The 72,089-nt window shown below is 47.4% G+C and overlaps 1 protein-coding gene, 2 long non-coding RNA genes and 1 pseudogene across 3 annotated transcripts; 2 read left to right on the top strand and 2 right to left on the bottom strand.

Annotated features, from left to right (window-relative positions):
- The window catches only part of LOC144133532 (uncharacterized), a 626-nt pseudogene extending 522 nt beyond the window's left edge, over nt 1-104 (bottom strand).
- Nucleotides 105-12,610: 12,506 nt separating this feature from the next.
- LOC144133524 (uncharacterized) lies at nt 12,611-17,586 on the top strand. Its single transcript, XM_077666682.1, has 2 exons — nt 12,611-14,079; nt 16,687-17,586. The coding sequence occupies exons 1-2, from the start codon at nt 12,700-12,702 to the stop codon at nt 17,023-17,025; spliced, it is 1,719 nt and encodes a 572-aa protein (XP_077522808.1). The 5' UTR covers nt 12,611-12,699; the 3' UTR covers nt 17,026-17,586.
- Nucleotides 17,587-38,925: 21,339 nt separating this feature from the next.
- LOC144113117 (uncharacterized) lies at nt 38,926-42,060 on the top strand. Its single transcript, XR_013310629.1, has 2 exons — nt 38,926-41,113; nt 41,214-42,060. It is a non-coding gene; the product is annotated as an uncharacterized LOC144113117 (long non-coding RNA).
- Nucleotides 42,061-56,031: 13,971 nt separating this feature from the next.
- On the bottom strand, nt 56,032-59,512 carry LOC144133517 (uncharacterized). The gene is made up of 3 exons (XR_013315065.1): nt 59,397-59,512; nt 58,832-58,963; nt 56,032-56,122 (listed from the first exon to the last, which is right to left on the bottom strand). It is a non-coding gene; the product is annotated as an uncharacterized LOC144133517 (long non-coding RNA).
- Between the last annotated feature and the right edge of the window lie 12,577 nt (nt 59,513-72,089).

Below are 72,089 nucleotides of genomic sequence, written 5' to 3'. Positions count from 1 at the left end.
GACATTTAATTTCTGTTGCATCCAGTATGACTCGAGTTGCAGAATACTTTCCTTGGAAGAAAAGTGGCATTTCCTTTTGAACATGTTCCTTTGACATCCACAGAGGTATCTATGTTAGTTTAGTGAAAGCAACTGGCCCAGGTAATACAGATTCTTGATACTGTGGCAGTTGACGCACAGAACCTGTCAGCGAGGTCCTTTTCAAAAAGTCCAAGGCGCATTCTTACAAGAAAAATGAAAAACTCTTTTTCCACTGTCAGGCTTCTTGGCCTACCTGCCTGCGATGGGTGTGCTTGTGATGAAGATTTGAGTCTGATGTTTCCTCCCTGTTCCCCTGGATTACAGAAAACTAAAATTGTTTTAAACTCTCATGTCATCATCACTGTGCTTTAATCTGTCAATAGAAAACTCTCTTCCAACTTTCTTTTCAAACTTCTCTGCTGTTGCTTTGGTGAGTTCCAGTTCTCTGCTGGTACGAAACAGCACTTTTTTTACTGATTTTATTTCTTCTTCCTTTTCTTTTGCTTCTTGTTGAGCTCTTTGAAGTTCGACATGAGCCTGTCGGAGTTGTTCTTCGATAACTTTCAGCTCATTCTTCACTGTTGTGATTGCCTCAGATCTTGTGCTTCTTTTTGTCCGGTGCAATCCCGTGTACATTGAGGCGGCTGTGATTTCAAGGAGCTGAAGTCCATTTCAGCATCCAGACATGCTGTTGGTACATGCATGAGGCGTTCCAGAAAGTTCATCAGAAATGTCGTCGGCTCGCATTCCACTGGCTGTTGTCACTTCCCCATTCACAGCAACATTCTGCACGCAACGCTCTTTCGGTGGCTTCATTTTCACTTTACTTTGCTTGTGTGCGAAACTAAACATGCTCGGCACTGCATCATCCTTGAGGCGCCTTGTGGCGGTGGCATAGTTTGCATAAAAGTCACTATCGGCGAAGTGCTTTGAGCACACCTTTGTGTGCTTGTTTATGCGGAATTCCTTGCCCTTGTCTCTCCTCATTGCGACAATCCATTTTTTTTTCAAACCAAGGATTTGTGGGCAACCCTAGAAAAGAGACCTGCAAAAGTACGGCCCACTTAGTAATTGGTTGAGGTGCAGGTGTACAAGCATCAATAAACATGCACTTTGAAAAATGGTATCAGATGTCTTCTTGTGTATTCAAGGTGAAGAAATGAAAAATGAACATTTTCTTCACCTCTTCAGTACATACAGTTGAAGACAGAATAATGTGGACCATGCGATCAAGCTCGTCTAAGCACCATCTAGCAATACTAATGTAGTGTCTTATACTTCTGCAAGTGTCACGTGCACTTGCACATAGAGGAAGAAAACCTTCGCATGTTCATTAATAAATGCGAGGCAGGAGTTGAAGCCACAGAGTGTGGCCCATAATATTTTGTCGGCGAATGTGCTTCAGTCTTGCAGAGAGCTCCGGGGATGCGTATGCACAGGAAAAGTTTATCCGTCGCGCGGTAGCAGAGTTAAGTGTCTAAGCGCACCCGTGTACCGTTAGTTACTGCTAAGCTAGTGGGACGACTTTGAACACACTAATAAGGCTGCCAAAGGCTGAGCTCTACGCACACGAAATTTCGAGCGAAGGCCCTAGCGATGAACGGCGCTGTCGCGCTATTTTGCCCGTGTCGCGCTAGGTTCTGCATTCACAAAAAAATGTTGCCCGTAGCCCAGAAATGCATGCCGCTTATGCTTTGTTTTAGGCTTCCAGTTTGTGCGCTCCTCCCCATGATCTGTCGTCGCCTCAGCAAGCGAACCGGCCTGGGTCAGCGCCGTTGCCGTAGAGAAAATATTCCTTTTGTCGTGACTGTGAGGCAGAGCTGCAAAACTTAGCTTAACTTAGTAAATCAATGTACTGCCGTTAAAGGAGGGCTAACAACACTTGGAGCGGACTAGACTATACGAGCAGGCGCACTGCAGGGCGAAATGCGCGTCGATCCGGGTACGGGCGTTCGATCAGCAGAGGCGGTGCGCCTATAGCCGTCGGTGCAAAATCACTCGCGGTTTGCTCACTTCAGATCAAGACGACAGATTACGGGAGTGTTTGCTAAGCCGGAGTGCGCAGGCACTGACCCAACGAAAACACCGCTGCTGCTGCATTATGTCGCCGTCGTTTGCTGCAGGGTAGCAACGGAGAGAACGACGGCGCTCCTCGCCGCATCGTCGTGCTTTTTCTCGCGCTCACAGAACTCACTATGAATGGTTGAGACGCGGATGCTAGTGAATGTAAAACAAGTGCGTATGAGCAACGTTTTGATTTTCTGTCGGGCCGAAACAGTCGCCAGCATCAGAAACAATGCATCTGCTCGAGTGCACCGCATGTAGCCCCTTTATATTTGTGTTCACTATACAGCGGAAAGGCTACACGGTGGAAGGAACTTTTCGCTGCTCTTGCAATACTTACACCATTTATTTTAACGTGAAAACGAACAGGCCACGGACGAGAAGGAACAAGCAGGCAGCTGTTTCGTGCGCTCCGTGCTCTTGATACACACCTTGTTTCCGTGCGCGTCTCTCACGCCGCGCTTGCTGCAGAAAGGCACGCAGCAGCATGCCGGCATCGCGACTGTAGCTTGGAGCAGAGAGCCAATGTCAAGGAAGACGGCTAAGACACAGAAACAAGAAAATTGCGCTTCTTGTGGCTGCGCTGGGCGCCGTACCTTTCAACGCGGCCCGAGCGCAGTCCAGCAGGCGTATGCCCAAGTAATGGCGGAAGGCACCGCAGTTCGCGCGCCACATACCAGATGACGCTAAATTTTCTAAAGGGTTTCACGGTCCTGCAGTGGACGACGAAGGAGACAGCTCCAAGGTCAAGAGCGAGGGGGTGCTGCGAACCAAGCGTCGACTAACTCTTTGGTGGAGCACTGTGTCTAAAAGCGCGAAACCGCAGAGTCGGAAGTGAACGAAGTCGATGAGCGAACCCCCCCCCCCCCCCCCCCGCCTCCTGACTTTAGCCTTTGCGTGTTTTTTTTTCTTCTTTTTCCTTTTTTGTGCGTTTTATCTCTCTTTCTATCCTTGTGCGCTTCCATCTTCGTTTTTTTTTGTTTTTGTTTTTGGTCCGGGTGCCCAAACTAGTGCTGCCCACCCGTTACAAAGGGCAAGGCCTCAAGTATCAATCTATCTATCTGTCTGTCTATTGAGGGAGACTGCAGCCCGTTCGTGATCTCTTCAGGCGGCTGATGGGCTGTTTTCAGAGGCCTCCCAAAGACTCTGAGCGATTTGTCCAACGGGCAAGGCGTCGCGCCGAACGGGCGATAGCGCTCCTTACATGGACCCCTTAGTGTTCCTGTATATGCTGCGCGACTGTTTTCCCCGCGCCGCTCGTAACACTATTCGCGGAGCGGCGATCACGTGATCACGCTGACGTATTTTGTTCCAGACCGTGTCTGCTCATGCCCAACACATGAGCCGTAGGGGGACAGCCGCTCCCATATTGAGCACAGCCTCCTTTGTTATCCGACTGAGGGGGTATTGTGAAGCCCCCACAGGGATGAGGAGCGGTGCTTTTAAACGGCCTTCTCGTCAGGCTCCTGCCACAGGAGAAGCAGCTTTCCCGCAGAGCTTGGAACAAAACCTTCGCGCAACTCTGCTCCCTGCGGGAGCATATACAGGAACTCTAGGACCCCTGGCAGCGCTGCAACACGCTGCCACGTTTCACTGTCAAAGGCGAAGCAGCGTCCTCCAGTTTTGAAGCGAAAAGCTTCACTACGCTAGGTAAAGCAGTCGTCGCGTATAGCCGAAGACCTTGAACGACCTTCAGCCCAACCACGTTAGCCGTGTATGACCATATGTGGTACAGTTATGGTGTCGGAACCTTGACCCCTGACCCATTACCTTTAGTTGACCTTTGACCTTAATACATCCGATGGGGAGATGTGAAGTCACGTGATGACAACCGATGGGGGTGTCGTAAGACCATGTGATACCACGTCGTAGCCACGTGGTCGTACGGCTGTCGCCAGTGTGTAGCGGAGGTGCCATGGACGAGCCTCAGACGCTTAGCAAGCGACCTTTCTTTTCGCTGAATTCCAGGGTTAACCAAATTAAGCCACTGCCATTTTTTTTTTGTTGGCACAGAAAATATTATGAACTGATCGTAGTATGACGCTACACGTGTACTATCAGTTATGGCTTCATCGCTTATAAAAATTGTATGTGGACCAGGATCACGCCGCGATAGGTGACGGCGGTACCGATGGGGAGCGGTCGTGATAAAGCTTGATAGTATTTCGCTGTAGTATTTCTCTTTTGCCTCTCTTAGCTTGCTACGTAAGAGACTTGACAGAGTGGGTATAATGGCGCTTCCTTTGTTACGTTTTTATTCTGTGGCGACAAATATTTCTTTTCAGACGGATGATTTCTCGATTAATACATGGATTGCGCTGATTTATTTTTTATTTTTTTAACGGTATAAATCTGTCAATACAATAGAAAAAAATTCGGGGGGCACTTCGTTGACCTAAAGTGCGGAGAGGCGAAAGTAGCGCGGTGTTGCTGCTTGTGTCGTTGTCGTTCATTAGCGCGCGCACGCTTGGTTGCGTTTAGGAGAGCGTTTAGACGGCGTCCTTCCTAATCGGCGTTCAGAAGGCGTCTGGCAAGATTGTCTGGACAGCGCTCCTCTAGAACGATGGTGGCGCCACTCAATGACGTCACACTCATGCGCAGTAGGCTGAAGCGCAGGTGCATTAGTCGGCTTACGTGGAGGAATGCGAAAACATGTGTTTTGAGTAAATGAAAGATTTTTTTAGGAAAAGAAAGGACGCAGTAGCTCTCAGATCTCGACACCTCGGTGGACACCTCAACCGCGAATTAAAGCATGCAACTGAAGGATCATATGTTATTGGTCCGAAGCACTGTCGCAAGCTAGCCTCCAACTTGACTAAAACATGTAAGCTACATGCAAAGAGAAATGCTATGACAGCACTCAGAATGTAGTATGGCGAACGGTTGCTCAAGATTTTTGTGAGTGCATTCGGGAATACTTTCACCACACTGAGGTCAACCAGTGACGACATCGCTGGGATTTCTTGCGCACTTCCGATATCTGTTCTCAGGCCAGCGTCGGCGCTTCGGCGGACGCGGTTTTGCGCCGCGCCTCTGTTTCCATCATTCAACTTATGATAAGGATTTTGTTTATTATCGAGTTAATTTAATCATCGGTGTGACATGACATGAGACTGGACATGACCTGAGACCAGACAAGGTCATGGCCGCAAGTATGAGCCATTAAAAGCTTTCGCCTTAATAATTTTATTTTAATTCATTCACATCGCACTGATGTCATCCTCCAACGTCAGATCCTTCGAGAAAAAATAAAAAACAGTCAATGATGCTTGTTTTATCGGCTCTTTCAAAGTGGAAAAAACGCAAGGGTTTCCTTCAGGCACAACGGTACAGTCGCTTTCGGTCGAGCAAACAGTGATCTGAGAGGCCATGTTCGACTGCCACTTCGTCGGCTTCAATCGCTCGTCCATAAGCACTATAAACCAGCATGGACTGTCCGGTTCCCGATATCCGGGTGCTTTCTTGAACAGTCTGCGTTTGGCTGTGGTTAAAGGTGACGCCAAGAACCAGTTCATAGTCATGCTTTTCTGTTGTTGATTCAAGCTTCGTTCGATTCGGAACTGGTTCCCAGCACTAATTCTGAAAAAGTTCCGCTGGTGCCGGCCAGCTGCCGCGCGGTGCAGTTCCAGTTCTTTGGTGCAGGTGCAGTGCGTCAGCAGCGCCCCACCTCCCTGGTGATAATAATAATAATAGTAATAATTGGTTTTTGGGGAAAGGAAATGGCGCAGTATCTGTCTCATATATCGTTGGACACCTGAACCGCGCCGTAAGGGAAGGAATAAGGAAGGGAGTGAAAGAAGAAAGGAAGAAAGGGGTGCCGTAGTGGAGGGCTCCGGAATAATTTCGACCACCCAGGGATCTTTAACGTGCACTGACATCGCACAGCACACGGGCGCCTTAGCGTTTTTCCTCCATAAAAACGCAGCCGCCGCGGTCGGGTTCGAACGCGGGAACTCCGGATCAGTAGTCGAGCGCCCTAACCACTGAGCCACCGCGGCGGGTGCCTCCCTGGTGCGGCAATTTTCAATCGGGGGCGCACGCACAGGCCTTGTCGTCTGCTCACCGCCGCTCGTGGCCTTGTCCGTTGTGTTGTCAGTTCTCGCGGTGCGTCTATTTTCGTGCCTCGCGAGACCATGGACGACAACATAGCCGAAGTCATTTTTATGGAGTTTCTGGAGTCCTCCGACAGTGAGGATGACGAAGCCGATGCAGTGCTTACCTTCGCAGCAGCGCAGTTGGTTCGGACAGACCGCAACCGAATCGCCATTTACTACGAAAGCGTTGTAGCTAGATATTTCAGCTTTGGATTCGTGAGACTATTCAGGTTGTCACGACAGACGTTTGAGGAACTTTCAGCGCGCTTCGAGGCATCTGTGCATTTTCCGACGCCTCGAGGAGGGCGCAGTTGACAGTTTTGTATCTCTGGACGCAACCATCGTAATTCGTAAGCACAAATTCAAGTTCAATAAACTTCTTTGCCAAACTTGGAGCGCTACGGTTGACCAGACGAAGGGCATTCGGTTGCGCTTTTGTTTCGGTTCAGTCACTTAGGTTCGGGGACTTTAATCGCGATTGAGTCTGAGCCGCGGCAGCACCATCCCAGCGGAATACGCCGCCACTAGCTGATTATACTCGAGACGCACGCAATGGCCTTTTTTTCTGTGCCGAATCTGTATATTCGTTCTATACCGTGTTCGAGGAAACACCAAGCTTTTAGGGCGAAAGCACTACTTCACGGGGTCAAACCTAACCAAGAATCTTGTGGCGTCATTGACCTTGGGGTTGAATAAATAAAATAAATATTGCCGCGACTCGGTTTCGAAGCCGCGCTGGCGCGAACAGATCAGCTTCGCTGGCCACTGCACGAGGGCATTACGATAAGGCCGCAGCCGATCACGCCTCGTGTTAAACTGTAATACAGGCGCGGGCATAAGTAAACGGAGTTTGCGAATTTGTTCTAAGTTCAAGCACGTCTTTCCTATGGACCTCCTTCACCCAGCGACATCACAAGGATGCGGTGGCGCTGATGTCAGGAGCGACTTTCGCATGGTAGGCAAAACAGGTTCCGGCTGCCCGTGCCTACCGCAGCTGCCTTAGCTATCGGCGGCTGCATCATGCCTGACTACTGCAGAAGCAGCATGTACTGACCAGCTGCGTCACTGTTGGATCCGCGTAGTAGTATAAAAGGAAATTTAAATTAGCCCCGATAGGTTTCTAGCAGATAAATACCGCATAAGAAAACTGGCTAGCAGGGAATGGGCCGTGGTAGTAGAACGCGAATTCTGGGAGTCGATCGGCACTGCCACTCAATGTACTTAATAGCATGCGAGTTACTGCGTTCATTCACCTGAACATCAGCCTGGTGCGCTCACAACTGTGCAAGGAAAAAAAGCACATATGTAGCTCTGCACGTATTTATCACATTGAGCCGGTGTGCACGGGGCGCCAGCAGGTTCACTCACCCCCAAGAAATGCGTTCTTTTGTTAATAGCACAGCATGTTTAAACGACGCGTTTTATGGCATTTAATATGTACCTGAAAATGTTTTTTAAATATGACTGACGTAATTATCTGATTCGAGTTGAAAGAAATTTGGTAAGTTCTTGCGCGGTCACGTTGGCATGCTTAGAATAACGTAAACGCCACATGCTTTTTCATATATTGCATCACGCATGTGTCATGTTTCATGATGTGGTCCATGATCGCGAAGCTTGTTTGGAGAAGCAGGCGTGCTACTAACAGACACGTGGCGAGATTGAGAGGAAACGCGTTTTCGTTATTTATGCATGCGTTATGTACCTAAATTTGGTGCAAATATTAAACTGCTGCGCTAGTTTCAGTAATGCGCTTTATTTTTACGTATACCTGGTGCAGTTCTTGAGTCATTACAATTAACACCCTCGTCAAGTCACCCCAAGGTCTTAAATAATTGAGTAGAAAGTGCGCTATTTTTTATGCCAGCATGTTCACAAAGCCCTGTTCTGTATGATGACGCTGTTAGCTCTTCTTTTAGATGATCATGTACTTACGCATGCATAGTTACATGAAAACGTTTCTTACAAAAATAACGAACATATATATAGTACTGCACGTGTAGGAAAAAATTAAGCGATTTATTACTTCTCAATCTCTCACTCGGAAATCGTTTGCGACAAATAGAATCATTCTATTTTCCTGCGTTACGAAATTACGAAGGTGTGAGTGATGCCCAATCGCAGAAAAAGTGAAAGGTCAGAAAACGAACCTTAACGTTTATTCCCTCGTTTTTGGCCTCTTCTCTTGCGCTTTGGTCAAAGAAATGTGGCAATAAACTCAAAGAAAGCGTCAAAGAAATCAGAGAAATTACATCACAATTTTCGAGAACACATCAAGAAAGCGTAATTTATAAATTTCTACTGAATTTTTTCGTCACGAAACAGATCACCCCAGGGTAAGAAAGAAAATAATTCCAGAAATCAAAAATTTTCACCAAATCGACCAGTTTAACAAGGGGAGACAGAAGTCGGCCTGGCTGGTGCGCGATCCTGCGGCTAAAAACAGCGCTTAAGCGAGACGGAGAATGGGAGACGACGCTGTCCCCACTTTTCGCTCAGCGCGACAGGTACGTGTGTCAGCAGACGGTGAGCGCACGTCTGCTCCGCCGAAAGAACGCCAGCACATCCTCTCACTGCTGTCCCGAAGTAATATCATTCTGGCTATAGCAGAGTGTCAAAAACTTTACATTTTATTCAATGCCTAGCGTAGAAATCAACGGCAGAAATGCTTTCTGTTTACTAATAACCATATATACAATACACAGTGGCCAACTATTTCTCTGAATACGTCGCACGTGGTCAACGCGAGCTCGTGTAATTCAAGAAATTACTAAGTTGAAAACATCAACCATTACTGTGATTCGCAGAAACTGGAAACGCGCCTACAAGCCTTGAAAACCCGCCCTCAACACCTATCCGCGACGCCACTCCCCGACCTTTTGCCTACCACGAGCTCGCTAGCGACTGCAGCGCCACCTCGTTTGTTTACAAACATGCAGGAGGTCTATAGGGACTGAAGAAACATTGTTCATCCACAAAAATGCACACTGGCGTCCCCTTTCAGTATGCACACATCATTGCTGGAAATTTCAATTAGGCAACTCGGGAAAAATGTTGGAAGCCAATCGCGTGCTCCGTTTACTTTTGTCCGCGCCTGTACATTCTCGTGCTATTCTAGGCACTACACTCGTGCTGTGCATTGCACATCGTCGTCTTCATCAACTTCCATCTGCGGCGCGAACAGATCAGATCAGCTTAACCATCGTCGCCAGATGTGCAGACGATCCAGCAACGCAAAAGCATGGGCCAGTGAGGCTTAGCCCATGCGTCTCGGTTTAGCTACGTTGAAACCCTACCACTTTTTCTCCCGTGCTTCTGACAATACTTTTCAGAACTGCGGTCGATTAATTCTTTGTCATTATCCTTGATTCCGAAGGCTATGATGTCGTTTCTGCGACTTCTGTCTCCCGTAGTCTTTTATTCTGCTTTTGAAGAATTGTGTTAAGCCCTATACTCTTTGTGTAAGGTGAAATGCTCTGTGCTTTATCGGTTGACGGTTTTCGTGGCATTTTCGAGCTCTCTTAGCCTCTCACCGAATGCTTCCAAACCCGCATGGTTTCCTTGTTGGCCCTCATATCGTTCCTTCAAAGAGCGCATTGATGCTTATGTGACTTTCCCGGGGCTGCTTCGATGGCTCCGGTGAGGACGACATCCGTTAGAACCTCCACCAGATGCCACGCAGTGGTGACGGCACTCAGGAAGACAGTGATAAGGCTTCCGAAAGAAACTCTACTACAGCGAAAGCTTTGCTATGTTGACAAGGTCGTGTCCGCAAAAACATGTACGCAGCAGTTGTGGCGAACTCGTACCAGGTAGCGTCAAACGAGTGGTTGTAATCGAAAGAGGATGACGTGGCGATTTTAGAAACAGAAACTTTCGAAATGGGATGAATAGTTAATTAGCGCCAAAAATGACCAAAAAGTGGGCGGGACTAGAACAAAGGTGGCGCCAAATTTGAAAAACGCCGGAAGTGTGGAACCAAGTGCCCGGAAGTGTGGGCGGAGCCAACGCGTGGCGCCAAATTTGAACACCCGAAATGAATACGGAGATGAAACGAGGGAAAAATCGCAGTTCATCGAAATACAATAAATTAGTTGATGATTAATTAAAAGTATTAAGCGTGATTTAAGGTGAATTAAGGGTGTTAATGGTGAATTAAATGTTAATTAAGGGTGAATTAAGGGGAATTAATGGTGTAACGGTGCGGCGTGGAGCGATGCCACGCCAAACGTGAGAGGAGTATATGGCCCCATCCGCTTCGACGCGTCGCTCCTACGACATTGGCGGTTAGCTGAAGTGACGTCACGATCACGTGAGACACGGAGCGACGGGGCACACACACAAAAAAAAACTTGAAATGAGTATACGGCCCCTTCCGCTTCGGCGCGCCGCTTGTACGCCAGTCGCTCTCTCGCCGTTGCCGACTGCAGATGCTTTGTTCGCGCGCTGATGCCGTGGTGCTTAATTGCGCGTTGCGTGGGTGTGTGGCGTCACGTTTGAGCCGTCTGTGCCATCGCACACTGCACCTTCAACGTCCAGACCACGTGTAAAGAGAGGCAAAGAGGGGCGTCGAGTGCCGAGGAGGCGTCAATGCTTTCGCATTACTCCGATCCGGGTTGCCGCAGTGATCTGGAATTTTTGGTCTGACTCGCACCCATAAAGAACTGCTCGGCGGTTGTCGAACAGAATGCCCGCCGCTCTTGGCCATGCTCAATTTAAAGCTGACAACGAACCTTCGAGACACCGTATGCAAAGTAACCACAACAGTCTCGAACAAAGCAGAAGCGGTTCTGCCGGGCTGCGAAGATCATCCGAGATAAATGTGGTCGCATCTTGCGCCACGAGCAGAGTGATAAAGCCAGCGGCACTGTGCGTGAACAAATATACATTACAAAGCTTTCCGGCAACGTACTGCCCATGGAGAACGATCGCCCATAAGGGTTTCTAAAGAGCTGTATTGAGTTATGTGTTTCAGCCCAGGCAATCGCACGAAGAGCTTTTCTTGCAGGAGTGAAAGGCTTCGAATGTAGTGTGCGTGGTCCAGAATACCTCCACTCCATGTAAGACAATGAGGGATTTATAAAGTCATCTTTAGTGTCCTTTTATATCCGTATAAGAATACAGTGGACTCTCGTTAAACGGAACCTCAAGGGACCGGGAAAATATGTTCCGTTTATCAGGAGTTTCGCTTAGAGAGAGAGAAGGTTCAGGATTTCGCAATCCGTTCCGCGCTGCTTGGTCCCGACGGGGCAGGTGTGCGCGCAGTTGGCAGTCTCCGCGGAAGCGGATCTCAAATGCAAAATCTAGACAATAAAGAGAACGGTACACTATCGGCACAAACTTTATTGCACAAAAGCAGTAAGCAGTGAACTTTTTTTTTTCAAAGCACTACTACTGAAATTTTTGAAAAATGTCAATAGTCCAGTTATTCCGTGGAAATCAGTGGGAACTGCAATTTATTGGCTTGTGAAAAAGGACTTTATGCTGACTTCGCAACGAAATGTCGCAGACGATGCTCAACAGCGGATGTAAGGTGCCACGTTCACCTGTAGCATGCCGATACGGAACGCGAGCAACACCGTGACAGAAAGCACGCGATGCGGTTGCAGTGTGCGAGAAAGCCGGAAACGTCCAAAGACGGAAATCAGAAAAAAAAAAGGGGGGGGGGGGATGCGTACTGCGATGGGACTGCGCGTTCACGTCAAGTTGCGGTTTCGAGCCTATTTTCGGTTTCGTGTATACGGTGGTCGTAAAATTTTTGTTCCGATTAACGAGATTTTTTTACATTGCCTTAATACAAAAGCAACCAATTGCGAGGCGTTTGTTCTACTTAAACGTTCGTTCTACTTAAACGTTCGTTAATATACGTTCGTATATTTGATGAATACGAAAGGAACTGAGTGGGCTCGCCGCAATGATACGGACTGGGGATTAATTTCGTCCACTTTCGATTCTTCTGGAACCTGTGCACGCGCGCATTTCGCCACCAACGAAATGCGCCCGGGACCGAAATCCCAACCTTGGGTACAATGCCTGGGCCATCACTGCGGGGGCCCGTAGAAAGTACTTAATTATTATTACTTTGTTACTTCTTATGGTACCATGATTACCGCGGGATAACGAATGTGTCCGTCAGCAACAGTGCAGCATCTCTGTCAGATACCGATTGCAGCCATCGTGCTGGATATATATATATGATAAAGCTGCGGTGTTCTCCCATTGGCTGTCACATTGTACAGCAAGGATACATGACACGAAGCATATGACAAGGCAGAAAAGCTGACTATCACTGCGTGGTCAATAGTGGTGTCACTCACGTGTGCTCAGATAAGGGTGCGGTAAAAGCGAACGTCGTGAACGGCGCTCCGGCCATTTGACGAGCGACGCTACGGCAACGCGCCGCTCGTCTTCCACCGCGATTTTCTGCCCTCTCCCACAACAGAGCGTGAAGGAGTGCAACGTCTTCGCCTCGAATCGTGACGCTTGCCGCACTCGGCTACTTGGTGAACCACCGTATACGATGGGCGATGTGGTGCTGCAAGGGGACCGCGATGCGTCTGAGCTAACCAAGATGCTGGACAACCGTGACCCACAACGAGTTATGACGATGAAGCTCACGAACTGCATACTCGCCGATCCCGATGCGCTCGAGCGGCAAATCTCGAGATGCACCCGCCTGCAGAACCTGCACTGCCTTAGCACGCGGTTGAAGCCCAGCGGCCTCGTGCGACTCTTGCTGGGGCCGCTGCAACAGCTGAGGCATCTCGAGTTCTCAATCGTGGTAAAAGACGACGACGTCGCCGCCGAGGTGGCGAACGTCGAGGACATGATCGGTGACCAGGAGCACCGCGAATCCAGCCTGGTCTACTTGTACGTCGAACTGGTCAACGCGAGCAACTTTGCGCTGCTGTTGGTCATGCTGCCTTTGTTCCCTATGCTGAACGAGCTTCACGTGCACGTCTTGCGTGGCCTCCTGGAGCCGGCGTTCACCAAGTGCTCCTACATCCTGCGCACGTACGAGCGCATCGCAACGTTCAAGATGACCTCCGAGGTGGCTTCCCGCTCGGAGCACATGCCTGGCACTACTCCAAGCATGGTCAGAGCCGCCAGGGCGTGCGGCAACGTGATGCAGTTGCGGTCGCACACTCGGTGCAACTACCTGCGTCTCAGCGACCTGGCGGAGGGGCCTGAGAGCGTACACTCCATCGACCCGGTCCTTCTGATCGCCTACTATGACGACGCTACTCCCAGCCATTTCGCCGCGGCCAGTGGGCCGGGCCGCTGGCAGAATGTGCATGCTGTGCAGCGCTTTTGCATGCTGCTGTTCCATACGGGCAACACCAGATTCTACCCGCACGCCAATACTTCGTACTTTCAGCCGCTGTGCAGCTTCTTCGGCCGCTTCACTAGCCTCGCGGAGCTGAACATTAACTCGTTCCACTGCGCTGGCGACATTGACATGACCGCAGTCCTGGCCACGGCGCGGTTTCCGGCAATGCGCGCGCTATCCATATCACCGTGCGCCTTACAGCATAGCGGAGCTGTGTCACGACTGAGCGAGCTCTCCGAATTTCTGGAAGACCTGGACATACGCTTCAAAAGCGGCGGTTATTACAATCGCTGCGCTACGTGCCTGACTGCCTTGGTCTTGGAGGAACAACCTATGGCTGATTTACAAGCAAGAACGGAACTGATGCGCTTCACGCTAGCCTACGTGCCAGAAGTAAGCTCGTACCAGTTCCTCAGAAAGCTCACCGTGGCTGAGGTGCGCCTCATAGAGTCTCCCTGCACCGAAAACAGAAGTTACACTGGCCTGAACGTACTGCTGTCCCAAAACCTGCGCCTACGGCGCCTGGTAATCGTGGACAAACATCTTGCGGTTGACCAGCCGAATTTGCAAGTATGCATATTATCATCGTGTGCATGTTCTTTGGGGAAGGGAGGGGGCATCAACGCCCGCAGAATTTGAGAAAAGCACGGAACTGTTTATAAACATTTTTTTAGCGGGCAAGCAAATCGTGCATCGCTGCTGGCGCAGGGCTGAAATCTGCGAATGAGACGCATATGGGCGCTTCATATGTGGCTCTTTTGCGGGTTACAGAGATGTTTCCTAAACGAAAAAGGGCTTTAGCCTTAACCGTATTGACAAAAGTCGTTTTTTCAGCGAATTGCGCTGTTTTCTGCGTCCCAGCGTCTGCGATGACTGTACTGACCCGGCTGCATATCTCAACATACGAGGGACGTTCCGAAAGTAAGTTTCGTCATTTATTTTCACATGGAAACTTCATTGCCAAAAACAATTACCAAGGCATCACGAACTATCAGCTTGCACTATTTTTGGCATAGCCGTCATCGATATTGAGAGATTTGTCGTAGCGTGCGATCAGTTTAAAGAATCCACTCTGGTAAAACTTGGTGCCCTGCGATGGAAGTGACTGTCGCACAGCATGCTCCACCTCAGCATTGTTTTGGAAGTGACGTCCCAAGAGTGCGGCTTTCAATGCAGGAAACAGGTCAAAGTCTGAGCGGGCAAGATAGGGGCCATAGACGCAGTGTTTTCAATCTGTCGGGGGTTTTGAATCTGCCTCCCCCCTCCGGGCATGCTCGTTGGCAAGAGATATTTATTTTACTCAGGATAAAGAGGGGAACGCCAATTCAAAGCAATATAGAACATAAAAAAGGCAAGGGGGCGAACTACTGATCCTTGAGGAACCCCGAGAACCAAGTGGTACATTAGAGGAATCAGCGTCATTAATGTTGCCAAATTCAACACGAGAAGAAGGAAATCCACGGATCCAGTTAAGAACTGCAGGGTCAATGTTCAGCATACTTACGTAATAGCTGTGAGTTATCAACTTTATCGAATACTTTAGCAAAGTCGAGAAATATGCCGTCAGATGAAAAAGCGGAGTCCAAATAGAAGTGAAAGTCTTAAGTGAAGGAAAGCACTTGAATGTCACAAGAGAAACTTTCGGAAGCCATGCTCTGTTAGAAGAAATTATCCTCCAGAAAATTAACAAGATGTGTAAATGTATGTACCATTATTTTGCATGTTATTGATCTCAAAGATATGGGTCAATTGTTAGATGGATTCTGTTTATCTCCGACTTTATGTACGGGTATGACCACAGCAAGTCGAACATGGCGGGATCCATCGCGAAATGATAGCACAGTTGGAGATCGGCACGTTGGATAACATTGGATGCAGAAGGAAACGGCTTATCGCACCTTACGCGTCCCACAACACGGTGGCCTTTGAATTTGACGAGACATGACCCATACACGATCTGTAGTCTCTCGTGCCCATCCATGCCGGATAACGCACTTCCGTTGGCGACCACTTTGTCAGCACGCGCCCCTGTCTGCCATCGTGATTTGTACTCGAATAGCCTCGGGCGCGCCGGTCGGCTGCTGCTCTCGTCTTCTGCGTTCTGCGCATGCGTCATTCCTCCCCCGCTGGCACTTCTTCCGTCGTTGAACCGGCAACGGGAGTCGATTCTTTGTTTCGCTTCGTATACCATCTTCTCTTTAAAAACAAAAATGATGAAACTTACTTTCGGAACGTCCCTCGTAATTTAGTAGCCAACATCACGTGCTCTGCACATTGCCTTTCTTTACTAAGGGCTAGTTGGTTTGCATTACCATGCGCTGGTACCATGTTCCATTGTAATGCCTTTCTTTCTTTGTTACCCGGCTCCAGGGAAGGCTTGGAATGCCCAAGAGCGGTCAGTAATATTCTGTGCACGACTCTGCCTGAAATTCAAATGAATTGCATCACGTTCTGTACGCCGGCAGCCAGAACTCCTCCCAGCGCGCTTTCGTAATTGACGGCTCAGCGGTTGTTTCCTGCGGTAGTTCCTTTCCTAGGCTACTCGTGAGGAACAGTGCTTGGTAGAAACAAGGGGTGTTTGGCTAAGAATTAGTTGAATGCGTCTGTAGTGATATATTGCTAAATGTGTCACAAAGAGCGAATCCTGAGGATTTTCGAACATTTTGAGTTGGCTATCGCATTATATATACTTCATGGACCTCGCGGCCTTAATCCCATGAAAGTTTTTTTTTTTTAAATAATGAAGAAAATAGTCGCAGAACAAAAACCGGGAAACCGAAACTGGCCGGGTCGGCGACAAGAAACGTTACGGCTGTCCAACGCACGCCGTCACGGTTACTGTCACAAATCCTCTTGTACGCGTTGATTGGCTAAATTGGCGACTGAAAATTACACCTTCCATCATCATTTTTCTGAAATGCCCGAAGCAAACTCGAATTTTTTCCTTTATAAAATTCATAGCGATTATCGCAAGGTTGGACTAGAAATTTTGCGCAAAAGATCAGAAGAGTGCTGAGAACCTACTGTGAGTCTCGGTAACGGACGTCAAACCAACTGCGGAGTTGAGCTGCAGAACTGATGGGGTTTGGTAATGCACACGGCTGTATAAGGTACCCAGACACACGTGGCTTCAGAAGCAACGCTCGTGAACCTTGAGATTTCTATTCTCCTTTCCAGAGAATCGTGGGGAATGTCGTACAACTCAGGCTCCTTGTCCTGTGTTCGGAGGACACCATCGACGAGGACCCGGTGCCGCACTGGCTCGGAGTGGCCGACCTTCTTGCGAACCTGGAAGTCATGCACGTTCACTTCAGGTCTGCCAATGGATCCATGGAGCGAATGACGTGGTTACGCAGGCCCGAGACGGACGCGGCACTGCAGGGCGTCGTACAAGCAGATCCAGATGTGCAGGACGGCGGTTGGTTGCTGCACAACAGACCCTGCGTCGTCTGCTCGACGGAGACTTTCATCGGTCTGGTGAAGCCACACAACCGCGGGACGAGAACGCACTTCTAGACATCCAGGACCAGTTTTTTTTTCAGCGTCACGGACGCGATTTCCTTCCTGTGCAGCGGGGAATTTTGGAGGGCCTCGGACTCTGCTACCTGGTGTACTTGTTTCTACGCCAAACACGCTAGTTGCGTTTTCCCGACGGCGCGGCCAAGTTCCTCGTCACACGAGCAGCGCGCTTTCTGGGCCTTGGCAAGTGCAGCTGGGACGCTTTGCAGATGTCCACGAGTTGGGTTGCTCGGCTGTGACCAGGGAAGTGCATGACCGCAGTGCGTGCACACGAAGCTGCGCCAACGACCATTATTGCCCAAGCGTGCTGGGTGCGGACTGACGCCACTAACGGTCGGTGCTTCTCGAGGAACATCGTTTATCCGCTGCCTCGAGCGCACAGCACGGCCACCCGCACCGTGCCTTGATGACATTTTGTTTGTCTGACCTTGCACGTCTCACTTTGCGTAATTGTATTCTTGTTGGCTGCAACGTCAGTCTTCTGTGTAGGCATACTGCCCTTATAAGCTGTCTTTTTTATGGTGCTTGCATGCTTTGTGAATGCGAGCGCTTTTCCTGCAGACGCTTTTTTATCAGTGGCAGTGTTTCAGGTTTTTAGATTCACAAAATAAATCCCTTTGTGTGTGCAAACATCTGCCTTCATGCAGCTTGAAGGGCGAAATAAATCACGTGGAATTGACGCGACGAGAATTTATTCCCGAGATCTTTAAGCACTTCTACGCAGCCAAGAAATTTCGGATTAGTTAAGTGATACTCGGGAAGCGACGTGCAATGTGGACGGAGCGCGTGACAATCGTCGCATTGAACGCGACATGAAGGTTCGTGCATTCACCGTCGCCGGGTGAATCCCCGCGTTCAGTTGGGGTCGGGTCGCCGCTATCTCGCTGCAAGCGTACATATCTAAGGTGATCTGCAGGTGGAAACTTTCGCTGCAGTAGCTTTGGTGTTCGATATCCCCCCCCCCCCCAGAAAAAAATAATTAGCAGTGGCTTAGCTCGGCTATGCCAGGATATATGTAGCGTGAGCACCAATTTCGCTCTCCTTCTCCATGGCTATATATACCACACTGGCAAACGCCCCGCGCTATATGTATACCCCCACTAATACCTCTGCGCATGCGCACAAAATGAGAGGCGCTATCAAGTTGCTCCGGCGCAGCGTCAGACTTCGCTACTGCGCAACGGAGGCGCACAGCTGGGCACGCGCCGGCGCCAGTGCGTCTGCCGCGGCTATGAAACACTCTTTAATGACCGGCGAGCGCACGCGGCGGCTCCGGCGCGCCAGCTGTGCGCCGTGTGACGACACTGCTCCTCGCGCATGCGCAGCACAGCTCTTCAGGAGCCACGCGAAACTGCTCAACCACGGCCAGTGTAGCTCACGCTACAAAAAAGGGGCAACGTGACGTTCAGCTTGCTCTTCTGATAGCCAAAAAAGGGGCAATAACTGAAGGCGCGTTTAAGAACGCATCCAATTTCCACTGATATCTGGCCGACACACACCGTACGCATGCGGCAAGGCAGTCGCAGCTTCACTGAAAGAGCACTTACCGAGGGGCGATCATGCCACTTTGAGTCGCGCACCTAGACACTGAAAGTTGAGCCCGGAGCGGTGCAACAACTAGACATATTTTTGCACAGTACCGCTATCTTCCTCTCCACGCCACCCGGAAGCACCGTAACCGCCGGGCCTTGTGACACTCGGGAGAAACCAGTACAAGGTTTTGCAACTTGTTTCAAGAGCACCTTGCCCATCTATACGCAAGCTTTGGAACACCTCCGCTCGGAGCAAATTTTTGGCAAAAGTTGATGCTTGTTGACCTGGCAACGTTGGGAAGCGGCGCAAGTGAGTAAAGACTTTATAGAATGAATGAGGATCGAGTGGTGATCAATAGGTGGTGTCCAGACCATGCAGGTCTCGGGCCGCATAGGCCCAATCGACGGCCTTTACTGAAAGCCATGCGTCAGGTGAGGGAGCAGTCGTGAGACCTGAGGGTGGAGGAGATTATGTGATCTGATGCTGGTTTTCCGCCGAAGAAGTGGCAGTTTGGGCTAAAAATTTGAATAAATATGTGCTAGTATACACATTTGGGTTGGGGAAGGTTGGTTTATGGGGTCTAACGTACCAACGCGGCTCAGGTACTCCCAGGGTGAGGATTTTCTCGTTGGCTGTGAATTTGGGTAGGCTGTATGCGTGCCGGATTAAGGTATCAATATTTTGCTCTTCTGCCTTCTTGAGATGGAGGTACGGGAAAGGCGTATGCAATTTTGCTGATGAAAAAGGCCTGAAGGAGTTTGTGTAGGTTGTGCTTCTTCATGCCTCGTCCCTTTTTGGCGATGTGCCTGATCATACGCGCCTCGTGATGAGCTTTCGAGTCTCCTCAGAGCTGCAATGTTGCTGGAGGTATTGGAGATGTGGGGGTCCTAAGACCTGTTTGTTCTCCATTTCTTCCATGTTTTTGCCTTGAATCTTAGAGCCGACTGGGATCCCATCTTCGGGGTTTTTGCTCTGTCGAAGTACGAGGAATTCTGATTTGGGTTGGGAACACTCGAGGGCAGCTTGTCGTGCTTCCTTCTCCACCTTGTCAGCCGCTGTTTGGAGAGCATCTTCTATCTGCCCTTGCGAGCCGCGGTTCGTCCGGATGGTCACGCCGTCTGCATACAGAGAATGATGGATGCTTTCAATGGCGTTGAGCCTGTCTGGAAGCTTAACTCTTTCGGAACCGCCCCATAGGTCATGGATCACATATGATCCATGGATTTCGACGCGCTGCAGAACTGAACATCCCGCCTGTTGGAAAACGCATTCTTATCTGTGAAGATATAGTATGACAAGTGCATTTTCGGTTTCGTGTAGTTACCTTTTTTTTTCGGCTCGCGGCGACGCAGGATGAATTTTTTATCGAAGCCGGATGGTCTGAACTGTCAACAAAAATGGCGTTGAGCTCGCGTCATGTCGGGCTACGAATTTGGCGTGATTCCAGCGATTCCTTTGCTTCAGTTTCGGTATTCCTGGACGGCAGCAGTATCGAACAATCTGAAGACGACACCTCGAACTATGCATTCAGTTCCGATGATGATTCAAGCGCTAGTAAGCATGGAACTTCAGCTAGTGCTCCAAAGTGAGGGTACTTTCCGATTTAGCTCAGTCGTGAGTGGTTACACGTGCTAACTGCGTCCCACGAAACACACAACTTCTATAAAACGTTTTCAAACAACTCCAAACATCCAGCAACGTCTAACTCTAGATTGAAACGCTTAAAAAACATCCCAGCAATGGAGGCTTATCCACAACCGTTTTAAAAACATATTGACAAAAGAGGTTTGTTCACAAGCGTTTTAAAAACCTTCTGAAAAAAAAAAAGGTTTATTCACAAACGTTTTAAAAACTTCTCTAAATATACGTTTTCCACGCAACTTTTTACGAATTTCTCTGACGAGAAGTTTACTCGGCAACATTTTAACGAGGTTTTTTAACAGCAATTCGTTCCGAACGTATCTCTCTCTGTATCTATGTCCATGTACTTGACACAAACTAACGCCGCATTGAACCTAAGTCCAATCATATGAATTTTTTATGCATCTTTTATTGCGGTGATTAGTGACGACTGAGCCAGTCATGTGCATGACTCAGCGCCAATTAACATGGGATAATTGAGCACGGCCGTTAGGGCAGCAGGAATGTCCACGCAGTGAACGTTGCAAATAGCATCCTCATTCGAAGTCAGTATACAATAAGAGTAATCAGAGCAATATAGAGTGCGCGTCGGACGTACCGTACGTAGTAGAGCGCCCTTTGCCTGCCCTTTGCAGTTCGAACTATACTGCACATATCTGAGCAAACAAAATCTGCAGCTCTAAAAAAAAGCATGAGCACTAAACCTAATGAAATCCCACTGGTTGATTATAGAGGTCATAAATTAATATATAACATACTGATCTTGAGTCTATATGCTTCATATAAGCAGCCATTTCCAAAAAAATAAAAATGTCTAAATATGTTCTGAACGAGTTTTGCGAAGAAGTTTTCTAGGCCTTTTTTGGCGCTGCATTAGCAGGCATATAAAACATCTTTTTGCCTCATTGTCTGCAGAACATCTGAAAATAGATTTCTTCTGGACATTACCGTATACTTTTGTAGATGTTTGTTGCACGCTGCGTAGCCCTTCTTGTGTTTCGTGGGTGTACCAGCTCTATCATCTCTATTTTTTAGGGTTTCATCCACCTACCCTCCCGTGACCAACTTCCGCCCACGCAGTGGCGGATGGCGTTTTCGCCGCTTCGGGAACCCGGCGTGCACCTGGGCTGCGATGGGAGCATTGCACAGCTCTTGACAAACTCCGGTGTTTTTTTTTTAACTAACGTAATTGAAACCATTTGTGCAAACACGAACAAATACACCTGGAATACGCTTTCACTTACGCTTGACAACTGCACGAAACCATACTCCAACGCTTCTCATGCGCTCAGTTTCGGTTTCGTGAGGACGCGCCGGATTTTCTCGCGCTCCAAAGGTTTGCAGAATGACAATTTCTTTGTTTCAAAAACTAATACGGCGTAGTCTTCTTAGCCAGAACAGCTGTTAACACCAGGATTGTCTTCTTCGTGTGCACAGCGCTGATTAAAAAAGTTTACTGATTTTAATCAATTAATGTGGACTCTATTAGCTGACGTCCGCCGCGGCTGAAATTAAGTTTGCTACTGAAGAGACTGTCTTTTGAAAATGTTCGCTGATACACCCGGTATATCTTATAAAAGGCCGGCCGTTAAAAAACTGATGTGATGAGCCCGATGTACCCGGCGTCTGTCCGGTACGCACCTTAATTTGTCGTTTGTTTCTGACGCTTCTTGTTTCGTGCTGGAGCGTAGTCTACTAATTTAGCTGCATGGTATGAAGCTGCGCTAATTAGTGCGCATTAAAACAGAAGACGGTACATACAAAACGTTACAGCATGAACACAACGCCGTGTTGCGTTCATACGGTTCGCAGGGCACCGTAATATGTTCGCTGATCGCTGCTCTGGGTCTTCCTGCTTTATTTCGTCTCTATTTCACGCAGCGTCACCTAATTTCACTTAACATGTCCGCGTTCATATTCATCTGAGGCCTCTTGTTAAACGTTGTTCAATGCTTGAGAGTGTTTCTACAGTACAAGACATTGTAATTAAAAAAAACAGCAGTTGTATCGCCAATCTTCGTACTACGAAAAGCAGGAGACAGGAAAGGTCGCTACACTGTGGTGAATTGAACTGTGGCAACGCTAGGTACTGCCCTTCATTTTTCACCCGCACAACATCTTTTAAAACGCATAGTTTTATAATATGGTGGCTGTAGCACTACTGCGTTCTCGGATCGCACTGACTCATTGAAGACGATTCGCAGCGCCGTTCGCAAGGCACATGGCCCTTGCAGAATCCAGTATCCGTAAATGAGTGGGAAAAACGCTGGAAAATAAAAAAGAGCTAAACTTTGTGTTTTACCCCTGACGAGCTAGCCGAGGTACAAGATTGAGCGTTTTTTTTTTATTGCCAGCCTTCCACATCACTTTGCTAATGCATACGGCGTGCTAACTTAGCGCGGCTACGGCCCCTAGTACAGTTTAGGGGTGTAGGACAATGTAGTCCCCTTATAAACGGTGGTAGTCCCTAGACAAGTTGCCCGTGGTTCTGCGAGTCTGCGTAGTTTCGCATAGCGGATGCCGTGGAAGAAAATTTATTTCGGACCCTGGACCACTCACGCTTAGAATTTAAGACATATTTAGAAGTTACGTGAAGTTAGGAAGGCTAGGGCATATTTAGTGTGCTCCCGGTATAAAGGAACAGGCCGAAGATCCAAATTCAAAGTTTAGTGCCAAAGTGTATACATCTGGCAACATAACCACAACAGTCGATGAAATGAACGACTATGAGCATTATAAGATGCAAAGAAATTTTAAGCACTGATATATATATATATATATATATATATATATATATATATATATATATATATATATATATATATATATATATATATATATATATATACATACATACATACATATATAAACAAAGTATGACAAAAACTCATGGCTACGGCGTTGTAAATCTGGCAACGCGGTCTGTATACTGCTTATGTAATACAGGCAACATTGAAACTTCACAAAAAAATTGTTGACTTAAGGCATAAATATGCATTTTTGTTTGTACTTTTTAATTATAAATGTTTTTGAAGTACGCATTTATAACCAATTTTAAACTACAGTAAACTGTAAATGCTCAATTGTCTGGCAACAAGCAAACCAGAGAAGTCTGTCAACTACAGTGTTCTGTCAACTTTTTCATTAATAATGATAAAGTTTACACCGATGCTATAATTTTCTTGCACGCGTACAATGTTTATCTAACACAATAAGTAGATATAACAGATCACAAAATGAAGTGGTGAAATGTAGTTCGCGTTTCTACTTCCAGGTAGCGATCCCGGCGAGCGTTTTATTTCATGTGGCACTGTGTTTGCCGTAGGACGCGGTCTGTGCGCACGACGTCGTGATCTTGAACCGGAAAAGGTGCACGTCAGCGCCTTCAGCGGCGGCGGCGGCGCGTGCTCGACGAAGACTGGTCGGGTTCGGCTGCCGGCTGTCGAGCCCGTGCCCCCCACCCCCTCCGGCGCCAAACATGGCTCACAGACGGACGCGTGGACTGCTTTCTCGTCGTAGTCACGTTACTCAAATCGGCGGCCGTACGGCGCGGCGTTGTGTGCCGCTACCGCTGCCCATGTTGGCGATATATACTGATCGATCGCGGGTGCGGTCAGCGCCGTGATGCTCGCCCGCTTCCTTGTGCTACGTTACCTTGTGCACGTCCAATTTTCCTTTGCAAACTTATGCGGCGGCAGTAGCAGCGGACTTACGAAAGCCGGATACATGCAAATTGAGTTTGGGCCTATCGGCCACGGGAGTTTTGGTTACGACTTATTATGCCGCACACTGCACTTTTACTTAATGTAAAGAAATAATTATTATTGTTCCTTCTAATAAATTTCCGGAAAATTGTAGTTCTACTTTACCACTGTTTCCTCGCCTGCCTGGATATGTTTTTCATTGGGAACTACTAGAACTTATGTGACAGTCTTTAAAACTTAGTTGCACATGACACGGCTCCACGATTCCAGGCAGGCAGCCACTTCGCCGAACAGAGAATGTAGCACTGCTAGAAAAGCAGTTATAAGCTGCTGTCGTACAGTCTATGACTGCTGTTAAACGTGATAAGGAGCACCAACCTAAGATCGAGTCCCGCGCGCGGGTCAGCCCGACGACGATTAGGGTCGGGTATATTACTGTTTTAAGGGGTGTCGGTTCTGATTCTGAGCAATACGGCACGATCACGGCGTTGCGGCGGCCGAGCCGAACACTCTTCAATAGTAAAGGGATGTCAGTTAATTCTGATTCGGGGCAATACGGCACGAGCACGGCGTTGTGCTTTTCAGCGCAACTGTCACGAATCTCGCTGCCAGCAAATACCTATCCATGTGCCAGCTGGGACGACCTTATCGCTGCAAAATTCTTAATCTCACCGGCGCACCTGACTTACTGCTGCGATTGCCTTATCTTGGAATCCAGTTCGTTTCCCGGAGAGAACACTGGTTCTTTTTTTCTTCACATCCTGTCCATGTCCTTTTTATCCTCGATTTCACCTCAGACATCATGAAATCGAATTTGTTTCTTGACCTACTCCTGCTCTCTTAGCGTTACGCCTGTAATTAAAAAAATGATACACGATTAATTTTAATAGAAATTCCAGAGTTTTCAGGTACCCAAAGAAATTCCAGGACTCTCAGCACCCTTCACAACAACTTTTTCATAATTAACGCAGAGCGCGCTAGACGATGCCAGCCCAGCAGCTACAGGGAGGCGCAGGAGAAGCTCCGACGCGAGATGTTGCTGCACCGGCGGGAATAGCCGCCACGTGGTCCGAGCGTGGTACCGAGCGCACGCCGTTCGCGGCTTGCCACCCGCATGCACGGGGGAAGACTATATAGGAGTGGAAACTCCGCTGTCTGCGGCGATCAGAAAAGGTCACATCCTGCGGCGCCACTATCATGCTGGCGGACTGGAAACTACCGCCTGTTTCGGATGCCAAGGCAACCGGTCCAGCGTGTTGCTCCCATTCGGCCGCGCGCGCCTGACTTCTATTGAGAGCACTCTCGCGCGCTTCTTTACCGCTGGTAGCCCGAAGAGCAACTGGTGCTACGATTCAACCATTTGACCAGAGACACCGACAAGAACTCTTGCTGTTTGACTTAAGGGCGCAGAAATAGAACGTCACGGAGTGCCCGCTGAAGCAAACACCCGTGTCGTCTGCTTCTCGTCTGCATGAGCGCGCGCCGCCGGAGAGCGCTCCGGAGCCGCCTGCCCTAGAGTGACTCTAGCCTGCCCGGGCCCTCCATTTTTTTTTTCCCCATGCTGCTTCTACGACGCGCCGCTGCCGCCCCTCTATTGCCGCTAGCGACGAAGGTCGGGGGAAGCAGCCGACAGCATCGAGGAGGAAGGGGCCAACAAGCGCGACGCGCAGTGCCCCTCCTTCACCACGGTTCACGTTCCCCCACCACCTTGGCGACAGAGAGACGGGAGGATGGAGGTCGCGGCAGACGACCGCATGTCTGCGCCGGACTCCTAACTGGGCCACCCCTTCTCCCCCTCCCGAACGGGGGAATCCCCCGTAGCAGTCGGCAGAGTCACCAGCCTCTTCGAGCGCTCCTTCGCAGCTTCCCGCCACATGTGCTCTGGCATCCGTGGCGGAGGCGCCACTAGCGGGGACGGAAAGCGCTGCCGCATCGTCTGCTAGCGGGGCGGCCGTGCGCCCTGACTGCAGCGCGACAGCGGCGGGCTGCAGCCTGGTTGCGTGGAAGCAAGCCACCGCAAAAGCTCAACGCCGTCGACAGCCTGCTCTACAGCGAGCAGCAGCTACGGTGTGGATGCCTGACAACCGGTGGGCACGGTGCTGTTCCGGCCTGCTGACCGGAGTACCTGCTTCACCCAGGAGCGAGGTTTTGCAGATGGCGGAGGACCGTTGGCGGAAGTCCTGAAGGTACGCGTCAACACGCGGGCGCGACGTGGTGGCCGTGGATGCGGTCTGCATGGACACCTTCCGGGCCCTGCTAAGCCATCTGCGGCATTCCGGAACGCGGCCAAGAACCTGCCCCGCGCGGCCAGTCCACGGGCCTTGTCTTCGGCGTGGACGCCCAGTGCTCCGCGGACCAGTGCTGCTCGCTACGGTGGAGACCAAGCCATAGATCGTGTCGGCATCGCTCTGGGTGAAGGTGCTGACGTTCCGTTTTGCGGCTCCCACACACCCGGTGCATGTCACCATCCAAAAGCGGCGCGTGGCTGTCAGGCCACGCCTACCGCGGCACCTGCAAGTGTACAAGGTGTACCGGCTTGGGTCGCGCCCCCGGCTCGCTGTACTCTCTGCGGAGGCGCACACGACCCGGCTGCCCGCGAGAGCAGGAGACCGCGTTGTATCAAATGCGGCGGACGCCACGGGACTACAGCCCACAATCATGAGGGTTACCCTGCGCTGCAGAGACTTGTGGCAATTCAACGCATCATTCCGGGCGACTTGGGCGGTCCCGCGCGCTGCCTTCGCAGTTACAGTGCTTCTGCTACAGCTGACTCTTCCCCAGTCCACTGCGCGCGCGGCCGGACATTTCAGGTGCATGAGGAAGTCATTTCCGTGGACAGATGCGCGCGGGCTCACTGCGAAAGAGCACGCCCGCCGGCTGTGTTATCTCCCCAGAATTGAGCAGAGTAGAGTGGCGGGCGTGGCGCTATTTATTACGTATAATATTTATCCAATCGCCTGTCCTTTCTTACTGTAAGTCCCCTCTTTCTTTCCCCCCGTTGTCCTCTCCCTGTCCCTTTTATAGCTGCAGCTCAGTTGCGTCTGGATTCGACGGCAGACGCCGCGGTCAGCAAAAAATATTTCCTTTCCTTCTCGCATCTTATTTTACAATAAACCGCCACTAATAATAATACGCTCCATCTCCTGACATCACGTGCGAATCGTGTGCAGTAGGCGGTCAGTGAAGCGTAGAGGTTCGACGACAACCGCATCTCCAAGGGCAGCAGCGCCGCTCACGCTCAACACGACGGTGTGCTGGATGTTGTCACGCCGCACACACTGCCCTGAAGCTACATGCCAGTGCCGGAAACGACGCTGCGTGCATTTACGACGATCGACTCGCAACGTTTAGCAAGGGGAAAAAAAGCAGCCGAGCCTGCCTGGATTCGAACCTAGAATCTCCTGATCCGTAGTCAGACGCGTTACCTGTTGCGCCACAGGCCCCTTTTTCTTTCTTTTATGCCGACTTCAGCACGTCATGTATAAGCCAATCCACGCGAACAACACAACACAGATGCTAAAACTACGTCACCCGCATGTGGGGTTACATAAACACATTAAAATTCGCGCATGTATAACAAAGCTTCCCTTCTCGGAAGCCACCCAGGCACTGGGTCTTGTATTTTGTGCCCTTCAATAACTCTTCCAACCGATTCACGAAAACACTCTCTTATCGGGCTCGCGTCAATGTCCGCATGTCTGGCTGCCATCCTGGATCGCCAAATACTGTGCAGGCCAAATATCACGATCATGTCGAAAGGAACCCCTTCTTCATTGTCGACCGGCAAAAATCTGATTCCGAAAGCACCCACCGGTAATTCTTTCTTAATCGTGCGTTGTAGAATGTCCCAAATGAAAAAGGCTACCCAACAATACAAGAAGACGTGTTCTATCGCTTCCGGCTTTCGGCATATGAAACAATAATTTCCCCAAGGTACAAAAAACCATACACTCCTGCCCCCTGTCCTTCTTTCCCGCTACAACTGCGCCCCCTTCAGTGCTGAGGCTAAAAAGTTCTCACCATTCTAACGCAGTCTTGAGGGCAATAGGTGAAAAACGCGGACTCTCATAGAATCGAAATTATCATTTTATTAAGTAATAAAATGTTTCCGGAACTAGAAAATGCGCGTATCTCAGGCACGAAGTTCATTTCATGGTACTCTCTTGTGTAATTTCATGTAAGGATACACCCGAGGGTGCCATGAAACAAACTTCGTGCTTGAGGTATACGCATTTTTTAATTACTGAAACATTTTATTACTAAACAACTGAGAATTTAGATTCTATTACAGACAGCCTTTTCCACCTAGTGCCATCAAAATGGCGTTAGAATGGTTGGAACTCCTTAGCCACAGCGCTAAACTCCCGCTAAATCTACCACCCTCTCCCTCATCCTTTCCTTTTCAGACCAATATCGAGCAGGCGGTATGGCGTCGACTATACAGACCGCCACCATGCCATCCCCTTTCCTGCTCTCCTTCATACATAGAGGGGGAAGATCTCCACCCTCTTAATTATACCGAAGCACCAGAGCGGATTTTGAGCGCAGTTACCAAACCTAAGCCCAAACAAACCGAAGCCTCCCCTTCAAGGGATGGAATCACAGGAGCGGTGAGAGGCTGCTCTGCGGGCCGAGACTTGAAAGCCGCCGCGGCCCAATAGTGCCCGGTCATGAGGGTCCGTCGCCGTGCTGCTCGTCCGCCTCACCCTTCACGCACCCTCACCTGATCCACTGAAGTGGCTGAAATAAAACTCTCACCAACCAACCAGCTCTCTCGTGCTAGCTCGCACTGCACACTAGATTTGGCCGTGATGGCTTTCCCCCTGACTGAAGAAATACCACCACTGAAAATTGGTCTTGAAGAGATGAAAGACACAGAATATGTCTCACTTGTCGGTGGACCCCTCAATCTCTCCATGAGGGAAGGGAGGAAGAAGTTGGGAGTGAAAGAAGAAAGAGTGCCGCTGTAAAGGGGTGCGGAATAATCTCCACCGCCTGGGGATCTTTAACGCGGGCTGACATCGCACAGAACACGGGCGCCTTTGGGCAAGAGGTAGAAATGCAGCGCGGCTAACACGTGGTCCGTCTGTTATTCCGTGCGTTGACTGGTCGGTAGCCGTGGGTGCCTGCGTCCAACCGCGCCCATTCAAACTTCACATGCGCCGGGCAGCCGTGCGCAGAAACTGCCGAATTCCTGGCTTGCAACAAGGGCGCTGTAAGCATTAACAGCACAGTGCCGAACTCAGAGAAACCAATGATTGCGCCATGCTAGTGTGACTAATCGATGAGCAAAAAGGCGGCACTCACCAGACCACGGTGCATGGTTTCGTCTTGTCCGGAGAAGACGACATACAGGTTTTCGATAAACCAAGCTGTCGCGTGCACAGTACGAGCACCAGACGTCTGCAAAGCGGCTGCGTGCTTCGCGGCTAACTACTTCGCATGTCGTCAGCGCAACGCTGCCCCAAGTTCAGTCAAATGGTGCGAACTGGCCGGGTACGGACGGGGCCGTCGTGTACCCGGAATCACCGCAGACTGCCTCGCCTTCGCGGACCACGTGACCTGCGCTCGCGCGACGAGATGCGGCCCCTGAGCCGAACCAGCCGGGGCGGCTTCGCCGGAAATCTGACGCTGACGGCCCAAAGCTCAACGCTACGGGCAGACGAGGGAGATAAAGAAAGAAAAGAGCTGCAGTTCAGAGGTACGGTGTCTAGCAGGGGGTCTTCATCGCCGATCGAACTCTCTGCGAGTCGAGGTCACCTCACCGCCGATGACTCGCTGGGGCTGCCGAAGTCTGTAGCGAGATGGCGGGTTCTGGGGCCCGTAGCATTTAAACGCGAGAGCGTTAGTACCCCCCAATCAAAGTCTCATTCCCGGTTAAATGGAGGAAAGCAACGTCAGAAATTAAGTGGGAATGAGAAGTAGCCTGTACCTGCAGAAGCATCACCAGGCTTACACGAATTAAAGAAAAATGAACAAGGCCCAATTGGCCAAAAGTTTAATTTGGTGGAAAAAGCCAATTAGAAAAATAAACTGGTGGGCAAGGTGACTGAAACGGTGTCGTAAGGGCGCAACGAGCACAGAGGGATGAAAAATCCCCGCGCGAGCTGATTTATTGATGAAAATTGATTTTAATTCAGAATGAGGGTGCCCAAAAGAAAAAGAAAAGACAAATAGACACAAAAAGAAAGGGAAAGAAAAAGATGAGAATGAAGAGTTGAAATACAAGATAGTGAAGAGACCGGCAGGAGATGAACAGTAGAAGAGATCTGCAAAAGATAAAAGACAAAGACACCAAAGGAGAAAAGAGGAGAACAGAAAAATTCCTGCCCGAAAAGAAAATTAAAATAAACTGGAGAAAAGAGCAAAAGCGGGAAAAAAGAGCAAAAATTCTAAATCAAACAAAAAAACACACACACAATCACACCCACAGACAAAACCGCGGCATGTGGTTCTCAGAGGAGCAGACGACCATAAATCGCCCACCTCAAATGGCCAGAAAGGCTCCCCGGAAAAACCACAATGCCGCGGGAAAGAAAACCGCGCCAACCCCCATGTCGGAACAAAATTGTCCGAGGTTGGCGTCGGCTTTAGCGACTGTGTGAAGCCTCGCGGCCGGAGCAGCAGCCGCAGCAGGCAGATAGAATGTGGTGCATTGAGGCTGCCGGAATTTTGTCGGGAATTTCATTGCGAAGTAGACTGGGCTCCGATTAGCGATGAGAGCTGGCAACTTATGAGCTTAATTACCACAGCTGACAGGTGTGAAATGGCTTCACGCAAACGCAAATCACCTCCTGCAAATCACCGCAACGCAAATCACCGCAAACGCAAATCACCGCAAATCACCATTATCACCTCCTGCGCACGCCGACCGCTAGGGATGCCATCAGGTGCAGTAAAACAGGGCTCGGCACGATACTTAAAAAAAAATCGATACCGATATCTGATACCGGAAAAAATGCATTGCCGATACAAGATACAGACGCGATATTGATGTCCGACACTGATATAATGATACTTGGATGCACCACTGAAATCGTCCATATATCAATCAAGTTCGTTATATGCTTGGCCAAGTTAAGAAATTTCTCCGTGGTTTCTGGAATCTCTAGTGTGTCCGCTATAGCGCACTGTCTTTGGAGGGATTAACGAAGCCGGCCGCACGGATTTCTTGAAGCTCTGATTTCCTTGAGCTCCAATGTGGACGCAGCCATGGTTTCGTTATAACTTTGTATAGAAGACGTGGTGACGGTGAAACGATCGCTTCCACGAGCAGGCTAGCAATTTCTTTTTTCTTTGCTGATGCTCTTCACGCGAACTGGTCTGTGAGCACTTGAAAGAATACGACTAAACTTGGAACTCTTTCTGGTGCTTTGTGTTTGTTACTGCTGAATTTACCGGATGGCACCTGTCTTTGTCCGGTGCTCAACGATGCAAGCTCCTTGCGCTTGAGGAAGTCCACGCACTTAATTTCCCCAGCACTGTAATTAAGAGACGTTTAAAGTCAAACATTCTGCGTTGAAAGCTAGAAGGAAAACCTGAAAAAAAGGGGGTTGAAAGTTTTTATTAGGAGAAACATAAATAACCCTGCTAAGAAAGCATTGCGTGAATTGTTTCTTCAGAAATAATTCTTTACTTATCATTCGCGCCCAAGTGCAGCTGTTCCCTTGTATGTTTTGCGATAATGTTTTTTGCACTTCCGTATTTTCATTAATGATGATTTTGTGCATTTTGGATGTCCTGTTTTTGTGAAAATTATAACCTGGCTGTGTTCACTTTTTTTCTTTTTTTTATGTAAATATATTTAAGTGAGTCTGCTCCTATGCCTTGCAACGGCTGCCTGGGCCTCGTCAAGCTGTGTACCTACAGCTTTTAGTCCAGACAGCTAGCCAGATTTTCTGGGAAATAAATTGAATTGAATTGAATAATAATAATCTTTTTTTTTCATTTTCAGACATGGTACAAATTGAGGCCTGTCGAATGCAGGAAGGCTCGACAGGCATGTGCCTGGCAGTTCGCGACGTCAATAGCGTTCATAGGCATGTTTATTTTTTGAACAAAAAGAAATAAAGAAAAATGAGAAAACACGCACGCACATACCCGATCGCGCACACACCCCGACGGCTGAAGACTATAGCTCCAGAACAGTTTGATTCACGGGTTTTCGGCTCGTTCAACGGACTAATAATAATAATAATTGGTTTTTGGGGAAAGGAAATGGCGCAGTATCTGTCTCATATATCGTTGGACACCTGAACCGCGCCGTATGGGAAGGGCTAAGGGAGTGAAAGAAGAAAGGAAGAAATAGGTGCCGTAGTGGAGGGCTCCGGAATAATTTCGACCACCTGGGGATCTTTAACGTGCAGCTGACATCGAACAGCACACGGGCGCCTTAGCGTTTTTTATCCGAAAAAAAAAACGGACTCCGAAACACCTTCTGGGGAGAGAACATAAAGACGCTCAACCACTGCGTTCTCTTGTCATGAACACCTGAGCCGAATAATACACTTCTGCACCCAGCAGAGAACCCACAGTCGCGGGCGAAAGTTGGCGAGTCTTTTCCGGCGACTTTTTCATGCTCGCACGCTCCTGAGCAATCCTGTGCAGAGATGGCTGTTGGTTAGATTCTTCAAGGCGTCACATAGCTACCAGGGCTGCGGCCATTCAGCAGCGTCGCCCCGATTGGTCAGGAAGTCCCCCCCCCCCCCCCACTTCCGGCGGATGAGCGGCGATTTTTGAGCGTACAAAAAGTGGCAGGAAAGGCGCGAAGATGCTGAAATACAAATTTTGACTACATATAACTCAGCTTCTACAAAACAATTTTAAAAAATTCTTGCTGGAGGATATTCTTGAAGTGGCCCCCTTCGACATCCCATGCAGAATACCGCACAAACGCATCATCGGGCAAGCTGTTCAATACCAAAGGTACGTAGTAGGGTTGCACACGTTCTCTGTACTTGGCCCGCGCACGTGTAAACATAAAGCGTTCTCATGAGCGATGTTCTCGTACTGGGGTATACAAACTGACAAATTCCTTAGTCCGAATATATTTTAGGACAGCTGTTAATTTACACACTAAATCAGAATTAGGGATGTGCAGGTGTGCGACGGTAATCACATTCAAAGGCAGATACATCCCAAAGCAGACAAATTTGAGCAAACTTTTCAAAACGCAGTTAATTTCTTGCTAGAAACTGGAGCAATAAAAAAAATCAGGTTATACCGTATCGGAATACAGAGTAATCTAGAGCATTGACGGCACGTTTACGGATTTCAAAATGGCATAGAAATTCGCTACCTTACGCGGCTCAGTACAAACCTGGCCTAAATGCGCGTGCCAGGACACTCAGCATCGAAATGAATTCCAAGGTATTTAATCGATGGCACATAATCTATAGGGGGCGAGTACAATGATGACAGGTAGGTAAATGCACCAAAACAGGTGTAGCAACAGGTATTTTCTTATAAGAGCTATGAGAACAAAACTCAGGCAACCAACTCATGACTTGCGGTGTGTCATGATGAAGATGCGAGATTGCCTCGAACCTTGCTAATATCTTGCTAATCTCTGTCATTTAGATGCTACATTTACTCATCGACATGAAGTGCCAGCATTTGCTCAAACCGTCGGCTCTATCGATAGAGCCCCGCGATGTGTCCGTCATAATAAAGCTGCTCCACAGGCGAGGACGGGCACGCTGCCGTGTTATGGAGCGGCCTTTTCGAACTGACAAGAGTGCGTGGCAACAAATTTTTTGTACGCTCGTGAGCATGACGGCGACAGTCTTCCATTTCCGTTCGCAACCACCGCAGGTAAGAGGGAAGGTGTGCTGTTTCTACCACAATAGTGAGCCTACCTCCTGGTTACTTTTGTCACCGAGTGTGCTATCACATGGCAAGCAAGGAAAGTAGGAAGAAAGCAGACTGGCCGGGCCAAAGGCATTGGCATCGCCTGTTTCTAATTCTACTAGTGCTACCGCAACATCGGCTACTTCAGGTACACCCTCTCGTCACGCCACTGAAAATAAATAAGTTTTCCTTTCGCACATTAATATGTTAAGCTGCAGAAACATTTCTCATGCGAGCAGCCGCTGAGGTTCAGTGGTTATGGCGCTCGGATGCTGTCCCGAAAGACGCGGGTTCGATCCCGGTCGCGGCGGTCAAATTTCGATGGAGGCGAAATGTCAGTGCACGTTAAAGAACCCCACGTGGTCGAAATTGACCGGAGCCCTTCGCTACGGCGTCTCTCATAGCCTGAGTCGCTTTGGGACGCTAAACCCCCATCAAACCTGAATCATTGCTACGTCCAAAGACGGATTACAACGTGAATTAATTGAAGCATATTACATCAAGCAGATGGGGCTCTATGCCTGAGTAAGCCGTCAGTGTTGTCAGAAGAAGAGATTGGTTTTCTTAGCGGATAATTGCCAACGTTTTAATCATTGCCTCTCTCGATTTGGCAGGTGTGTGTTTTATTAGCTCACAATTTTTATGTTTTTTATGTTCTTTATCTATTTGCTTGTATATTTGGCCCGAGTGGTTATAAAGCAGCTTTTTGGAACAGTCAACTCGGGTGGAAGTCGGCGCCAGTCCTGTGTTGTGTGTGTGTTTGTCTTTTCGCGCTAGTGCGCTTTTACACAAACTATTATAACAGAACCGTCTGTAGTGCGCTCCTTGAATTTCCAAACCCGAAGCCTCCTGCTCGTACAGTAATACAAAGTCTAACCGTTTTTGCCGTGCGAATTATGCTTTAGCTTCTGAGACAACACTCGCGCGATTTTGTGGGCGGCGTCACAGGCTCGACCGGCTCCGTTGTGCCGACATAATTCGAGCGAAGGAAGGAAAAACAGCGAGTTTCACGCGCACAAGCGAAACACGCTGTGGCGAAGTTGTCAGCCAGCTGTATCGCACTCTGACGATGAACGGCCGACATCTGAAGAGCACTGAGCAACCAGCACTACCAGAAGAAACGGCGGCCGACGGCAGTAAGCGCGGTTCGGAATACGCTACGGGGAATACGTGAAGGTAGTGCGCCGAACACCGGGCGCTCACCTGCTCTCTTCGTATCACCATCTGCAAGCGACTACTGCCGTACCGGAAATTGGCGCGGTAATATTAGCAGCTACTCCATCTCACAAGTACACTGCGGCACTGTGAGTGCTAGGGCGATCTGAGCCAATCAGAACGGCGCGCGCTGCAAAAATGCGTCCCCCCGCGCCCGTCCTCCCTGGACTGTCCGTCAATGCGAAGAGCGTCACTGTCCAGTTGCGGCACGCAGGTAACGAAGGAGTCTAGGCTGTAGTAACTATAGGAGAAATAGTTGAACACGGCTCAAGCATTTGAGGGACTATTTGCTGTGTTTTTGCAGCCCTTCCTGCTGCCTTATTTGGAGGAGAGAGCTGTAGGGTCCACAGTGCTGCAAACTACTTGTCAGACTGCGAGAGAGCATCACGAGAGACCCGGAGCCCATTCGGCGAATTTGCGCTTGACCCATCCTCCGCCGTCGGCCGGACAACAACGGGCTTACAGGGAATGTGTGCCATGAGTAACCATGGCTAATCCAGTTTCACGTGACCAAACGGCGCGTGCATTCACTCTCTCCCAGACATGTAGGCGAGTGAATGGGCAGGGCTTCGTGTGCCAGTGCGTGGCGATCTTTTGACATACACTGGAACTTTTCTCGCCACAGGGAACGAAGGATTTTCCTAGACGGAGCATGTGCAGCGTGTAAAAGCACGTGTTGCGTTGTATATAGAGAGCTCCCATTTTTATTTCTGCCATGTGAACAAAGAGTTGTTACGTTTTTCATCGTCGACCCCTCCATGCCTCGGCGACCACCTCTCGATGTCCGATGCCCAATGGTCCGACGTCTCGCCCGGACAACGCCACCTTCGAGGCCCACTCTCGCACTAACCGCCAAACGCAGCGACTGGCTGGCAGCTGTGGGATCCTCGCTACAGGTATAGTGTTCTCGAATATTTCAGGGCACTATAGGCAAGCGTCAGGCCGCGACGTCACGGAGATGCGGCGACGCTGGCGGTAGCAGTGACTTTCGTTGTGTAGGCAAAAGGCGAGACCCTCCGCATTCGGTGCGCCGGGCTTCCTTCTTTTTTGGGCATACTTCACGGCATGCCGATAAATTGTGGTGCGGTTGGCTGACCCGCAATGCAGCAGAAAGGAAGCGGCGTAAGTTTGCACGAGTTGATTGCAGTCAGATAGGCGCGGAAGCGACGGGCAGGGGCCGAGAAGCGGGACAGGTTCGGCGGCGGGTCGGCTTCGCGGCTGCCATTGCGTTTCTGCACTGAAATCTAACCAGTTACTTGGCGTCTCTTAATCGGCGTCGTTGCTCTTCGGTCGCGTGGCCAACAGCGCAAGGATCACCTGCAATTGGTTCAGTTCACATTCTGTCGTGCTGTCAGCATAAGTTTAGGCGCGATATTCCGTGTGCTTGGGATCGTAAGTTGAACGCAGGGGGCCGTTGTCAGATGCGAATCGCCCGGAGAGCATCCCGTGAGACACTTCGCGCAAAAAGATAAAAAGGACAAAAAGCTGCTGACAGTCGTTTTCGGCGTTCACAAAGTGGCGCTAAACGCGCAACGTTTGAAGCAGCGCCGGCTTTGGTAGAAGACTTCGTACACACGACGCGTAGTTTTTTTCTATTCTTCCGTTTTACGACCGGTCTAATGACGCTAGGATCTCGGCAAACTCGCACAATTTTATTTCCGAGATTATTTTAATTTTGCTATAGTAGCTTGATCAGAAACTGGCGAACACAGCAAATGCCACGCCAAAACCCACTACGATCAAGCAGAATGCGCTCACCTGAATGTAAATTTTAAATTAAGAAGCAAAATGATTTATTTATAGCCTAAATTTCGGTTATAGGCTCGAGGAAAACGTCCATGCATGCGCTTGTGCAGCTCTCGAATCGCATTTGCTTTACATTTCCACGTTATCCGCAGTGACGCGGCTCGGCGAAAATAGGAAGCACATCACAAGGTTCATGACGAAAGAAGAAGGCGCCGACAAAAAGAAAACATGGGATGACGTTTCGGCTGCCCCACGGGAGCCTTGTTCACAATCTTTCATAATCGTTCACAAACAAGGCTCCCGTGGAGGAGCCGAAACGTCATCCCATCTTTTCTTTTAGTCGGCGCCTTCTTCTTTCGTCATGTACCATCCAAGCAGGATCCTCCTTGGTACCATCCCGACCAGACGGGTTTCCGTCAGACTCTAGGCTTCAATCACAAGGTTCGTCTTGTGAAAATGCTGCTTCGCATCGTGCACCGCGTCGTCTGTGTCTTGCACTAGCAATCGGACATGCTGTCCCAGCCCAGAAGTTCAGGACTGCGGACGATTATAGATTCTCCGCATACCTCGCGCTTTCGCCCGCCGTAGGCGCCCTGTTGCTTGCCGTTAACTATATAGGAGCGGAGAGACACCCGCTTCAGCGCACCGCCTACCAATTCCTTCTGGCGATCAGGTTCAAAAAGTGCACAACTACTCTCCGAGCTCAACAAAAATGTCTTTAACCACGAGCTACGCGCACGTTTGAAATATTCGCATACGCAAGTTGGTTTCAAAGGCAGCGTCGCTTGGCGCAGTGTAGGCATATGCCCAGTTTTTGCCTATACCCCGCGTTGCTGCCGACCGCAGCTCCACCTTTGTTTACAAACATGACGCTTGTCTCAAGTACAGCCGAGAAATTTTGCACGGCAGAACTATGTTGCAGCCCATTTTTTCCGGCGAAACGGTTGAAATGGAACCGCCCCCTCCCAGAGTGACACATATGTGCGCCCCTCCTTTGCCAAAAGTAAACAGCCCGAGGGGTTTGCTTCAGAGTCGCGCAGTGGGGATCCTGCAGCATCCGTGGAAGTTTCGGAGGGGTGAGGACGAAGTGTTCCTCCCGCCTTCAAGAGAGTTCCAATGCTGGCGATGCATAAACGAGCAACAGAGCGCCTATCACGAATCCCCATTGAGCTCTATACTTTTGGCCAAGGCTGTACGTCTTTGTAGCTCATTTACCCGGACGCCATTGAACAGAGGAGCTACTGTCCACGAAGCACACTCGCGCTAGCGGCCGTAGCAGGCCCTTGTGTATCGTGCTGCTGCCGCTCCGCACTTCTCACCGCTCTACTGCCGCTCCGAGCGCCGCTTCACGGATAGTGCCTGCTGTCTGGCCCGAGCACCGTGTTTCGTTCAACACGTCATTCCCGTGGCTCCGGGCTTCCCGGTCTCATCGTGTACGCAGCTACACGAGAGCACTGAACTCTTTTCACTCGCTCTCCTATTTCTCTCGTGACTGTCTACCCCACTTCTTTGCTTTCGCTCTAATAAACAGTTTTACCTCCGACTCCGACCGGTGAACAATTCAAGTGTATAGCACCCCATCGTTCAGCGCGTCACCCTACATACAAGGCTGCTTGGTACTGCTAATCCTAAAAGGTTCACATATCCACCAAATATTTCCGGGTTCATAATGTATTTTATTGTAAAATACAATATGCTTTAAACATAGGATGCCGTGTCCATATTTTTGTTAACATATATGTTTCGATCGAAGTGCTGCCCTACTTGCACACAATGCTGAAATTGGCCTTACATAGACGTCGAAAAAATTTCGGGTTCCGTTGCGACAATCGGTAATATCATTCTCATTCTATGTCTGTTGTAGTTGGAGATAACGGGGCGGATGGCAAAGACGGATGGCATGCATGCATTCAGAGCCAGTCGTGATGCATTCGCAGGCGTTTTTCTGAACACTTAAAATAGGCAGCGTCGTTTTAGCACTTTCACATCTTAATTTCGCCCTTATTTGCTTTAATCTTGCGCATACAGCACGAAAGGATATCAACTCCCGATATCAAAGAGTCCACCTGGTCGCGCGTCGCATTCCGTAGTGAAGCCTGCTGTCCGTTCCATTTGCTGCGCATTTCGTTTTCTTTTTTTGCATCGCATTAACACTGCAGCGTTGCCTGAATGCGGTCAAGAAGTTCTTACTCGCGGAATCGTATCCCAGGTGAAAATTTCCTGCTGGGAATCTGCTGGTTTGTACTGGTCCCAGCAGCAACTTTGCTGGTTTCGGTCTGGGCCTGCTGGTCCCAGCAGCCCACTTGCTGGTTTTGGTCTGAACCTGCTGGTCCCAGCAGCACTACTTGCTGGTTTTGTGTTGGGAACTGGTCCCAGCAGCAACCTTGCTGGTTTTGATGTCTGAGCCTGCTGGTCCCAGCAGCACCACTTGCTGGTTTTGTGTTGGCGGATTGGTCCCAGCAGCAACCTTGCTGGTTTTGTACTCGATCAACTGGTCCCAGCAGTAAACCTGCTGGTTTTGTACTCAGTCAACTGAAACATATTGTTGCTTTTAAAATCAAGTAGCCGGTCGTCAGAAGGGTTCTACTGGTCTCAGTAGAGAAGAAACCGGCTTTATATTGAGATTATTATTTACTTGCCTGGAGAAAAACTGATCAGCTGGGAATTCAACCTGGCGTGTATTGGACCAGATGACCTAGCTAGTTGGAAACCAACTAGACATGACTAGTTTCATTCAGAAGGTGTGTATTAACAGCCATTTGGCAACTGCTTCAGCGCTTGAAACTTGAGTATTTATTGGGAGACAGGTGTAACTAAATAAAGAAACACAGTGACAAGCTTCTGCGACAAGCTTCATGCACGGCTAGCAGTAAAAGTGGAACTTCGCCTTGTGAATTCCAACTCCAACGCTTTTCTTAAAACGATACTTCGTCAATGGAAGATCATGCCTATCAAGAATATATAATATCAGTCTTTGAAGCGCTTTGATTGCCTTCCAAGACAATCCACACTCAATGGCAAAATTCACAGTCAGTGCAAGGAAGTCCTCAACAGTTAAATTACTGCATTGCGTCTGATCTGACGTCTCAGGGTGCTCGGAAAAGTCAGGCAGTTGCGTGTGATTGCTCGACGATGTAGGAGTTTCCGTAGGACCTGACCAATTATAGCTGCTGCCATAATCATCCCCATCATGATGCGTGGCCTGTGGTGATGTCTGCGCTGGTGAAGATGACCGCATAGGTCCTTGCTCTGGCGAAGCTTAGCGTGTAGATCCTTGCGCTGGCGATGGTGGCGGCCGCGGAGATCCTTGCGCTGTTGACGTCGGGTGCGTATCCCCTTGCACTGGTGACGATTACCGCGTAGGCCCTTCAGCTAGAGACGGTGGGTGCGCAGACATCCGAAGATAACTTCTGGTGGAAGTCGGAAGACCAGCATCGCAGCCTGGGTCAAGACAACGCCGGTACCGCTTATTCCTGCGGCCCATTCTTTCAGCTCACTGTCACAACAATACCACGGCCACCATCCGAATAGCACTTGAACGTCGACCGAAGAGAAGCACTAGGCGGGGATTGCTGTTGCTGCTGCAGGATTTGGATATGGGGCTTTCTCTTTGTATCGGGCGGCCCTTACAAAAAAAAAAAAAACTCGTGTCCTAGCCTATTTTGCAGGAGGCCCTACAGTTACAGAAAATATACTAGTTCACTGCACTACAGTCGTCGAGTTGAACGAAGCGTCTAGTTGGATTTGGATTGGATTTAGACAACCTGGACTGGTGAAAATGCCGATGTGGCTATCCTTCAAGAGCTCATTGAACTGATTTACGAGTAAATTAGCACATTTAATTACATGAACATGCCACTAAAACTTAATAAGTAACTGTGTATCAATTGTTTTGTTTTAAACCAGTTTTGAAAAACTTGCTTACTGACTACCTTTTTTCTTGTCCGAAGTTTGTCGCATCGATTTTTGGAGATAGCAACATTGGGTACCTGTTTACTTTTCTTTTCCCCCTTTTCCCTGTCTTCTCGGAGTGCACGGACGAGTATCGATCCCCGTCTCTCTGTTCTATCATACTGTGGCGGCTTTTAGCTTTTTAAATTACTTCGCTAATCCGAACTTATTCAGTTAAATAATCTGCGGCTGATCTGCGCTTGCAGAGTTATTAGTGATCCTTGGTGTGCATCACGCTCCACAGACACGTGCGATGTTTGCCGTTGTCAGGTTCGCGCACGATATAGATAAGAAGTTGTACGTGATTCCTGCAAAGGATATTACGAATTTCAACCCGAAAAACAACACAGACTTCAATACGCGGTCTGTGTATACCGCGTTCTGGAGAGATCCGCTGGACGGAAAGGACAGCAGTCACTACAGCACCCAAGTCCTGATGCTAGGAGGTAATGGCTCAGTTTTGTGCACCTTAATTGCATGAGATTTTGCCACGCGAACTGGGTTACTATAATATATGTGTGTGTATGTCTGAATTTCTCACTGCAGAGTCGGAGAAAGAAATCCAGGAAAGGATGAAAAAAAAAAAAGACTTGCGATGCCAAAAATTCTAGATTCGCATGATTCTTCAAGTGAGACATGTGAAGAGGAAACAGCAGCCCAAAAGAGGTGTGCTTGCATTGTGCAGTGTTATATCTTGTTTCATTGTGCAATCTCGTGAAATTTAACCTGCGATGTGTTGTAGTGTATGCTTGTTGCAGCACATCCTGTGTTTTTAGTTTTTTCGTTCTTTAGAAGCAAAAGCGAACTCTGCTGGCATCCAAAAAAGCAGAGTATGATGAGACCATGCTAAAAAAAAAACATGGACGATGCCAGAAGCAAAACACTGGCAGCTCAAAGCCGCGACAGCCGCCAAGTGGTAAGTAGTACGCCTGCTTAGCTATAAGCTGCCTTATAATTATCAGACACCTTTAAACGTCAGATTAAATCTGAAACCGTGAATGATAATTCTTTATAGGCCAAGAAGCGAGTTGGCTAAAGTTCTTTAGTTATTATAGCAAGTTGGGAGTTATGCGCACTATGCCCCTGCAATCACCTGCTGGATCATGCGCACTATGCCCCTGCAATCACCTGCTGGATCCTACTGTGTCACACCCCTCCTTTCTTTCATATGGCAGCTATCTCTGCAGCACCTTATTAACTGTTGTAAATACTTTTTTGCAGCCACGGTCAAGCACTGGGGTCTACAAAAGGGCGTGGACGTGGACCCCGTCGTAAAAAAACATCAACAGGATCCTCAGCGAGAAGATTCAAGATGTCGTAAAATCCAAGAGGAAGGATATGCAGTGAACTGTCCATTCACATGAGAATAAACATGCTAAACTGCACAAGACAAGTAGAGCTTCTTGCCTTCTCCTGCTGTTGAGAACATGCAATGCATTAGTATGCGTCAAAGCAGCAAGTGGGAACCTGTGTCCAATGAGCTGTGTTTGCTCGGCAGTCTCGGATGAGCAGAACTGGCATGTTAGTTTAGCTTAGGTTCCTCAAATTCTGCGTGAAGGAACTAGAACAATAGAAGTGACACCAATACCATACAGCTCTGTGTTGGTGGTATTTGCCTCGTTTCTACTGATCTTATTCTTTCACACATTTTGAGAGGTCAAAGCTCATTTCAATGCCTGCTGGCCCCACTAACACCTGCTGGTCCCAGCAGCGCCTGCTGGTCCCAGCAACAACTGCTGGTCCCAGCAACGCCTGCTGGTCCCAGCAACGCCTGCTGGTCCCAGCAACGCCTGCTGGTCCCAGCAGCTCCTGCTGGTCCCAGCAGCTGCTGGGAATCTGCCAAAATCCCAGCAGTGTTGGGACCAGCAGATTCCCAGCAGGAAATTTTCACCTGGGATGTGAACGGTAATTTTACACGGATGTATTAAACGCTCGTATCGTTTAATGGGGTCGTTCTATAAGGGTCGATCTGCTACAGAGGGAGTACTCTGGCGGTCTGTCAGTCATGCTTCGGTGCTCACCTTCATCGACGCTGCGGTCAGTGGTGCAATAAAACACGCACACGGACGTGGTGGACTTGAGTATAATTTGTAGACGTTTAGGCTTGCGCTCTTGTCATTTAATCTTTTCGCGTTTTCGCTTATATTGACCTCTGTCAGCTTCAAATGAAATGACTGCCGGTAAACTAGTTCGTGCAAAGCATGACATGTTCTTATAGTTCACGGACACTGAAAAGTAGCACAGACGATTTTCACCTCTGAGACGCGACATCAGCTCCTTTTTAGCGGCAACAAACCCAGCTTTAATTTCCTAGTGAGGAGCTAATACTCCTGTGTTTTCGCGTTTCCTTTTATTTCGCGACGCGTCTAGTCTGGAGCAAATAAATTGGTGACCAATGAAATCTCTCAAGCAATGTGATTCACTTTTTTTTTTCTGGCTGTGGCATTGACTTTATGGCCCTATTTATTGAAGAAGCTGCATGCAGAAAAAAAAAAACACCACCATGCTTTTATACATGACGTGCGACGAAAGACGACGTCCGATCTATCTTCGTCGCCCTTGGCTTTGTCGTTCATATACAGAGAGAAAAAAAGGTTCAAACTGCGCGCCAGAAACGTCGCCATACAGCTTTTATTCTTTATTTGTTATTTCACCTTAATTCCGAGGTGGCGCCACAAAACTTTCTTCTGGGTTGCCTCGATACTACCGCCCATCGAGGCACCCGATTCTGTTTTCACGCGTCACGCACGCCTTGTCACGGCGCCAGAAACACGCTACAATATTATGTGGACGATAGAAAGGGAGAGCTAATTGTCTTCTCCAATGTTTTTCTGTATGATTAGCCTCTAGCTTGTTTTAAAATATAAAATGGTTGTCAGTTATACCACCAATTTGGCGTCCTTCCAATCGTACGGTTCAGTTTGTTGTTACTGCCAATAGTTTTGGAACGCGACTGGTCCCTTCTGGCGTGACCAGCTTCTTCAAAGCGCACCCGGAATCAGAATGACTCGTTGCTTGTGCCCACCCACAGAAGTGCTCAATATGACTCACTCAGGCTCGTCGAAACGAGGGAAAAATTCATGCCGCGTGTTAGGATGGTTTGCGCTTCCCAATGCACAGGTAAACAGGCAGCCGCTGGTACCGCGTTGTGCGGCCTACTACCTACAAAATCACCTAAATATTCAAGGGCTACTCAAAAGGTGACAGAAAAGACCCCAAGGTCAAAGTGGGAGGGAAAAAAAAAAGGCAAACTGATTGTAATGATGAATGTACCTGCCTTGTCGACTGAATATCCACAGTCCCGTGCTTTGTTTGTGAAAGTTTTGGAAAAAAGCTGTTATGTTTACTTTCAGCCTTATCATCTTAAAACAAAATTTCCCTACATTTGCTTCATTAAACCTTCACTAAGCCATTAAATTCCAGACATGTAATATTTTTGCAGTATTTAATTACAAACCCTTTAGGTCTATGGTTCGATAAGTGTAATTAAGTTCAGTGAGAAACATTCCATAAAACTTGAGCCATCATGTAAAAATAAAATTGCCAGAAAATACCATTCGTTGTTACCCTATAATTCTATGAAGAAGGCCGCATCACTCAACTTTCTCCAAAGTTTCAAAGAAACAGGTGACGAATATGGCCCAAAACATCCATCCCCTAAAGTGTGTGATGAGGTGTCATGAGCACCTCCACAAAGCAAAGGATGTACGGAAATATCTACATGACAAAAAATTTCACTTTGATGCAAGGCATGGGTAACGCTGCACTGATAAAGCATGCCAGGTGTAGTAAGCCCCATAATGATGAGGGCCATATTGCAAAAATGGTAGCTGAAGTCAGCAACTAATTCGCGTCCCTTTCATTATATCTCGATCCAGAGCTTTTATCACTGCCAATTCAGTCTCGTCGACAAGATCTGGCGAACATCGAAAAATACTCTGTGCCAAGCAACATCATATTTGAGGTGTATAGGAACCCTTAAACAACCTTCCCAGCCCATAAACAAAAGAAGCCAGGAAGTGCTGGTTCCTTTATTCACTAGCATCGAAACATGCAAAAATTAAATCCTTACCTGGGAAAATGAACCCACATAAATGTGTCAGTCTTTTATTGATGAAACAGTCACCACAGCAGTGATCAAAGAAGCATCAAGGAAACCAATGCTTTTCTATTTTTCCTTTCATGGTCAAACACAGTTAAACGTCACACTTTTCGCAGTGTGGAGGGGTCCTCGAACACCATCTGGAAGGTTATTATATATATGTGCCTTTTTAGGTGTTATCTCCAACTAGCTAGACTAGATTATTTCCTAAACCCTCACAAATGTGGGCCAGGCCAGAACAATTACACTTTTGCCATTGTGTGGGCAGGGCCATAAAGGTTTATCGCCTAGTCGAAACCAAAATAACTGCTAAGAAACTGGCACACTGTGTTTAGCATATTATCAAAGAATACTCAAGAGTATTTTTGGAGGCATACTACCAGCAGCAATGTGCACTGGTGATTTCAGAACACCACAAAATCAGATCTTGGAATCAAATGCCCCAGACAGCAAAATTATCTTCCCTGTTAGCTGTTTTAGAATTACAGAGCTTGTAGTGACTGTGTTTGTGCTCTGTAGCAGGAGACATCTATGAGAACAATGCAGCAATGGGCAGTGTGGGCAGAGGAAGAGGGAAGAGACCTTTGCAATCTTGAAGTACAGTCTCTAGTTTACTCAGATTGGCCCACATGCCAGAGAAGTGGTTTCTTCTGCTTGCTATTTGGGCTACTACACTTCATGTTTAAAGGCAAACAGTGAATGCCTAACTCTTCCAGATGTTATGCACTTAGTGAACACAACTTTCCCTGAATATGCCACAGCTAGCAACAACTTCTTTTACATATGAATTTAGCATTCTTCACATTCCAACTCTGATGCTTTGAATGCATTTGTAATAGAACCCCCCCATTGCAAAAATCTGTCTGCTTATCCGTCTGAATCTTCAGTTGGCAGGATGAAAAGTGGAAAGGGGGAATGCTCTCTACTTTCAGGCGAGGTCAGGGAAAGTGGAAGGGAATAAGAGGGTGGCAGGCGGCAAAGCAGAGAGTGGGATATCCCAGGAGAGGGAGACTGAAAGTGGGATATATGGAAGATGAAGAGAGGGTGGGAGGTGACAGGCAGTGGAGATGGGATATGCCCTGTGCTTCCACGACTGCTGGATTGTGTCAAGAGTGTGTGGCAGTGGTACATTGTGTCACATTGACTGCCTTGATCATGCCATCCATCGCACGGTCTGAATCCGGGAGAAGCTGCTCTGTCTGGGGAGAACGTTAATTCTAATGTGTACACTGGCTGTGCTGCATCAGTTGCATTGGTCATCTATAATTCATTATGGTCACTAGCCAACAGTGTTACACTTGTAACAAATGTGTTATTTGGAATGTTGTACAATGTCATGACTGTAACAATGTGAGCAAGAAAGTAAAAAGTGCACACACACCAGTGTACAGGGTCGCTATTGCACAGTTCCCAACACAGCTCACAACATGATATAACATTTCTCAAAACAAGGCACTGCATTGAGCTTGGCAGCACCATTTTACCGTGGGTTTCATCTGCATCATCAAGGAAAAAAACATCATCCCACAATCCATGGATATTTATTTACAAAGTTCAAAAATTGTGATGCTTTGCACAAAATTATGCATATAAATTATGTATGTTTTTCTGCGAACCATCATCCTGTAAACTTTTGCTAATGACTCTTGTCTGAAGAAAACTGACATGTAGTATTTCATGTTTCAAAAGCAACTAATTGGCTTTCTTGATGCCTGCACAGACTATTCAGGCAAAAAAAGGTTGGTTTTGAAAAGAACTGTCAAGAGGCATCTGGGAAGGTAAAAGCAGGTCGATGATACCACTCCCAGCATTAAAAATTTTATTTTCTTGCTAGCATGTGTGAATGTAGCTGGTTTGTCTGCATTTCAAAATGACACACACTACTGCATGATAGCTGGTACAGTTGTAGCTATTTTGCATCATAAGCTCACTTCAGCAGAGAATACTGGGAGCTGCTACAATACCACAGCAATGATAACAGATGTCATTGCCAAGTTAAACTACAGTAATTATGATATTTAGTAGGAGTGCGTATCTCCATGTGGAGTACTCTAGCTCCTGAAAATGACAGTGAAATGTCACCAACGTGTCAGCCTCAACGATGACACATTTCAGTCCCTAGATCAAACCAAGTATTCCTTGTGCACACATTTTTTTTTGTTGTGAAAGAAAAACAAGGTTAAAAACAAGCTGGCAAAGTAGCAAAGCAGGGGTTTGGGCTGGATGGTGAATATTCATGGTGAGAAACACCACAAACTAAGCAGGACACACAAAAAAAGCAAGCCACCAGCGTTTGTGGTGCTTTCCTTTTCTGGTATGTTACCTCTGGTTAGTGCTGTTTTTCACAATGACAATCTGTCACACCCCTTGCATCTCACTCAGTCAGCTCTATGCAAGTGGATAATAGCAGCGCATCGCATTATGCTGTACGTGCTCATGAGAAGCTTGAAAAATACCCCACTGCCAGTCCAGCCGAAGTAATAAAACAAATGCATTATGTCTCGCAATATGCATTGTGACACGTTTAAATACTATTTTTTCCTAAAGACAACCGAAATGTGCAATGCCTTTTATTTATTTATTTATTTATTTATTTCAAATACCCTCATGGCACCTGGGGCATTATTGAGGGGAGTGGAACAAGGTGTACAATAACACAGATGACAAGAAATTGCACTACGTTCATGGGCTATAGCATTACATACGGCTCACTGCACTGAGTATTACACACTTTAGCAATTGTGCACCTGCATGGAAAGCTAGACAAAGAAAAAGAAAACCAACAAGTAAAAACGCAGATGCGTATGGTGAAATACTGTTTTTATTTCACATGAAACTGATGCAATTTCACTATTATGAGATCATCAGCATTTACTTTCTGTTCCTGTCCTTACTGTTTTTAGGTGTCTAGTACTCTCCTTTAAAGGCCAAATCCAGGATTTTTTCTACCTCCTCAAAATTTATTGAAACTTTCAGGCTACATTATTTGCAGTTTCTGGCCACTTGCGTGAAACTCTACAACAGGGCAGTGTTTTTGTTGCAGCGCAAATGATTTTTAAAGTTTTCTCATTTAGTGGCCTCTATCGGGGAGATTTCTATCCCCAACCTAGCATGTGTGATGTCAATGGACGCATAGCCGTCGATATTCGCTCAGCCATTGCTGAAGTACTAAATTCTGAGCTAACTAATGGTCAGTTCAGACAAATAACCAAAGCTCTCATAGTTACCAGCTTGGCCAATCAATGCGCATATGATAGGCTTTGCAAGAGTACCCGTAATGTCATAGGACGGTCTGTTGTGACGTCACAGTTTGGTCGAAACCCAGTTTTGGTTTCGGTTTCCTGGTTTCTGCTCTTTTGAAATACTTTTACTTGGTATATTGAAAAACAGGTTTTTGTACCAGAGCGAAGGAACTCTAAGGAATGTGATGAGATTATCAACTCAAAATGGTAAATAAAGCCACAGAGCTATAACCAGTAACTATGGTTCCCAACCAGCTAATTCAATTTTGTCATCATTCTGCAAAAAATGTGAACAAAGAGTTCTTATGCTATATTAGGTTTGAATGTATAAATATTGCTTGCCACTAACGTGTAGATATATCATGGTGTCAAATGCAATTCTGTGCATGTGCCTGTCAGATTTGGAGACACTGTAGTCTGATACAACACAAAAACGAAGAAGCAGATGCCTTCCAAAGCAGGCCCCGCAAACAATGGCATTGGCCTATTGTCATTTCGCGACGATCAGCTGCCTTGCACTTCGAGCATGCATCTGTCGGTGGTCGCAGCAGGCACAAAATGTTTGTGACCACAGAAAAATAATTAAGCATCATAGGAGGGCCACCTCAAAGACACATTTGCTGTTTTACTATTGAGCTATATATGACTATCACCCATCAATGTAGAATTTACCTATATCATGCGAACATACCCAATAAACTAATAGAGGAATGTAAATCCAACTGGTTTTCACATAACAAATAAAAAAATGAGACCAATATAACCGATGCACTTATCAGGAATAGAAAAATACAACCTTTATCAGTGCATTGCATCCCAAAATGAATGACCAAAACAACTGAGGCACCAATACAAAAACAGAAAAATAGAAGCTGTATCAGTGAATATGTCTATGTTTCATAATGCAATAGGAAGAAACAAATACGATTTTTATGTGTTTCTCCTAATAGCATTTTTTCTAGGGAAAACATGACAACAAAGGACAGCAGAGCAAGCAACAGGAAAATGGTGCATTGTCTAAAAAACTGTATTGCGCTATACAGAAGCAGACAACAGAATATGGAGGCAAACACGACTTGCATCGACCTCACAATTGGTTTATTATGACCACTTCTGCCTTTTTCTTGTCCGCATCTGTTAATGCAAGTCTTTTGGACAATGCATTTGCATCAAGTAGCCCAGCTCATCGCTCTACTGCAGAGGAAAATGACCAGTGTATTAAGAGACCAAAAAAAGCGGTGTGGACAGCAGGTTAGTAACCCTGGCTAAACAAATTAGCCCTCAGTCCCAAGCAGCTGCGAAGCAACTGACCAAGACGGGGGTCACACCTGTGACGCAGCAAAGGGTACTAAGAATTTCTGGCTCTGGACAGGCAGCCATTTGAAACTGAACCTGGCAATGTTTAATGCTAGAACCTTATGCCGTGGAGCTAATCTAGCAGTGCTGTTTGAGGAACTAGTACATATTAAACGGTATGTCAAAGGGCTGAGGGAGGACAGATGAGGCTTGTACAGTGCTAAGCGGTGGGCACGTGCTATGCTATCATGGACTAGCAGACAGACGAGAACTAGGTGTGAGACTCCTCATCAATTAGGATATAGCTGGCAACATAAAGGAATTCCATAGTATTAACTAGAGAGTGGCAGTTATCTTAATTTGGCTTAATAAGATATTGTACAAACTGAAGATGGTTCAGGCCGACGCGCCCGCATTCACATATGAAGACCAAATCGTCGAAAGCTTGTAAGAGGTGAAATCAGCAATGAGCAAAGTAAAAACACAGCACACAGTACTGCTGGGTGGTTTCAATGACACGGTGAAAGAGAAGCACGCTGGAGACAAGGCAGTAGCCGACAACTGCATAGGCTCTAGGAATAGCAGAGGGGAGTCATTAGTAGAGTTCACATAGAGAAATAATTAATGGCCAGATCACAAATACCTTATTCCGCAAATGACAGTGCAGGAAGTGGACATGGAAGAGCCCTAATGATGAGATTATAAATACTTCAGCACTTCTTACTACGCACTGTGGGGGTCTTTGGATGTAGATGTCCTTGGAAAGGTGTGTTATAGTGACCACAGGATGGTAAGGTCTCGAATTAGCCTAGACATAAAGAGGGAATGGAAGAAACTAGTGAAGCGGAAGCCCATTCACGAGTTAGCAGTAAGAGGGGAAATAGAGAAATTCACGACATCGCATCAGAACAGATATTCGGGTTTAACTAAGGACGACAATTACGGAGCTCAATTACGTAGAGTGCAGCAGACGTAGGTGGTAGGATTCTTCCACAGCATACCGGCCAGCTCTCTCGGGATCACGGCAAAAGACCTTATTAAGAAACACCAAAGCATGAAAGCATCAAACCCCATAGAGAGAAAAGAACTGGCAGAGCTATCAATGCTAATAAGTGATAGGTACAGATGTAAGGAAGTTCGATATGGATAGAATCAAGCATGCTCTAGAACGGAGGTAACCTAAAGGTGTTCAAGAGGAAACTAGGCATAAGCAAAAATCAGCTGCATTCGCTAAAAGACAAAGAAGGCAATGCCACTAGCTATATGGATATGATACTTAAAGTAGCCGAAGAGTTCTACACAAATCTATATTGTAGCCAATGTAATGAGGATGTAAATGAGATAGGCAGTATCACGTAGCAATGGGACATCCTGCCAGTCATGGAAGAGGAAGTAAGAGATCCTTAGGAGATATGCAAAAGGGGAAAGCAGGTGGCAAGAATAAGGTAGCAGCAGATCTGTTGAAGGATGGAGGGGGATTGTGCTAGAAGATATAGCCACATCTTACTTCATAAGAAAGGAGACGTGAAAGACTTGAAAAGTTGCAGATTGCAGACAGATCAGCCGACTGTCCGTTGGTTACAAGGTATTTAATAAACTAATCGCAAATGGAATCAGGACAACCTTAGACTTCAATCAACCAAATGATCAGACAGACATTAATAAAGGATACTCAACAATAGACCATATTCAAATTCTCAGGTAAAGGAAAATTCGCAAAATATAACAAATCCTTACATATAGTCCTCATAGAATATGAGAAAGCATTTGACTCAGTTGAAACCTCAGCAGTCATGAAGGCATTGCAGAATCAGGGTGTAGAAGAGCTTAATGTAAAAATACTGGAAGATATCTATAACAGCTGCACAGCTACCACTGTTCTCCATAAAGTCGGCAATAAAGTTCTGTTAAGGAAGGGTGTCAGGCAGGGAAACACGATCTTGCCAATGCTATTCAGAGCCTCTTTACAAGAGATATTCCAAGGCCTGAATTGGGAACAGTTGGGCATAACAGTTTACGGAGAACACCTTAGTAATATGCGATTTGCTGATCGCATTGCCTTGCTAAGTCACTCAGGAGATGAACTGCGAAGCATGATCAATGAGTTAGACAGGAAGAGCAGAACGGTGGGTCAAAAATTTAATATGTAAAAAATCAAAATAATGTTCAACAGTCTCAAAAGGGAACAACAGTTTACAACTGGTGGTCCTAGTCAAAATCAAGAGTAAGAAATTGGCTTGGGCATGGCATGTAATGTGAAGGCAAGATAATTAGTGGTCCTTAATGGTAATGGAACAGATCCCAAGAGAAGGCAAGCGTAGCAGGGGGCGGCAGAAAGTTAGGTGGGTAGATGAGATTAAGAAGTTTGTGGGGATAGGGTGGGCGCAGCTGGCAAAGGACAGGGTTAATTGGAGAGACATGGGAGAGGCCTTTGCCCTGAAGTGGGGGTAGTTAGGCTGATAATGATGAGTGAAGTACTGGCGGTGGTAAAGGAATATGTTTATTTAGGGCAGGTAGTGACCACAGATCCGAATCACGACAGCGAAATAACCAGAATAAGAATAAGGTGCAGGGCATTTGACAGGTTGCCATTTTCAATATCCCTTAAACGGAAAGTATACAACAACTGTATCTCACCGGTACTCACCTATGGGGCAGAAACGTGGAGGATAACGAAAAGGGTTTAAACTTAAATTGAGGACCATGCACCAAACCATTAAAAAAACAATTGGAAGCAACTGGACTTCCAACTGGACCAACTGAGTTTGGTCTAATTGGAAATAGTTTGAACTAGTTTCAATTTCAGTTTCCAGCTGGGTCTAATTGGACTACCCAAATCCAAATAAGCCAATTGAGTTTCCAACAGGTGAGCTCAATGGTTTTATTAATTCCATCCAACTGGTCTGTCCAACAGCACCCAATGGATCCATGTGACCATCTGCATATTTGACAAACAAGGTAGAACTAATATGGTTCTTACAGTAAGAGCTGTCAGTAGCTGAACCTACTCATTGTATGAATCATATGTATTACCACAGCAGTAGAAATTAAATTAAATAACAGCACTCAGTGGGCGAGTGCTGCTGGCCCCAGCATGAGAGCCTCATATACTGGGTATACAAGCTGGGGCAGAAGTAAGTTCTCTGCATGTACGTATTGAGATAATATAAGCTATTATTGTCTGAATGTGTAGTGTTTCTTGTTTGTGATGTATGCATGTCTTTTGGCATTGTTTCCATAAAAGCATATGAATTTCAATACCATAATGTTGATGAGCACTGGATAGAGTGTCTCTACAGTTCTCACATATCAGTTTTCCTTTTGTGTATTGATAATATCTTAAGCTGTAGATATATTTCTTACACTGTATTTTGTGCAACTTAATTATGAGGTATAATTTGTGAATATTTCTTGGATGCAATAACTGCACAATGCATCCAAATAGTTGGTCCAGTTGGATCCAGTTAGGTACAATTAATTGGTCAGGTGGCTAAAAACACAACTTGAACCAACTAAAAAATGAGTTGGAACCAATTGGAATATCTAAATGGTTCCAAATGAAATTTCAAATGTTTCTTTTGACTGGGAGCTATGGAAAGGGAAATGACAGGTGTAACGTTAAGAGACAGGAAGAGGGCAGAGTGGGTCAGGGAACAAACATGGGTTAATGATACGCTAGGTGAAATCCAGAGGAAGAAATGGGCAGGGCATGTGAGGTGAAGGCAAAACAACTAATGGTCCTTAAAGGAGTATAGACACCTAATTTTGGTGGCCTGTTTTCTTCGCTACAATGATGGTGCAGACACTACTATGCATGAATCGCCATGCGGTATTCGCCTATAGACCTTCTGCATGTTTGCAAACAAACGAGATAGTGCTGCAGTCGCTAGCGGGCTCGTGGTAGGCAAAAGGCCAGGGAGTGGCATCGTGGAGAGGTGTTGAGTGCGGGTTTTCAAGGCTTGTAGGCGCGTTTTCAGTTTCTGCGAATCTCAGCAGAGGTTGATTCTTACAACTTAGTAATTTCCCGAAGCACACGAGCTCGCGTTGGCCACGGGGAGCGTATTCAGAGAAATAGTTCGCCACTGTGTATTGTAAGTATGGTTAGTAGTTAACGGAAAGCGTTTCTGCTGTTGGTTTCCACGCTAGGGTTACAATAAAATAACAAGTTTTTGGCACTCTGCTCTAGCCAGAACGATTATACTTCGGGACAGTAGTGAGAGGAAGTGCTGTAGTTGTTTTGGCGGAGCAGACGTGCGCTCACCATCTGCTGACATACGTACCTGCCGCGCTGTGCGAAATGTAGGGGCAGCGTTGTGTCCCCGATCTCCTCTGTCTCGCTTAAGCGCTGTTTTTAGTTGCGGGATCATGCACCAGTCAGGCCGACTTCTCTCTCCCCTTGTTAAACTGGTCACCTTGGTGAAAATTTTTTATTTCTGGAATTATTTTCTTTCTTAGCCCTGGGGTCTTCTGTTTCATGATCAAAAATTATAGCAAAATATTCAGTAGAAATTTATAAATTACTTTGTTTAAATGTGTAGTCCTCAAAAATCGTGAGAAAATTTCTTTGATTTCTTTGAGGCTTTCTTTGAGTTCAGTGCCGCATTTCTTTGACCAAAGAGCAAGCGAAGAGGACAAAAACGAGGGAATAAACATTAAGGTTCGTTTTCTGACCTTTCCCATTTTCTGCGATTGCCATCACTCACACCTTCATAGTTTCTTAACAGATGAAAATAGTAATTGAGGAGTGTAATAAATCTCTCATTTTTTTACGCGTGCAGTACTATATATTTGTTATTTTGTAAGAAACGTTTTCATGTAGCTATGCATGCATATGTACTGATCATCTAAAAAAAGATCTAATAGCGTCATATTCAGAACAGGGTTTTGTGAACATGCTGGCATAAAAAATTTTGCTCACTTTCTACTCAATTACTTCAGACCTTGAGGGAACTTGACGAGGGTGTTCATTATAATTACCCAAGAACAACACCAGGTATAGCTAAAAATGAAACGCATTACTGAAACTAGCGTAGCAATTTCATATTCGCACCAAATTTAATTACATATCGCATGCATAAATAACGAAAACACTATTCATTTCCACGCCTCCTTGCAAGCTCGCCACTGTCTGTTAGTAGCACACATGCGGCTGCTTCTTTCCAAACAAACTTTGCGATCATGGACTGCATCATGAAACATGACACATGCATGTTGCAATGAAAAAGCATCTGGCTTTTAGCACACTTAAGGTACGCTATTCTAAGCACGCCACGTGACCGCGCAAGAACTTACCAGACTTCTTTCTACTCGAATCAAATAATTACGCCTGTCATATTAAGAAACTCTTTCAAGTAAATAATAAATGTCATACAACGCGTCATTAAAACATGCTGTGCTATTACCAAAAGAACGCATTCCTTGGGGGCGAGTGAACCTGCCGGCTCAAAGTGATTAAATACGTGTGCAGCTACATATGTGCTTTTTTTTTCCTTCCGCAGTTATAAGCGCACTATGCTGATGTTCAGGTGAAAGGACACAGTAACTTGCATGCTATTAAGTACACTGAGTGGCAGTGCCGATCGACTCCCAGACTTCGCGCTTTACTACCGCAGCCCATTCCCTGTTAGCCAGTTTCGTAAGGCGGTATTTATCTGCGAGAAACCTATCGAGGCTAAATTGAATTTCCTTTTATGCTACTGCACAGATCAAACAGTGATGCAGCTGGTCAATGCATGCTGCTTCTGCAGTGAGCAGGCATGATGCAGCCGCCGGTAGCTGCGGCAGGCACGGGCAGGCGGAACCTGTTTTGCCTACCATGCGAAAGTCGCTGCTGACATCAGCGCCACCGCATCTTCGTGATGTCTCGGGGTTGAAGAGGTCTACAGTCGGATACAACTTAAGTCTGCAGTGAACCTCGGCCTGCATTTAGGACCAGCGCACAGAATTCCACCACGACAAAAACATAGTCCGTTGTTAAAACTTCTCTCGTCACCTAAACAAGAACCTGATCACGAAAAATAAGTTTCATCATTTTAATTGACTACAGTGCTGAAACCAGTCTTCCTCAAGAGCCGGAATGACAACAACTGCAGAAGCAGCGATTATATTGCAGTTTTTTTCATGCCTAACGTGACCTATAACCACACTTTGACGTCAAAGTCATCATTCAGCTGTTGAAACAGAAAAAGAAACAGCACGAGAAAGAAATAAAATTGTAAACTATTCAGCAGTCATGGAAGAATACCAAATGCAATCCATATATAATAATGCCTTACGTGTCATTACAAAAAAGAAAACACCCACCCAAAAGTTAGGTGTGTATACTGCTTTAACAGTAAGGGAATGGATTCCAAGAGAAGGCAAGCGCAGCTGAGGGCGGCAGAAAGTTAGGTGGGCGAATGAGATTATAAAGTGTGTGGGGATAGGGTGCGCCAGCTGGCACAGGACAGGGTTAATTGGAGAGATATGGGAGAGGCATTTGCCTTGCAATCAGCGTAGTCAGATTGATGATGAGGAGTATCTTTAAACAAAATGTACTTGGCCAGAGCATGTGCACAAAGAAAATGGTGGACTCTAAGAATGACAAAGCAGATGAGAAAGAGGGTCAAGGGGAGCGCAGTCCACAAACATGGCTTGCAGCATGTCAAGGTGCAATGCAGTGAAGGAAATGTGTAAAGGCTACTGATATGTAGTAAAATACTTGCATTTAAACAATGACCAATAACGGGTGTTACTCAAATCGAAGGGAAGTTCTGATATCCAAGCGCATTTCTCACATGCAAGTTCAGCTCCTCATTTAGGCTATGCTAATGACACTGAAACAAAAAGAAAAAATGAGAGATAATAGCCAGAGTCACAGTCAGTACAAGCACGATCAGCTGTACAGTTTCAAACTCCCAATTCAAGCTGCAGAAGCGAACTCCCAGCTTCTGAATGAAAGCTATGTTACAAGACCTATTGCAATGTACCACTCTATTGTTGAGTTTAACGGTCTTATGGAAACATTTTTATTTATTTACTTATTTATTATGGAACTCCCAATCGCCCACAAGCATTGTTGTAGGGGGGATGTCACAGAAAAAGAAAAAACGTGAACAGTGGTTAAATATGCACAGCCAATGTACACAGTATATGTGAAACTATATAATCAATACACCTGCACATGCCTCTTCTGGCATGATCCAAACTTCAGCCAGGAGTACGCAGACACAAGCAATTCTTCACTTGTACGGCTGTGAAAATAACTGGCCCATCAGGCCAGTTTTCCTTCATTTATAGAAACCAGCAATGTCCATGCTGTGCTAACCATTCTGTCATGATGTTTAAATATGCCATTAGAAACCATTCTCTTTGTGTCCTGACAAATGCACGGACTAATTAAAGCAAGCAGACAGCTTTGTTCTTTACTATCTCTACTTGGAATACCTGAAGTCACCAGTGCCGTTCTATAGTTTAAGATGATGTTACAGCATCATATGTTTGAATTCTTAAATCATTAATATTGTTTTGTTCTCAGCCATTCTACAACCAACTACAGTACATTTTTTAAAATCTTTTATTGCTTTTTCTTTTTATTCCTTATTATTTCGTTTAACTTTGCATCTTCAATTGTTGAGCACATGCGCTCATTTAGTAACAGGAGGCCCTGTTTGAAGTTTGATCTTGTGGGCCTGCTCATTTCATTTTAGCATCCCCCAACAGGATTGAGACATGTGCATAGTACTCACACGGAAAGAGCTCATATGATGAATACTTGAAAGGAAGGCATGCAACAAAGATAGAGACAATAAATAAACTCCAGTATCGTAGCAAAGTGTGTGAGAATAGGTATGAGCTTCTACAAGGAAAGGATGCCTATTAGAAAAGTTTTCTCTGGAATACTTTTTGGATATGAGCTGTAAGTATGCCACAATCAACTGCTCCCAACTTTCCCAACAAAAGCCACCCTTCTGACAGCAAAAAAACTTTGCTGCAACTTTTAAAGTCTCTAAACTAATATTTGGCTGCATGCAAACCAACTGCTATGCACACTTGATGGGCATGACATACCTGCAAACACAGGAAATCCCGGAACCTCCTGCTGTGTAATGTGAGCATGTACATCAACCAGCAGCATGCAAAGTATTAGCAGTGACGTCACCATGAGAAGTTATAAAATTTCCACATCTCAAATAAACTTCGCTTTTGTGCGAGCCCTTCATTAGATACAGTGACGTTACCACGAGGACTTAAAAAACACAGCACGTCTAATAACCGTCACTTTTCCACTTGTGCTATCGAGCCGTTCACTCAACACACAACAGCAACCAAACTCTGCTCAATTTTCTCCTCTAAAGTTGAGATCTTTCTCATGAGCAACCTTCGCTACCCAATGAAACCTTTAAACAACAAACATGGTTGAAAACTATAAATTAAACAGCAAAAACTAAAGGATGTACATAAGCGGCGAATGAAAGGTTCCTATATGCCAGCCTACAATGGGGTTTTCCAGTAGTTATAAATCTTTAATAAATGCTGCGCACATTTCCCTGCTATAGATTTCCCATCCTCCACTTGTTCAAGCTGTGCTCAGACTTTCTTCCTCCTTCCTATATCCATGGACCACAACGTTTAAGGTTTTAGTATGCAACCTTTGCCTCTACAAAATCAAAGAATCCCTCTTGACGCATGTATAATCTATGAAAAAATTGCTTTTTATGGTTTTGGACAGAGCGTAAAGTTTGGAGTTCGAAGCCTAACTCTTCATAGTCTGCAAAAGGATGAAATTCGGCATGTGCCATGTACGACAGCTGCCCGTCTGCGAGAAAGATTTACTATGCCTGTCTTGGCTTTTTATTTCGTGAGAGCAATCGCCTAACCCTCATAGGCTGATCTTCAAGGCTATAAAACCTCGCTGATTTATGCATGACAGAACTGTTCGAACGAGGCAACCACTCGGGGCAGTGCGCGTAGCCGATTTCTTGAAACATGTATAAATAACTCAAAACTGATTTTCGACCACTGATCAACACCCTTGTTTTTAGCTATGAAGATTTTCTTTTTCTATTATTATTTTACGTCAGCACTTCCACAATGAAGTAAATTTAAGGCAATCCATTGAGGGCCGCCATCTTTCAGCGATGAATAAACACAATGCAAATGCAGACGAGAGGACGAGCCTGGTGCTTGTGCGACAGCAACCAGATGCAGCATATGTCTCTTCCATAATTCAAGCGTGCTTTAACACATGGCAGCATCAGCTTCGCTGCCTTCACCCCATGTTCACTAGCTAGGTTGGCTTCACCTCATGATGCGTGAAGAATGGGTACGCCAAACTGGTACACCAAACAGAATTAATAATGTCAACCATGTAGATGTTCAGTAAAACATAGGGCATGCCAAACAATTAGTGTGGCATTAATTCTCATCTCTGCTCAAATGCACTGCCTATTATCTCGCTCATGGTTACATTGCTCCAATATAGGCGCTGATGAAAAAGAATACTTCCAAAAGTGCACGGCAGCTGCCGAAAACAGCATAGTTACCTTATGACAATTGAGCTGAAACTTAGTGTTGACTGCGGGAACAGACTCACGCCAGTAAAATGTACCATGACAATCCACAAATAGCTGTACTACCAAGTGCACCTGGAACGTTGAAATGAGCAACACCCAGCACTGCAATGAAGAAATAAACTGTTTAAGCGTACATCTTACACCACACTGCCCTCAGTCCGGCTCTCTCAGCAGTTGCCAGTGCTACGGAACCGTGAGGTTCATAGTTTCGAAAATTTCGGTAAAGTGCTGACTCTCTCGGGCGAAAATTAAACATGAAAGCGTTTTTCTCCAGTTTGTAGTTTTGAACACGGATAAATTAATGCTTAAATTTGTTTCATCGCGGTTAGCATCGACGAAGCAAGCCTGGCCGCGTTGACAGCAGACGACGCTCTGGCGGGGTCACCAAGGGAGAAGCAGACACGCCGCGCTATAAGGTACACTGCATTCATACGCGAAATTGCCATGATGTAGACCGTAAATAACTGGCGTCAGCTGTGGCTTCCGCTGGAGTGTCAGATAATTGCTATACGCAACATGCAACATGCACACCCACTTTTTCGTGAATGCCCAGCTCCGTACCAGCAAACAGCGAAAGCATTAGTTTACAGTCCCTGCTTTCAAACAAGTGCGCCATATGAGATGCTTGGGTGCTTCTCTCCACCTACTTACTCATATAAATGAGCAATGAGTTCTCTACTGGTCCCTATCGGCTCATCAATCGGCTACGTCAAGACGAGAACAACACAGCACACCGATTGTCAAACGATGTTGATGGACTCCAGCCACTTCTTCGTAACCAGCCCACCTAATGAAGAAAAAATTTCGAGAGCGCCTGAAACAAAATTATACTTATACCTAAGACACAGAAACAATTATTGCCATATTTTAAATAAAAAAAGCGTACGCCGCTCTAAAACTTTTTTTTTGAATTACTGGTAAACGTGGCAACCATGTCAAACACTAAGTGCTAAAGTCTTACAACAAGGTGCAATAAATTTTAAAAAATGCAAGTTTACGCGCATGCCTTCCGCATGACGTGTAATTTTTATTTTTATTAATTATTTGAATCGCACCAAGTAAATTCAATCAACTTTAATGCGCACAATTTAGTTCCTCAATCTGGCCACCAAGCGAATTCACAAATATCTGGCAACAAACTTGATCTTTGTTGCCAGGTAAAAACAATACTCTCCTTTTAATTAAACTTGTTTTCGACAATAAAACATATCAGTAGTAAATTCTTTTTACGTTATAAAAAACGCGCTTTCAACTGACTCATCAACTCATCAGGCTCATCAACTGACTGTTTAGACTTTGTAGCCGTCTCTACGGCGTTTATGTTCGCACAAGAGAATGCAAATGGAATGCATACGACACCTGCGTTGCCAGAAAATTTCTCAGCAGAAACAAAAACTGCCGTAACCGCGGACAGTGCACTTAGTTGAAAAAAATTAATAAATTGTTTAGGAGGAAAAGAAAGGTGCATGAACTCTATCGCTGGACACCTACACCATGTCATGATGGAAGGGGTGCAGAAATTAGGGGACGTAGTAGAGAAAATATCAGAAGCAATTGATAAAACATACAATGTAAGGTTATTGAAGAAAAATACAGTAGTGACCGCAGGGCGCACATCAGAACATGAAGTTAATTTATTCGAACACTGTCCGACTTTCCAGAAGCACACTTCATATTGTTTGTATTAGTGCAAGTGTTTCATACGCGTTTCAGTAGCGGCAAGAAAACTAACAGAGTATACAGTCTTGTATAAGACGAAAAACTCAACTTGTATGGTGGAGCATTTATATAGAAAACTCTTTCCCCTGTGCCCCCGAATTTCATTTCTTCTTTGTTAACGCCAACGCTCGCAAACGTCGCTAATGTCAACCTGGTAGCCATGTCCAGCCATGTCGCGTGCAGAACGCTTGACTGTTGGTGGTCAGATGTCAGCTCGCGAATTTTTACACTTTTCCGAGTCGCGTTGGTGTTCTTGTGTGGAGTGCGTAAGCGGTGTATTTGTCATCTGCGTTCACCGTGTCTCGGAGAGGTAACGGCAACCACTACCAGCGACGTCCGCGGAGCGGACGGGTCTGCTGACCGGTGTTCCTATCATCACGCTGCGTTCAACGATGCGTGTCTGAGTAGTGTGCTTGCGTTCTGCACTTCCCGTTGGTAAAGCCCACGCCGAAGAGCACAGGGCGGCTCACAGCCGCTTTTCAGCGCATCTCGCTTCGGCCTGCTAGCAAAAGGCATGCAAGCTGGATTTACATGGCGGAGGAGTGCAATGGGAAGACCGCCGAGGTGGATGAAGGTCGCGAACAAGACCAACGTTCATTTGAGGTATGCTTGCGACAAAGCAGTCTAGATGACATCGGCCCTTTGTGCGAGTTGTCTACGAGCCTCGCCAATACATACACGCAGCTGTTTTACCAGTTATATCGGTGAGCGCAGATGTGACATAAGAGTGAGTGGTCACTGTGCCCGTTGGCGTTTGGCGATCGCTTTTGCCATCAAAGATAAACATTTGCGCTGAAGCAAGAGCTAATTTATGTTTTTATGCATTTAATATGCGGACGTGTGCTCTCGGTGCTTGAAGAAAGACGGCATACGTGACGTTTTGAGTGCGTCATGAATATGAGGTACAGTGAAAATATAGTATGTATTGGCAAAAACACTTCTGACAAAATGTAGTCATTTTCCGCAAAACTCTTGTATTCTCCACAGTCAACTATGTACCCTACGGAAGTTCTATGTGCTTGCGACGCCTTTACAGCGCAATTTTCTAGCTTTGCTTTTTGTAGGCTTTGCTGCAGCCACAATCTGCGCCACAACGGGGTTGCAGCTGCAGCTCCAATGGGGAAGCAGGATGAGGAAAAACTTCATGGAGAGGGCTGAGTCGGGCTTGTTGGTTGTTAGTCCAGCGCATGTGTTCGTCTCCTCTTCCGCCCCGCATGTCAGCGCTGTTTCGTCGTAGCGTTCAAAAACTTCATTCGGGGTGAGTACTAGAGCCCAGTGAACGAGTCCCCCCGAAGCATTCATAGAGAGCGGTCGTGGCCGCTCGCCTCTCCGTCCGGTCGGCGCCCGTTCTCGCCGGTCCCGCCTGACCTCCGAAGAGAGCGCATGCCCCTTGCCTCTCCTCCCGAGACGCGTTCGTTTTTAACGAACTCGCCTCGTCTCGGCCGCGCCCGGCCCACCCTCCTGCCAGCCCTTTGGACTCTGGGCAGGAGCTCCGAGCGCGTCCAGCGCCGTCCGGCGCCCCACCCTAGGAGCAACTTGGCCGCCCCGTCGCCCGCGTCGGAGCCCCTCGTACCGCTACCTAGGCCTACCTACCCGGCGGCCGCTTCGGCGGGAGAGCCTCTTCGGGCCGTCGTCGTCAGCTGCAGCGGCGGCGGCCCCTGTTCCTGAACACCCCTGCAGCCGCACAGCGGACTACGATGGCGGCGGTCCAACCTTTGCCTCGGCGCCTGCTGTGCGGCCCCGGGCGAGTTCGCGGCTTGATTGCTGCCTCCCGCCCTCCCCGTGCGCACCGGTGCGCTCGGGGCCCCGACGCGCCGCCTCCTACGGCGGTCCCAGCGTTCCATCCCTGCTGCCTCCTGATGCAGCTCCCGGCGTGATTTTGGACACCACCGCCGGTCCCTGGACGCCAGCCCACTGACGCCCTGCTGTCATTACAGCCCCTGCGCGCCGCCGGCAACGGCGGTTCTCAGCGCACCCCCGCCGCGCTGCCTCCCAGCAGTCTACCCGCGGTCTCCACCGGCCACCCATCGGTGGCTCTCTGCAGGCAGCCTCGGCTACCTTGCAGCCTTCGCCTGCCCTGGTCGGCTTTCCGGCTGCTCCGGGGTGACGGCTCCTTGCCTCCGGCAAGCCCCCGACGCGCCGTTCCAGCGCGCGCCGTTCATCTTCCCCTCCCCAGCGAGTCGGCTGCTGCAGCGTGCCTGGTGCCTCTCCATCTGCACTTGGTTTACGTGCCCCGGGTGTTGTCTGCGGTGTCCTTGTGAAGTGCTGTCCCTGTCCTGTGCCACAACCCCAATCCCCATCCCCTCCCCCACATCCCAATCCCCTTCCCCTGGCCCCCAAGTGTGATGCCCACGTGGCCAATATACGTCGGGGCCAGTATCCCCCTCCCCAGAATATCCCTTAGCATCAACAACAGTGAAAAGGAGCGCTTGCTCCGCAATGGCCCGTGAAGCCAAACACTCCGGATGGTAGGGGAAGGAGGACGGAAATAATGGGAGGCAATGAAAGCGTTGCATGAGTATGGGCCGTCTTATGCAGCTGCCGAGATATCCGGACAGTTGATAGGGTGGGGCTTGGATCAGGTTATGGCGCGCTTGACCCTCACTTTCGCGTGACTTGAAAGCAGAAGACGGCTCACGAGGGCCTTAAAGGGGCAAAGGGGACTTGCTGCGGGTGTGTGCAGTCAAGGCCGCTCAATGGAAGTGCAAGTGGTACAGTGAAGGTGCGAAAAAGGTAATGAATGCCTGCTGCTGAAGACAGCAGTGTGGCGAATCCGCAAGTAACTACTTCACTCTCTCGGTGGACAACGGAACCGTGACGTGAGGGAAGGGATGCAGAAATATAAAAGGTATGGTTATTGAAGAAAAATACAGAAGCAGTGATTGCTGGGTGTACATTACAACGTACTGTAAATTTATTGGGACACAATCTGACTCTCCAGAAGCGCATTTCATATGGTGTATATTAGGAGAAGTGTTTCATAGGATCTTGTCTAACAGTAAGCCACAAGACAAAATTAACAGTGCACAGTCTTGTCTAAGCTGAAAGTTATTTCAGAGCACATGATATAAAGTTATACGCAGATCGCAATGGATTCAAAAGTCTTCCCCGTTTCCCCGACTTTCCTATCTTCGTTGTTAACGCCATGCCGCATGCCTCATGTTTGAGTCCGTGTCAGTGTCCCGAGAGTCGCGAATTTTAACACTTTTATAGGTCGCGTTGGCATTTATTGTGGTAGAGGGAAAGGCTTTCAACTGCTTATCCCCCTAACAGGCTCAATTGGTTTCGGAAATGATACCAAAACGATCGTTCAGAACCCCTGCTGCAAGCCTGGAAAACCGCAAAACTGCTTTGGATGAGCACACAGTGCTAGAAAACAGAAAATGGGCTCCTCAGGAGCCAGCAGTGACAGTCGGCTGATGATGACCCATGGCTCGTCCATGGAGGTCCTCTAGAGAATTAAGTTCCTGTTGAATTTTATTCGTAAACGAATTCTTTCTCTTCCCTGGTATGAGAATAACGCGCGAGTCAGTGCGCTTGGCTACTACACTGCAATCCAGCTGCGTATGTCGTACCAAACTAAAGCAGACATGGCGTCCGGAATTTCTGCTACAGAAAGTATTCGCGCTGCGATGTCTTGCAAGCTCGAAGCGTCATAATTGCACTGTCCAAGATTTCGCGGGCTAAAATTGCTTTTCTACTGAGGTAATACTTACCCGAAACCTTTCAAAACCTTCACTCTCTGCAAGAGTGAATGCTGAGTGTGCTGGAATTCGTTGAGGTGAAGCGCATTTGCAGAATTTGTATTGGATACAATATGGTTTTGGCGGGAGGTGGCGGAAAGTGCGTTTGGCTGAAAAGTTCGTTTGAGTGGTATTTAATGCAAACCTGATAGCTTCTCGTCAACAGAATATATACGGTGCGACATAAAGCTATGATGCGCTACGGGGACTCTATTCTACTGGCGTATGTGTTGTTTGCTAAAGTAAAGGCTCCCTACAGCTCTTCCTAGCGAAGGACTATAGGTCGGAGAGCTTCCCGGTCGTCCTGGTCTTCCCGGAGCTTTTTTCGGAAGAGCTTTGTACCGGCAGAGTCACGGAAACAAAATGCTCGGCTTATTATGCTACGAATTGACTCCCCATATGAGGTAGGTGTTTGCGGACAATGCTTTTTGAAACCGAATCGAATATTTTTGTGATTTTCGCTGCTTGCACCAATATTCGTGCAAAACGAATATTTATGCAAAACAGCGAAGCAGAAGATAGAGGCGGCGCTCAAAGTCCCAGAATTAAAGCTGTAGCTGCGGAAAAACGCCACACCGATATCTCCACTAGGGGACACGCAACACCGAGTCACAAAGTCAGTATATCAACTATGTAACCGTAAAGTCATACGCTTAGGAAAATTGCCTTTTGCTACTGATGACGACAGTGAACTAACGAGCGACACCACTCGGATGATGAGAGCGACAAGAGTTCCAGCCGTGGGCCTCCGATATAAGGCTCGAAGGGAGGGCTTTTTAAACTGGGCGGAATCCTAGCCGTCCCGCTGTCCAGTCTTATAAGTATGAGCATCAGAAGCGCCGCCACACGGACGAACCGCGGCGCGGCGCTGAACCCACCTTCCCGCGCAGACACATCGCGGCGGCATGCTGTGCGGTGTCGGAGCGAGCGCTTTTTTTTTTTCAGCAGTGGTAGAAAAATACTACAGCCCACCTCGACCGAACTCGTAAACTATTCGAAAACTTAGGAACGGATTAGATTCGTTTCGAATAGCTTCAAGCATGCAATATTTCATTCGTTCAGCGAATCGAATGGAAGCATATTCGATCAGTCACTGTTCGAAAATTTTCGGGCCACCTCCAATGGTTCACAAGAGTGGCGGTCATATCCGGCGGCGTTCTAAGCATGATTTCACATGATTTCTAAGCGCTACCTTCAGCTTCAAAAACTCGTAGGAAAATTTTCACAAGAGAGGCGGTCATATAGGCTTCTACAGAGTGTTGTTGGTGGAAGGATGCAGCGGATTTTATTGCCTGTTTGAAAAGTGTGAATGCATGATTTTTATTATTTGCCTTTTTGTATTTGTGTTTTGGTTTATGTTTCGTTTCCCAGCCCTGCTTGGACACCAGGAGGAGACTGCAGAATTGTGAAATAAATAAAGGAATGAATACAATGACATTCAGCGTGCTAATGGACGGCGTCAGTTTTGATGCGGGTGTTGATGCAGTTCCATCGTCGCAGTAATCCGTGTTGCACCTTCTGCGCCGAGTATCCTCCATTAACAAGGGTTTAGACGAAGCGGACAACATGAAAGTAGTGCATGCATTTACGCTTAGACGCATTCTATACGCAACACCGCATCTCAAATTGAACCGCACGGAAACCGAACGCGTGAACGCCATGATCCGCCTTGCGACTAAGGCAGCCCTAAACCTACCTCGCTGCACTAGCACAAACAAATTCCTTCCACTAGGCATGCATAGCACCATTCAGGAAATGGTTGACGCGCATTCTCAGACACATGCAGCTAGTACCTTAGACTTGCTGCGAGCGCCACTGGCCGCCATAACCTCTCATCCTTCGCATCAATGTACCGGCTAACCAGTCAACCCTTATAGCCATTCCTCGACACATCCATACACCTCTCGTTGTGAAACCCCTTCCTCGAAACGTCCATCCCCAATATCATATCCCTCGCCGCGTAGCTCCCGATAATACCCTCCATAAATATTACGGGCAAGCCCACAATGCCGTTTGCGTAGACGCCGCATGTACAGCGCATGAAGCGGTAGCAGTTGCCTACATTCAAACCTTAACCCACCCCCTAACACACCGTCTTCCCTCGGGCTCCACGCCCGAGCAGGCAGACGAGACCGCCATCGACCCAGCCATAGCACATTTAAACGCCCAATACATCTTCAGCTACTCCAAAGGGGCTCTGTCTAAGTTTGCCAGGGGCGGGATTCACACCCCTGCCTGGCAATTGTTGAACGCCCCTACCCAAAATTTACCGCGCAGCGTAGAGCTCCAGTGGGTGCCGGCTCACTCTGGGAACCCTGGAAACGAGGCTGCCGATAAATTGGCCCGAGGTTTGATTTGCCGGGTTCAGGACAGTCGCCATCCAGGATTCTCGAAGCAGCGGGCGCACACCATTGCGGAGCTCACGCAAGTACCCCGTTTGGACCGTCGGACTTATCCCCCTCCCCACCCCTCTCTTACGCACTCCCAACAGATCCCTTTCAGACGTCTCATCCCCTCAGCTGTTATCCCACTATTGTGGCACGTCCCCTGCATGCTCCCTGTGCGGTGACCCTCACGCCACACTCTCCCAGATCCTTTACGGCTGCCCTGCTGACACTCCCCCGCAGGGACAGCACGCCATCTCGAGCTGCGAGGTCTGGGAGGTCCTGCTCATGTCTGCAGACCCGACGTCGCAGCTCGCTGCGGTGACTCGGGCTGCCGACGTCATGTCCCGACGTGACCTGCATGATGCACTGCGGGACCGCGTAGTTTTTCTCCTTGTCTGACTGTGAGGCGAACGAGCACAAAGAAGCAAAAACGAAACTATGCCGCGAGACGGGGCGCGGGGATCGCTTTTCGTAAAGCCCCTCAGCTGTATAGGAGTCGCAATGGCGCAGTTGCGTGGTTTGGCTGCTGCAGCTTACCTGCAGCCCTTCCGTGCACGCCGAACGCCCTTGATGAGGGGGACAACAGTACCTCTCAGAAGGGTCCGTCGTAAAACGTGATCGCAAATAACGAGTAGTAGCAGCCACGGACAAGGGCGCGTCTTCACTGCGGATGTTGCAACCCCCCCCCCTCCCACACACACACACACACACACGAGAGTGCGAATTGGGAGGAAAAGCCAGCCTTGGTGAATGGGCAGGACCCCATCGACCGTTGCCGGCCCATTTCCGGCTTACACCGACGCGAGGGTCGGGCGGCTAGGAAGACGCCGCTTAAATAACACTACAAAAAAGTTGGACCTGTTGTTCTCCTCCACTGTTTAGGACAAATGCTGTTGCCGCAAAAACACCGCTGATGTCCACACATACTACAGCCCGATTCCGCCCGCGCCAGGTCTTGTATTGTAGCGATCGCGAACACAAGAACACTGTCAGCCAGCCAGTCGGAACACTGTCAGCCAGCTGTCGACTGCGTTTGCGGCACGGTACATGGAACACTTCATGGTGCTGCACTTAATTTTTGCTGAGTGAGTTCGGGGTGGCCGTGCCGCGGCGGCTCTCGATGGCCATAAACGCATTTATCTGCAAGGTCTCACAGTACCAGCACGTGCACTTCTGCTGGAAATCGGCACTGCGGGAAAGCACTTACGACAAGAGCAATATGTGCGCACCAAACCAGACAACACAGCTCAGAAACGCAAGGCGTTTGATAGCGAGTTCAGAAGGGGAGGAAAATCCGCGATTTTAAAATAGTATGCGTACGAGCAGTTCTAACATTAAATGCGCGGCGCGATGCGAATAACGAGCTGTTCACAAACTTCTTTGGTTACATGCGCGAAAACCGACACAACACAAGGCAGAAAGACGGAACGGAATGCCTCCCGTTTTTATGCCTCGTGTTGTGTCTCTTTTCGCGCCTGTAACATGTACGAACTGGCCCAGCAAAACGTTCTGTTATTCACAAACTATTCGAAATTTCTAATATTCGCGCACACCTCGCGGGCTTTCCATGGTACAGTGGTTGGCTCCTAAACACGGGGTCACCGCATCGAATATTCCGGCCGCAGAGGGCCGAATTTCGATGGAGGCGGAAACAAACAAAGAAATTCGGAGAACTGCTGTGCGTTTTGTTTGTTCGCGTTATCGGAGAGCCGATTCTTATCAGACATGCCGAAATGTTGTGATCTGGAACTGTTAGAAACGCGACAAGAAAAATGACGACTGAAATTGTTTCTCAGGTAAGTAGGAATGAAGCAAAAATCAACAAAGAAACATATATTCACCCTCCTCTAAAACGCAGTTCAGGTTTGAACCACAGTGTGATAATACAGCCAGCCTTATCATGCACGCCTAGATGGCTTCCTAAACTGTTTTTTTTTCCTTCTTGAGTTAATTTGTGGAATGGCCTCCCGGACTGCGCTGCAGCAGCACAAAATGTCAGTGTTTAATTTTTTTTTATTTGTACGATGGGCAACCAGAGAAGAAATGATTTCTTGTATCGCCATCAGTGCTTTCACCCTTGTTTTTTTGCGTTGTTGTCTCCGTGTAGATGCATGCTTTGACCATGTTTTTCAATGCTTTATTGTCTGTGCCTGAAATCATTTTCTTTATTTTTTTTAATTCCTCTCCTGTAACGGCCCATAAGTGAGGGCAACAGCATTCTTTAAAAAAAAAGGCACCCTCCTTCATCCCTCCCCTCATGGTGCGGCTTGGGTGTGCGCCCTGAACGAGAGTGTTACTGTGCCTTTCCTTTGCCCACAGTTTCTCATGAGCGCGCTAGCCAGCCACACAGAACTAGAACTCGGTTGTCTGCAGCAATACCTCCCACTGCAGCGGCGCACAAATTTTCTCCTCGATATGCCAGGTGAAAAGTTTATTAGCCTTTCAGCTTCGGCAGTGACGCTGCAGCTGAGAGGGCTCCATCCCCGCCGGGAGTGCGCTGAAGGAGGTCCCTCTGTCCACCAACGGATACGCATCAACAAGGCAATGTCCTGACTGGGGTGACTCGAGATAGAAGGTGGATTTTCTGCAGGGATGAAAACAGAATTTCCCTCGCGCGATTTTCCTCCATTCGCACGTGTCTTGGAGGCCGGCTGCGATTTGCCCATGGATGCCAGAGCAGCAGCTGTTACGTCAGCGCTGGGTGCTGCATGGCAAGGAATGCAAGGCAATAATATTGGTTTCGCTCTCTCTGCTTGTCGAAGAACCTCCTTGGAGCGTTTTGCCCCAGACGGTCAGAAGTTGCCGCATCACCGCGAGTCACGTCTTTCTCCGCGCCCGGCGCTCGATGACGGAGAAAGCAGCACTCATCCCAAGCAGAGCAGCGGAGAACGTCCTGTGCCAACCTCTATCGCTGACGCTGTGTACAGTCGCTGCGGCAGGTCAGCTTAGTTCAGCTTTTATCCCTAAAAAGCCCCCATTCAAGGGCTTTTATGAATACAGGAATGTAGGAAAACAGACGGCGATGGTGATTTAGCATTGAAGATGATCAGTCACACGTTCTTGGAATACAGCTGAAGCGGTGGCGAAGATATCATAGGTAGGCCGTTCCAGCCTGTGTCTGCTCTAAAAGAGAACGAAGCAGAAAACGTCCTTTCTTTCTTTCTTTGTCGCTTTCTTTCCTTCTTTCTTCCTTTCTTTCACTCCCTCCTTTATCCCTTCGCTTACGGCGCGGTTAGCGTGTCCACCCAGATATGTGAGACAGTTACTGCGTCATTTCCGTTTCTCAAAAACCAATTTTCAGAAACCAATTTTCAGAAAATGGCGCGCAACTTGAAGTGGATGACTGGTGCATGCGGTGAGATACGCGTGCTGCGGCTGTGATAAACGGTGCTTGATTGAGAGACGAATAAAAAAATCTTGTGACAAAGGGCGAGGCTTGGAAAGCGGCAACACAAAGAGGGGGGTGGAAGACGAGATTTTGCTTTCAAGGATGAAACACTGACGTCGTATGAATATGCGGATTGAATGAATCCGGCGGCACGATTTTGAACACCTTCCAATGCAATGATTAGATACGCTTGATGTTTTCCCCAGATGACAGATGAATACTCCAATTTGGGTCTTACAAATTATTTGCAAGTCATTACAAGTGAGTAGAAAAAGGGGGAAAAGAGAAGAAGCAATAAAGGAAAAATTATGAATAACAGTGCTGAAAAAAAAAACGCAGAGTCGCTGCTGTTCTCAAGGGCGGTGGCTGGTAAGACGCAAATATTCAAAGACAACAGTATTTCCAAATTAGGAACGCCGGTTCACGTGTCCACACAAACAAGACCGTAAGTTGGCCGTTGTCGCGTCGCACACAGTGGAAAAATTGGTTTTTGAGGAAAGGAAAAGGCGCAGGATTTGTCTGAGATTTCGTTGCGCACCTGAACCACGTCGTAAGGGAAGGGAAGAAGTCAAAGGAGAAAGAGTTGCCGTATCGAAGGGCTCCGGAATAATTTCGACCACAATGAGGATCTAAGTTACGTTGCGGTGGTCGCAATAATGATACATGTAGCATGACAAATCATTCGCTACGTCGTTGCCAATAAGGAAAAAAGAAAGTAACCAGCCTACCAGGATTTGAACCTGGAATCTTCTGATCCGTAGTCAGACGCTTTATCCGTTGCGCCACAGGCTTTTTTTAACGCCGTTTCATTGAAACAAGCACGATACATTGCTAAAACAACGTGGCAGCTGCTTCGGCCGGTCACAAGTTACAATTTCTTGAGTTGCACCAATTCATCGAGCGCACTCAACCATACATGTAGGTTTGCCTGTGCCCGGTACACTTCTCGTATGTAACACACACTCTCCACAAAGTTCTCTCTTACAGATCGAATAACAACATCAGCATTCCGGACAGCCATTCGAGTTTTCCATAAACTGTGGAGACCCAGAAGCATAATCATGTCGTAAGGGGCGCCAGTGTCATCTATGTCCACGGCATGCACAGTTTTCATCTACTGCATTTATTAATATCGGCGAAGATATACCCAAAAAGATACTACGATGTTAGTTTTTTTTTGTTTCGGTCGAACGTTAATACGTTGTCCTGAATGCTTTCTTTATTTTTATTTCGTAGACATTATAAATAAACTTGAATAACTTTTCCTAACCTTCATTAAACATTTAACCATAGGAATATCTGACGATCAAACTACAGAATAACGTTGTAGCATAGTGCCTAGAATATACTGGAGACCATAGTTGTAGCATGGGGCTACAAAGCGACAGGCACTAAAATAGAGCGCTACTAATACGTGCAACTCATACATTTCCTTTCTAAGATACAGCATGCCCTCAAGCTTAAGCAGCCAGCCGCGAGGGGTGCCATAAGTGATAGCGGCCAGTGGGTAACATGCAGAGTTTTCTCGTAAAATTTTGGGACTGTGCACGCGATCTGTGGCAAGCAGTGCCATGTCAGATATAAGTATTAGCAGCGCGAATGAAGGCGCCCGAAGGCCAAAAGAATACGGGACATCTTCGGGCACCTTCATTCGCGCTGTTTTACTTGTGTAAGGATGGAACAACTAACCCAGCAAAAAGTTCTACTTGAATACCATCTCAGATAATTAACTGAACAGTTTTGCTATTTGGAAAGCATCACTATCGCACAAACAGAAATATTCCGCGACGCGTAAATGCTTAGAAATATTAGCAATGTTCTTTTAAGGCTATGGTTTGAAGATTATATTAACATTAGAATTTGCAATGTTACTCTAGGGTTACGACTTCAAGTCTCAAGTAAGATTTCGAACACAGCATTAGAATACATGACCCAATACATGACCACGCAATACATGACGTTCTTGTCAGTTTTTAACATTAGCATATCAT

This window comes from Amblyomma americanum, chromosome 1, assembly GCF_052857255.1.
Source record: "Amblyomma americanum isolate KBUSLIRL-KWMA chromosome 1, ASM5285725v1, whole genome shotgun sequence".
Classification (NCBI taxonomy): Eukaryota; Metazoa; Arthropoda; class Arachnida; order Ixodida; family Ixodidae; genus Amblyomma; species Amblyomma americanum.
The sequence above is the reverse complement of the archived record's forward strand: the minus strand, read 5'-3'. Positions and strand labels throughout refer to the sequence as shown.

What these genes read in the sequence shown, in the direction of transcription:
- LOC144133524 (XM_077666682.1), top strand. Translation starts at nt 12,700, where the DNA reads ATGGGCGATGTGGTGCTGCAAGGGGACCGCGATGCGTCTGAGCTAACC. An exon ending in TTGACCAGCCGAATTTGCAA is followed by an intron (nt 14,080 to 16,686) that starts GTATGCATATTA and finishes TCTCCTTTCCAG; the next exon opens with AGAATCGTGGGGAATGTCGT.